The following is a 72,089-nucleotide window of genomic DNA, read 5'->3' on the forward strand; positions in this document are numbered from 1 at the left end:
AGATAATAAACTTAAATCCACCTTAGGTTATTTAGACTATGTATTTTTTGTTTTATTGTGACTATTAAATATTTTCCTCTGATAACTATAAAGTATATGTTTGAGCTTTTAAAGGAAATTATCAGTTTTATACTTTGAGTGCTTATCAATAAAGTAATGTTTTGGTCAGACATACTAAAGATATTTTTGTGAAATAACAAATATATGTTAATAAATTTTAACAAAACTAAGATCCACACTAGCCACTGAATGAAAATTATTTCTAATCTAATGGATAAACCTAAGTCCATCAGATTAGCACGCATACCTTGACAATCCAGCACATCTAAGCTCCATAAATTGAATTAGCATATGGAGAATATTTGTAATAGGAATAAGCAATATTTATATTATTTTGAACAGATATAGTACTATTGTAGATTAGACAGAATTCTAATTCAATATAAATGTCTACTCATTGTATAAACAATTAATATTCACATGAAAGACAGATGACAAGCAATTCAGTCATAGTAAAGTATCATGTATCATATATGAAACTTCAGTAAAAGATTATAGCACACAGTTATTTAACATATTCACCCTTATTGATGAAGTCTTTCAAAACTTATTACTTAATATAAATAGATGGTTATAACATTTATACCTAATGTTTATAATACAATGTATTTTACTGGATATATCAGAAGTTATATTTCATTGTTTGCTAGCATTTAAGTAATCATTTTGTTGCTAACTTACTTAAAGCATCAAGTTTGTTTTATGTGGACATTGATGAAAGTGCATTTTAATTTTCAGTGCATCTGTCTTCCCCCCATTTCCTACACATAAGGATTTTCATATCTGTCAGTTCTTATTATAAAATGAGTGAAATTATAGCTTAAAAACAACAAATTCACTTATTGTGATTAATGATTACAAGTTCCCTTTCCATATTCATAATTTGCCATTTTATGGCATATACTGGAAGTTTTTAGATTTAAATGGCAACATTCTATTTTGTATAATCAGCAAAGGTTAAACTGAGTGATTATTGTCAATTTAAAACTGTTTGTCCAGAATGTGATTGTTACATTCTGTGACATTCCTAGTTCACGCTTCTGTTGTTGAATACCTTTGTCAATTTGATGTCATGTATAAAACATTAGTTAACTTGGTAACAGCTTAAGTATTATGTATGGTCAAGATGTGTTACAAATCCATGATTCAAGTTAAAGCAAGTATATGACTTGTTATGTACATTTATGTATATAAGAAAATCATCATGCTTCCCCTTGATGTTCAAAGTAGTGTATGTCCTTTATGACAGGTTAAGACAATAGTGTTATTATACACAAGCCCATGTTATTAAATCCTGCCTTTAATATCTAAATTTAGCAGACTGCTTCATCTTAAATGACAATTATATATTTTATGTCTAGATTTACTAAAATCATATGTTAGATAACTATTTTGTTTTTTTTTTTTTTGGCTGTTGCTTAGATATTTGAGAGACCACAAGCTGTAATGCTTATTCTTATTATTAGCTCCTTCCAAGCATGTTTATACAGTCTATAGACTTTAAATTATGAGTCTCTTCTTGTTTCTTATTTGTTAGAAGTATATTCCCATCCTTACATACACACATATCAGTACTTCAAGCACAGGCAACAATGCCCATCCTGTTTTGCCACAATACCATTCACTAGTTCATGTGGTGTGTTTCCAGGCTGTTCTTAAAATATCCAAACCAATATTTCTCCTGTTCCATTTTACCAGCCTGTTCCATGCAGTGGCCACTCTAAGTCTGAGGTAGTTCTGATGTATAGGAGTAATGCATTCCATAGTTTGGGCACAGAGTAGGAGTATAAACATTCATCATCATCACCATCCTCATCATCATCAGCCCCCTTTTACCTATTTTTTCTAAATGGGGTTAGGATATTGTGTTAACTGTCACCAACTCTCTCGATTCAGTGCCACACTCCTGCTTTCTTCAAAACTCACACCTGACTGTGGCAGATCTTCTTTCACACAATCCAGCCACCTCTTTGCTGGATGTCCTCGTTTCCTCTTACCTTCTTCCTGTCTGTCTCAAAACTTCTTCACCAGATTGTCTTCTGCTTTTCTACACGTGTCCAAACCACTGTAATCAGTTCTCTTTGATTTTTTTCTGCAATTGGAGCTACTTTGGCTTGCACTATGTGTCACCACAGCAAGTTTTCATGACCTATAAGAAACTTACTCTGATGGCTATGGACCAATGCAGTTATCAGTTTTACAGGACAGTCCGTGTTAATGTTATAGCGAGTCTAGATTTAAAATCATGCCATACTGGACTACTTAAATTTGGACAAGACAGGGATGCAGCCTGGTTGCTTACTGGGAGTTGTATTTTAACACTCACACTGATAAACCTGTGTATATCCCATAGAATAATACAGCTCCCCTTAACACTTACAGCACGGTTAAACAGTGGGATACATACTATGTACTTCTCTATACTATTCCACCTCAACAGGCTGTCCTTCTGCTAAAGCTGTCCTGGGATCTCATGTGTGGGGTGCACAATACCTTACTGTTAATATACAGCCCTCTGCTTGTTCTCTAACTTTATACTCTCAGCATTTCATTCACCAATGAAGTAAGCAGCACACAGTTCTGCTACTCTGTGTCCTTCAGTATAATGCACATTGAGTGCCACTTGAAAGATGACCTTGAGCAGTATCCTACCTTCACCAAGAATGATGCCACAATACAGAGACAAGATGATCAGTTTTAATAATTGGCTTAAACTCTGGTGTCATTCAAAGGGGATCCAATGTCTGTCTGCCTGGGATGACATGCTGGACAAGCCACGCTGCTTCGCAAGGGACGGCTTGCACCTGTCACCCCTGGGCTTCCGGATATTGGCAAAGGCTCTTGCCACCCCCATAGTGCCTTTTTTAGGCAAGGCTCAAATTCTAAACCTACCACCCTAGAACACAAAAAAGGAAAAAAACTAAGGGTAATGCTGCTCAATGCCAGAAGTCTCAACCTCAAGATGCATGCACTCGAGGCCCTTCTCAGTATGGAGAACATCGATGTCTGTGCTGTGACTGAAACCTGGTTCAAGGCTCCCGAGAGCACCCGGCACTATCAGGCTTTACCTCATATCATGCGTTCCGGCCCCAAAATCCGGACAACACCAAGAAAGGAGGGGGGGTGTCTATATTCATCAAGGACACCCACACCTCAAGGTTGGTGGCAATGCACGATGCATCAGAAACCATCCAGGTGCAATTAACCATAGGCAAAACTGCTCTGCAATTTGTAGCATGTTACAGGCCACCCTCTCAATCTCAGGAACCTCACATAGCTTTCCTGAAAACACTGGAGGGTATAAATGTATCTCCAAACACCATCATACTAGGTGATTTCAACTACCCGAATATAGACTGGAATCACTACTCAAGCCCCAACACTCTAGCCCAAAGGTTCCTAGAGTTCATAAACTCAAATGCCATGGAACAACTAGTCACCATCCCCACAAGAGGAGATAACATACTAGATCTCATCATCACGAACATGGGGTCACAATGTTCAACACCGGAAGTATACCCCTCACTGGTGAGATCAGAACATAAACTAATCTCACTGGAAGTCCACATCCCACCCCCACCTGAGATAAAAAAGACCACAGTGAAGAACTTCTCAAAAGCTGACTTCACACTTCTAAAGACTATTGTGGTCTCTTTTAAGGCCCCCGAGACTGCGGAAACCATTACTCAAGCCACTGAATCACTTACAAATACCAGCACCTACAGAACAGCATGGATCAGGCAATCCCAAACAAAACAAAGACTCTTTGTACCAAAGGCAAGCGTCCAGTCTGGTGGACCCCAGCCATAAACAAGCTCTACAACAAAAGGAGGAAGCTACTACAAGATAGAGCAAAATCCTTAAAAGGGAAAACACCCTTGATCATTATAAGTAAAAAACTAAGATCCCTCATAAAATCATCCAAGGCAAATTTTGAGAGAAAAGTCGCTAAGGACTCAAAGGACAATCATAAGGCCTTCTTTAGCTATGTTAGAAACCGGGGAGGAAACTCCCAGATATGCTCAGAATTAGTTCAAAATGATGTAAAAATTACTGAACCTACAGACATTGCCAACATACTGGCTGACAGGTTCAGTGCAAACTCCCCGCCCAAAAGGTGAGATATCTATACCAGAGAATTATAGCCCCCCAAACATCTCTAACGGTCAGGTGAGAACTGCTCTTTCCAAGGCAAAAAACACAGCATCCATGGGACCAGATGGTGTCCCCGGATGTGTGCTCCACGAACTCAATGAGGAATTAAACCCGCAGTTAGGGCAGCTGTTTAATCTTAGCCTCACCTCAGGATACGTGCCTAAGGAGTGGTGTACGGCAACTGTGGTCCCACTTCACAAAGGCGGTGCTTCCACCGACCCGGGAAATTACCATCCCATCAGCTTGACAAGCTTGATCTGCAAAGCTATGGAGAGGATCATAATGGAACTCATAAATAAAGACATAGGAGACTTGCAGACTTTGGATCTGACCCAGTTCGGCTTTGTCAAAGGCAGATCATGCCTTTTAAACTTGGTTGACTTTTTTGAGACAGTCATCAAGGCCATTGATGAGGGAAAGGCAGTCCACACAGCCTACCTCGACCTGGCAAAGGCTTTCGACACAATACCCCACTCAGGTATCATTGAAAAACTCATCAGCTTAAATGTAAACCCATACGTCACAAGATGGGTTGCAAACTGGCTAAGTGACAGAACCCACAGGGTCAGAGTTGCTGGCGCCATGTCAGACTCAAAGCCTGTCACAAGTGGTGTCCCACAGGGCTCAGTCCTGGGCCCTCTCCTGTTCGGCATCTACTTTTCAGAAGTACAAGCAAACACAGGAGGATTATGGCTGACAAAATTTGCAGATGACTGCAAACTGGGCGCTATAGTTGAGAACACATCTGACACAGATATCCTTCAGAAGGGTCTTATAGAAACGGATAACTTGAGCCAGATCCATGGCCTAAAGTTAAACGCCAAAAAATGCATAGTCATACCCTTCGGGAAAAACAAGGTTACCCCTAGCTACCATATAGGTGGCAACCCACTAAGCACAGAAGAGGTTATCAGGGATCTGGGGACCCAGGTTGACAGTAACCTTTCATTTGACACTCACGTTGCCAAAGTAGTTAGGAAGACCTTCTACATTGCCCACCTGATCATGAAGGGATTCACATCCAGATCAAGGGAAGTCATCATCCCCCTGTACTCATCACTCATCAGACCAATGATTGAGTACAATGCCCCATTCGGAATGTATCTGACACGACACCTGCAGCAACTGGAAAGGCCCCAAAAGTTCCTCACCAAAAGGATAAAGGGTCTCAAAAATATGTCCTATGCTGCCCGACTGAAGGAACTTCAGCTCTATTCAGTTGCTTACCGTCTGCTCAGAGGTGACCTGTGCCTGACATACAAGGCCATGTCCAACCCAGAATTGATGAACATGCTTCACCTCAAAAAATCTAGATCCCTCAGAACTACAAGGGCGGGAGACTTAAACCTTGACACGGTTATTAATAGGACGTGCTGGAGGGACAGATTCATCACCCAGAGACTCCCTATGCTGTGGAACAAAATCCCGGTACATGTGAGGCAGAGCACCTCACTGGCTTTGTTCAAGCGAAATCTTGACCAATGGATGTGAGATCCAGATATACCCCAGGGATTATCTCAGTGTCACTGCTTGACAGAGGCACAGCAAAATAATGGGCATAGTATCCTCCAAACTAAAGGGGTGGCAAAAGCCACAAAACTCTGGGCTAGGCTTATAAATGCCCTTGGGCAGATAGCCTAGTATGAACCTATGAACCTATGAACCTAAAGGCTGGCCTGCATGCTATTTATTCCAGCATAGTCCATTGTGAGTGTAGATTGGCAGATGAATGCTAATTTATTTCTGTACTGTGTGCTTTTCAGCTCTGCAGGCATGATGTTATCTGTTTTTACTCTAGCAAGTATGAAAGACCATAGCTCTTAGTCTGTCTGCCTGTTAATTCATATTAATATCCTCCTGTTTCAATAATGTAAGGTTGTATTAAACTGTATCCATAGTTAATGCCACCGATCTCCTCAACCACTTATGCAGTCATTAGAATCTGCGCTATTGACAAGAAACCTTCCTGACAGAATTTTGCAATGTTAACCTACTATGTAAAATAAAGAGTTATGTTGGCTATCCTGCTTTTGCATGGTTTAAAATGAATATGTCATGTGTGACAACCTCTCTACCCCAAGCCAGTAATCAAGGATCCTCAATCCTCACCACTGACACCAGTAAGAGTTGGTCAATGAAAACAGGAAGGGATTTACATAGAGTTTTTCAGATGTAGCTCTCTGCCATCAAGCACTCATCACAATTCAAATGTAAAGGCCCCCTCACCCTATGCCCATGCAGCAACTCAAATGGTGAAAAACCTGTGCATTCCTGAGGTGCCTCTCTTTTTGAAAACAAACAGCTGGGGCAAATATTTGTCCCACTCTCTCCTAAACTGGTCTGCAAATGCTTGTAGCATAGTCTTTAGTGTAGTGTTTAAACTCTCCACAAGGCCATTATCTGGGGTGGTAGGGGGTGGTCATTAGGTGCTTCACCCCACAATGCTTCCACAGACAAGCCAGCATGTCTGACATGAAATTGGCACCTCTGCCAGTCAGTGTTTCTCTTGCAAACCCTACCCTGCTGAAAACTACTAACAAAGAATTTGCCACCTTCTCTGTCTCAATGGAGGACAGAGACACTGTCTCAGAGTAGCTAGCAGCATAATAAATTATCACCAGGCTACATTTCTTCCCTTGGTATGCTTTATGCCCATATGACCTGAAAAAGGAATGTCATTGGCTATGGCGAGAAGTGCCAGATGGTAGGCTGTGGGAACTACTAAATGCTGTATTACCTCAACCACTAGCCCTCCCTCAGACATCCACTCTCTATAAAGTAACCCTTTGTTCCAGAATATAGACTCCCTTTTTCCTTGAGCATCAGGTCTCAACTTATCTACCTCCCTCAACCTCATAAAGTAGGGTCTGAAAGCTGAGCCTGTCTCAGCTCTACCTTTTTGAACCCCAAGCTCCCCTTCCATAGGAAGTCTAGTATTTTCTGACAGTGGTGCCTCACTGTCAGCTTGCAGGCACTCTGTCCAAGGGAACATCAGTACCCAGCAGCAGCTGTGGGTCACCTTCAGGTGTGGCTGCTGATGTGGCTAATTCAGGAAGGGAGCTACCCTGTAGCAGTGAGCCACATCAGCAGCCACAGCTGAAGGTGGGGCTGCTGATGTGGCTAATTCAGGAAGGGAGCTACCCTGTAGCAGTGAGCCTGAATGTGACCCAAAGCAGCAGCCCCACCTTCAGGTGTGGAGTTTGTCTGGGGCTTCCCAAGTCTACCAGACCTGCATGTTTGTCTCTAAGCCTGATTGTGTGTAACTGCATGCACACAGTTACTGCATTATCAAAATCATTCCCTATCAACACATTTGCAGGAATATCCTCAAACACAGCTACCTGCTTGCTTCCTTTTCCACCCTCCCAGTCAAGGTGAACCCTGGCCAAAGGTATTTGGAATGGGATACCTCCTAAAGCTCTAACTGGAGTGGACTGCTCACGCAAATGCTGCTCCTCTTTAATCACTGCAGGCTTCACAGTAGTCATGTCAGAGTATGTCTCTCTCTTAGCAGTGGCCTGTCTTCTATCCAATGAGATAGGATACAAACTCTGGTGATAGTTTGGTATCCCTGTTGTCTCCAGACAGCTTACTACTGGTGCGCTGTTTTTTCCACTGGCTGGCTCTCTCACCTTTTGATCCCCAACTTGCTTCAGTGGACATTTAAATGGCCCCTCTAATTACATTTAAAACATCTATCCATTGATCCTGGCTGAACTACTGACTTCCCCTGTTACTGGTAGACTCTGTTGGGGAGATTTAGGATGCCCACCATGGGTTCCCTTATACCCATGTGCAGCTCTGATTATCCCCTACTTGTGCAGTGATGCCCTGCTTGCTAAGTAGAGATCCTCTCTTCTCTCCAGCTCATCTGCAGAGTTACACTCCTGGTCTTCCAACCAGATTCACATGTCCCCAGGCAAAGTACTAAGGACTTGTTTCCTCACCAAAAGGTCTGCCAGTCTTTCAAAATTGGTGACCTAACACCCACTCACTCACTATGAAAATAAGTGTTTAACTCAGGAATATAATCACATACACTTTCATCTGCCTTGCATCTATGCTCATGAAACTTTTTTGTTTATGCTTCAGATGTTAACTTATAAAAGTTCAATGGACATTGTTTAACCCTATTGTTGTTTAAACAATCAGTATCAGACAATTTAGAAACTGCAGTGTCAGTTTTACCATGGAGTAAGGGGGTCAGGAACTGTACTCACAACTCTTGGTCAGTATTATACTATTTACATACTCTTTCAAATATATGAATAAAACTGTCAAAGTCATCCCCCTCTGCAAATTGTGGAAGCAATTTACTGACCTTTATTGCTTCTGGAGTCTGGTTATTCCTTCCCTATTACCTCCATAAACCTGACAAATAGTCAACATCTCCCTCTTGTGTTGTCACTGCTTCTCTTGCTCTTCAGCCTCCAGTCATTGCAGTATCTCATTTTCTTCAATCTTCAAATGCTGCAGTCTCTCTTCAATCTTCAGACATTTGGTTTTCAGTTCATGTTGATGCTGCTTCTCTTTTTCTTCAGCCTCCAAATGCAGCAGTCTCTTTCCAGTATCATGTTGATGCTGCTTCTCCTTTGCTTCAGTGTCCCAATGCCGCAGTCTCTCTTTGTTCTTCAGTTCATGCTGATGCAGCTTCTCCTTTTATTCAGCCTCCAAACATTTGGCCTCCAGTTCAAATCTCTTCAACTCCAAAGGATTTTTTAAGTCCTCTTAGGGAAAGGTAAACAGTCCTGTTTCTGAAGACTGCACATCTCCATCACCAGACTGATTGTCCTTCTAGCCACTGGTCCACACTGCAGCTGCAATTAAGGCTGAAATAATTTCCTCTTTAGTCCAGTTAGCATGCACCATTCCTTTAGCTTTCCACACCTTGGCTAACTGGTTCTTTGTCAGCTTACCATAATTCTCTGCTGACATCTTTGCATGCTTTCCCTGACTAAACTAAACTAACAAAAATAAAAAAAAACTGTTGTGAAAATGAAACTCTGAATGTTAACCTTGTGTCTGTTGAGAGTACACACACCTTCGGTGACAAATGCCCATGGGCTACTGAAGTTCAATTAGTATCCCATCACTCTGTCACCAATATGTGACAGCTTCTCTACCTCAGGCCAGTAATCAAGGAACCTCACTCCTGATTACTGACACTGATAAGAGATAGTTACTAAAAACAGGAATGGATTTACACAGTATTTTTCCAGTGAAGTTCTCTGCATCAAGCACAATTTCTTCCAAGCACCCACAAGGAACATTGTCTGGATTCTCTGTCTCATTGGATTCTCTGTCTCTCCAGATCCCAAACAAGACTCACTTTGTAGCACTGTGTCCCACTTCCAAGTAGCTGACACACCCACACCTGGGTATTTGATTTTCACACAAACACACACTCCTGGGAAAGGCTGGTAAAGTACCCCTTCTGCTTAGAGTAAAAGGTAACCACACTGCCATCAGTCAACCACTCTCAGGCTCTTAAATGGGTATCTAATTATACTGAGTAAAACCAATGCTAATATAAATGGTAGAGTGTAACCAAAGCAGCAAGGCTTTTTGGAGTAGCCACAGCATCACTAAAATAAGCACAAGTACTCACAAGATATTAAAAGTATTATCTAAAAGACCAGCCACAATGAAAGGTATAAAAATATTTAATAATAATAAAATAGAAAACATGAGTATACTAAATATCTAAGTACAATAAACACCGGAGTTTTAATCACAGGGGAAATAAAAATAACACAGCTGGACACATTCACACAGATGCAGAAAAAAGAATACTTTATTTCCAGGCTAAAGAATAACTGTTCCCTAGCTAACTTAATTAATACAGCAAGGCAAGATAGGATGCTGAAATGCTTACTTCCATAAGACAAGGTAATGAGATTCTAACTTCTGAACTGAACTAACTCAACTGACTGTGATAACTGACATAATTTTATTTATATCAGGTTCCATACAAAACAAAACAAACTGCTGTGAGAGTTGCATCCTCTCACTGCTGGTTGTAGAATGACATCACATTTAATCACTTGACTCTGGTGCAATACACACTCAGAGCTTTGCTAAGATCTGTTGCAGTATCTGAAATCTATAGAACAATTTCAAAAATGTCTACTCTTCCCTTCCAGAATTCTTTGTTTAAACATAAAAACTGAATCAGTTATAATAACACTGTTGATACATTTTAATACAAGCATCTGTACAAGTCAGTGTGACAGTCAAATGACACAAAAATTATTTACAAAAACTCCAGCTAACTATGCTGGCATATATTACACATGCACTGCCCTATTCTCCCTGGCACAGATGGGAATACCTCACATCATCACATCATGATGTCCTGTTTTCACATGGCTGAAATTAAACATGTCTTAATTTATGTACTACTCCATACATTATACATGACTTGGTTAACACATGTTTGTCAGTATTGTACATATGTGCCAAACTGCATGCATGGCAATAGAACATACCATCTGCATTTTCTTTTAGCTCCATGTACCCAGTTTTTAACAACAAATTCATAAAAATCCGCACTGCTCATGGAAATACCTACCATATGTAGGTCAGGTTACATGATGGTCAGCAACTTTGATTCAGACACTGCTAAGCCTATGAGAGAAACTTCATTATCGGCTTATTTATGTGTCTCTGAATCACAGTTTAGCTAACACTAGACCTGTCAGACCTGCTGTTTCATGACTAAACAACTCACTATTCTCTCGTTCCTGATTCTTTTGTTTGTTCCCAATCACACACACACACACACACACACACACACACACACACACACACACACACACACACACACACACACACACACACTCACACACACACACATCCAGGCTCTCAATTCTCTTCTTAACTGTACAGATTAATTGTTTTCTGAAATCTCTTTTATCATCAGCACAGACAAAAATGCTAAATCTTTTCAATGATTTTATGATGAAATAAGGTGGTTCCTTTTTCAGTGTGTTTTTTCTTTCACTTTCTTTGTTCATTCCATTTACCTGCTGTTCATTTTTGGTTGAAGGACTTATGCTGGCCTTGGAGTAATTGGAAGTAAGGAGTGTGCCATTCTCAGACACATACATGCTCATCTCATCATGGGCACTTAATCCTACCCGTACTTATGCACACAGCTAACAGTCTCACAACTAACAATGTATCAATGTGTATTACTAAATTAAATATTAGTCATTTTCTTTCAGACTGACCCATAGAAGGATATGACTGAGCTCTCGATGCATATATCCGAGGCAATCCTAATAACAGCAAGGAAAATGGTGTACATCAGAATTGCTTTGTCATAATCATTGCAGTAGAGCTGTATAGATTTTGTCTGTAAGGTAAGGTTGCTACAGTCAAGTATAACACTGTAATAGCTGTAGAATGCAAATCTAATATCTACAAACAGTATTGCTTAACTCATAGTACTGTTCTAGGCCAATACAAAGTACATTTGCTCTGTCTTCCACAGACATCAGGTAATAAAGCTATATGGGTGAGGTAGCCCACATCACGGCCAGATATTGCGTATGTGGATTTCAGAGATACTGCAAACCAATAACAGTAATATGTGTTCACCTGTATTGTTCAAAGTGAAATAAAGCTGTAGTAATATATACGGTATGGTTGTTTACCATGCATGTGTGTTCTATTGGCCCTGCAGTCTAGTAAGAACACTATAGAGAAAGTCCTGTAACTTATATTGGACAATTCATAGTATATTTCCAGTTGGTCTCCAGGAAAGTATCAGTCACCTTGTAATCAGTAGTGTCTCAATATCTCAGTCTGTTAAATTCCTTGTTCACTGTACATTTTGCCACACACAGTCCTGAGTTTGAATCCAGTGCTATGTAGCACTACAATTTCAGTATCAGTCATGTAATACTCACAAATTCTCTCTCCCCAAGAACACAAAAATGTGATGAGTGAGTTATCCCATATTATGTGCAGATATTGTGTTTTGATCTCACAGAATGTTCAAATCAATAGCAAGAATGTGTGCATCAGCATCATTGATTCAGAAATAAAATTGTGTGATCCCAGTATGGCTGCATCTCTTGCTTGTCCACACTATGCTGCTGCAGTCAATTATTAAAGTATTTGCAGATGTCCCCTGCAGTCACAGTTAGTGAGTTCTACTCCCATGCCTGACAACTAAGCCATGAAAGCTGTCTAGTTTAATTACTGTACACAAACATGCCTCAAAGTGTCATGATTTCTTGTAATGTAATTAGAACTGACTAATCCGTCTGCCACATTTACCAGATAAATTATTACCTGGAATGCAATGTACTACCAAATCTGTTTACAGAACACTCTGGTAGTTATATAAGTCCACATTATATGAAACCATTCTGAGTAGTTCTGTACCTGCATTTGCTAGTGCTTGCCCCTTATTGTCTCATGCTATAAGCTTGAGCGGTATGTATGTGCTACAACAGCTACAGGATAATTGTAGTTACTGTAATTACAACTGTCAGTACACACCTGTAGAAGTATGTATGACCAGTGTTGTCAGGCATATCATCTGTAGTCTCACTAATGGAATGTTTTCCTCTCTCTCCCCACCCCTTATCTTAATGTATTCATTATTGTAATGTATTATTATGATTTAATATTAACATATTTTGTTAAACTAACTATATTTTGGAAAATGTGGCTGATTATTGTTATATTCTATTATGATTTAATATGAACATATTTTGTTTAGCTATGTTTTGAAATATATAATTGATTATTGTTATGTTTTATTATGATTCAATATTAACATATTTTGTTAAACTGTTTTGTTGGCTGCATGTTTTACTTCACACTGGCATGTTGTTACCATACTGACTGTTATGTTACATTATGTTGTATTGCACATAATATATATTAATATGTATTTCGATTAATAAATATGATGTCCATTCTGTTAATACTAACAATGGTTTGGTTGTTGCTAACCTTAACATATTACTTTACCTCACCTACCACAGCACGTCAAGGTAGGCTGATTCCAGCTGATCCCCCTACCTTGCTTCAACCACCGATGGCACTGGGCCCCAGCATGTCTGGGACCCAGACTGGTGGTGCACCCTCTGCTGCCCGTGGAGTACTTGTGGTGTCATGTAGTACTGCGCAAGGGGATGGGGTCCAGTCCCCCTATGGGAGTGGTGGCAGAGGGAGAGTGGTCACTCATGATGAACTTTTGGTCCTGGTGCACAGGATAGTCCACTGTGGCTATAACCAATGCCTGCACTTGATTGAGGGCATGCTGGCCAACCAGGTGGGGCAGCATCACCCTGGTGCTCAGCCTCCAGCACAGCCACCTTCATGGCAGTGATGGAGTAATCCCACCGGTCCCATGTGTGGGGAAGTGAGAGATGCTACTGCGGTCTGGTGGCACATGGGACTCAGATTCCACAACACCCTCCCCATCAAAGGAGTTTACCCCCCTCATGTGTCACACATCACCTCTGCCTGCTGTCTTTTCTGTCTTGCCTGTTTGCAAATGCATCCTCAACTACCTACTTACCTCCCCTACATGAACCTATGTCCCTTTCCAAACATTCCACTCTTACCTTAAAAAAAATGGGCACCTGTCCCAAAAAAAAATCATCCCATACATAACTCTCCATTTCACACACATGTCCACTGGACACACATAATTCAGTCCAATTGGCTTTATAATGCAGTTATGTTGTCCTCACCTCTCTCTCTCTCTCTGAGGTTTGAGCATCCAAATTCATGTAAAAATCTGTCAAAGTGCATTGTTGTTGCTTTACAAAAAATGGATAGCTATGGTTCTTTCCTACAAGTTTCCTGCACATACCTCCCTGCCTTTAAATATGTTTTCAACCTGCTTGCCCCATTTCACCACTTTCCTATCCTTTTCTTTATATTTTTTTAGTGCAGAGTTGCATGGTGTGCCACGTTATGCAGCTTTGCTTAGCTCAGCTAAATAGAGCTATAATGAATATATATGTGTTTAACATTGTAAGTCACAAATACAAAATAAACACCTTTGCCATGTTTCAAACCCAAGTCCATCATACCTGCAGCACACTGTATTAACCAACCACACCATTCTTAATTTAAACAGGTGGTTTAGACAAAACATAGTAATTGTCACTTGCAGTCATTAGGCATGTTTCAGTGGAGCTGCATGCCACACCACACAAACTGGTATAACCAGTAATGGAAAAAATGGGAGTGTAGCTTAGATTATGAAGAATAGTACACTACTAGACAGCCAAACACATGATAATGGATGTAACTGAGACCTGTGAAATGAGATAAATGAGCCCTTTTATCAGCAAAATGTCGAAAGTCACCTGCTAAGGCATTCATGGCAAAAAACATGTTCAACTGGGACTCTGGTGCAGAAGTACATCCATATAAAGCCATACACACACTGATGGATGTGGACAATATTTGTCACAGCTTGTATGTGTGCACATATATCTTGCAAGTACACCTGCTGTAGTAATGACTCAGTAACTCAGTCTGTTAAATGACTTGCGTGCAGTACATTTTGCCACACACAGTCTTGGGTTCAAATCCAGTGTTGTACTGCATTTCAATTACATTATTGTGAAGACAGAAATGAATGGCTCACTAATGCACTCTTTATCCACACAAAGAATTGCAAATTAAATAGCTGCTTTTCAGTGCATGAAGTCACAGGCCTGCGGGTAGGGACACACTTCACATATCCGTATAGAAGTATAATAAGTCACCTAGTACTCTGTTATTGACACAATTGCCTAACATACATACCTTATGGGGTCTAGAGAAGTAAATAGTGTGGGAAGAAATAGCCAGGGAATTGTCCTAGGGCCAATAGCCTAGTACCACCCTATGAACCTATGAACCTATTAAACACATGCCTCAATTGGAGTCTAAAGGGTACTCCAACCTTTGCATTGTCTCTACAAGAGGGTTGACACAGCTGACACAGATACACCTACAGATTGTTGTCCTCAAAAGTTTCCACACTCAATGCCTATGTCTATTGCCTGCAGCAACAGCTGCAGCCTGTGGTACACACTATGTAAAGGTTTCTGCTACAGACCTACCCTCTGTTATGATGTAGTCTCCTCACCCCAGTAGTCTCCATCTCAACAGCTAAAAAGGTCTACATGAAGGCCTTATATATTGCACAGTGCTTGCATGTCAATGGCTAATGATAGTGCAATTCAGCTGCTTTGGCTGCAATTAGCATTTCAGAACCACATATTGGTTTAAAGGTAATCATCTGCCTGTGGGGAGAATGTTCATATGGCAGGCAGCTGGCTATGGGAAACCATTCTGCATCAGACCTTACTCACACAGAGCATGCCTTTGTGATACTTTACCAGACACACCGTTCAACAGAAGAGTACTTACTACACTCTAGCAGGTATGCAACTATTTTTTTGTGTACAACAGGATTCAGCCAGGAGGAGAGAGTTATGGGGAATAGGGACTGCAACAGTTAGCCGGTCATAGACATGTAGCAGTGACATGTCAGTGATACCCTGCTGACTTACACCTACAGTGGATGTGCAACACATCAGGGTGGCATTGTCTTTTGTCAGTATGGCACACTGGTGTTGTCGGACTGTCCCTATATAATTGGTGTTATAACACACTGCTATTTGTCACGCACTGCTTCTATGACATATTATTGTGTAGTTGGCATTTGGGGACACACCACAGTGGACTGGAGTGTTGGGTGTATGATCATACAGCCGAAGCTGTCATGGCACACTGGGAATACCACAGTAATTGTACTGTCTCAGTTGTATCTACACATGTAGCATGTTGTCACACTGTTGGTTATGTCATGTGTGAGCAAGCAGTGGATTGTGCCAGCCATTTTGCCCTTGCTGTATCTGCACATAGTGGATCTCCAAGCATCTGATCCTGTAATGTGTTCCCTTTGTGTTGTCTTTCAGGAATAATGTACCACAGATGACACCCTCCCTTCTCCGATGCAGAGAATGAGATAATCTTGCATGGACTAAGGCAGCATCATGTCATCCTGTAATCCAGGGGGAGACATAATAGTGAACAGCAGGCTGCATTGTGATCAGACCTTGTCTGTTATGTTAATGCCATTGGTCAGTAGGGCAGGACATATGAGTAAGTTCGACACCGGGCAGCCAATATGAGTAATGCTGCACGTTGATAGGCAGTGGATATAGCCAGGGATTATGCTGTTACTGGTGGCAGGCCTGCAAGAGAACAACAATTCTCAGCCACTGAGGAATTCCTGGTGTACTTAGGCACATGCAACAGGTCCCAGGCATCCATCAGACTGTACATCATGGTTGTGGTTGCCAGAGTTTCCACAGCTGAGGAGTGTGCAAGTAAGCTAACAGTGATCAGCATTTTAATACTGTAGCAGTCAGTGTGTCAGGCTGTAGATAGATTTATGCAGGGGTCAGGTCTTTGTTCTTTGGGAGCATAACCTCAGGTATACACTCATATGCAGATTGGGACCAGTACAACAAGCAACAGAGTAGCTGCTGTAAATGTGAGATAGATGGATGTATTACCTTGTTGTGCTGCAACATGCAGTGGCACTGACATTAGCCCACCCTCGACTTTTCATAGGTCTGTCAGGTATTGCCCAAGGCTGTGGTCCTGCCCATGGTAATTATGACACTTGTTTTGTTAGGGAAAATTATAGTCTAGTACAGTTAAGGACCAGAATAATGCCCAATGTACATGTGATTATGTGTGTAGACAGAGTAGGATGTTTTTAAATGCCTACCTGAAAGAGGTACCTAAGGTTTCAAGAGGGGGTAGTCACAGGAGTGTACTTCAACAAACACATACACTTTGGCATTTGCAGGTAAGAGCAGATAATGCTCCTGGTTTAAATGAGGCAATGCATCTAAAACACCTTTTAAAATACAACTGGTTAAAGGCAAATACATTAAGTGGTGAAATGTGTATTTTCATATAATTGTGAAGAGAGGTGTACTGGACTTTATATGTTGTTTTTTTTTTTTTTCAATTATAGTGTCATATACTGAGTCCTGCGGTAGTGGTGCTGCGGTAGTGTTGTCGCCTCACAGCAAGACGTTGTCCCGTTCGATTCTCAGCTAAAGCGTCTTCTGTGTGGAAGCATGTGTGAATGGGCGTGCCTTCGTTGAAGGTTGTGCATCAGGGCTGGTAACTCGGCATGTAAAAATCCACTACCAAACATTAGCGGAAAGGAGTTCCACTGTGGCAACCCCTAACCACATAAGCTGAAAGACACAACAAAAACAACATAGTGTCATATTGAGTAAGTAAAAGGAAAATATTACTGGCCATGTTTGACTTGCTTTACTTCAACTGATGGTTATAAAGGTCCTGAGCATACCTCTCAGCTGTAAATATTTTTGCAGAATGTACAGATTTTTGCCTCATATTTTTTTTTTTGCTATGTTTCTCAAAAAAATGTCACAAATCATTAAGGACTGAATTCAGAAAACAGAGACAGACGTTTGAGATTTTGATTCAATACCTTCTGAGAATTCATGCTAATGCAAAATCTGTTATTCTATCAACTTTTTAAGTCTGCAAGAGCAGCATTTAAAAATTGTCCTTATTTTTGGGCCTTTGTCCCCTCATTTTGTTATGGCTTTGTCTGGATGTCTTGCTTTAAGAGGTTGACAGGTATGGTCCTGAGTTAAATTTGAATTGTGTTCTGAAGTAGTGATTTGTGGACGAAGGCGGAGGAGGAAGTTGTTTGACCACTAATGCAGTTGTGGGTCTTCATTGTTGGGAGTCTTGAATGTTTTTTGTACACAATATTGCAGGTATTAATGTATTGCTTTTTTTATTCTTATTGCAGGTGACTGTGGGGGTTGAAGTCTGTTCCCTACAGAACATGATGTCAGTGTCTCCTCGGACACTGATGATGATGGTAGTCACAGTGAGGCACAGGCAGGGGTGTTGTGAGCTGAATCTGTCCCAGAGGTAGACATCACTCTTCTGCCCCCATTGTCACTGCACACAGTCTGTACATACACACACACACCCCATCCCTGGAGACCACAGATTTTGGATATTCAGGGGGGTGGAGACATTGAACATGAAAGTGTGGCAATCATGGCTCCAGTGAGTGTAGACACTGGCCATAGCCAGAGAGCTGTCGAAATCTCACACAGGCAGATTGACAGGGGTGCTTGTAGGAGGCCTGCTGTCCATCCACCACCTGTTGCAGGTGTCATATCATAGGTCACCCGCACATGTTTTGGGCCATCATGGAGGCACAAGCACATTCTGAATGGAACACCAAGAGTATTCTTAGGGTTATGGATGTCATACATTCTGACATCCGTGACAGCCTCCACCACATTGGGGACACCCTGGATTGGTAGACTGATACACTGGACAGATGGTGGGCTGAGACAGTGTCTGTCTTAGGCCACACATTGTCTGTGCTGGAGCATGTGGTTGGAGTTGAGTGTCAGACCCATGGACATAGGGCAGCAACACCATCTGCTGAGAGTTCACGTGGCCTTGCACACTCACAATCTGGTAGTGGCAGTACATCCAGCACTACAGAGGGGAGTGTGCTGTCCACACCACAAAATGCAGGCCATAGGCTTGTGGTCCTGGGTGGACCCAGCAGACAGCAGTTACCATCAGTTCCTAGCACTGCTTCTGACCTTGGGCATGGAGGTGCCAGTGCAACTCCTGAAAGAGCCAATTCCCATGTTTTTGGCCGGGGACAGTGAAATGTCAACTCTACCATGTACGGTCCACAGCTGTCCAACATACACACATATACAGCTAGCACTGAGCTTGACTGTGTACATGCACACACACTCAGACACCACTGTCATATGCAGGTCACCTACAGACACGCACAGCACCTCTTCATGGTCCATCTTACATGCTGCCCCCCTGACTCACACACATGCTGTCTACTGTTCGGGCCAGCCTAGGTCTTCTGCATCCTCACACAACACCCTGTTCAAATGATGATACCTGTGCCACATTGTTGGCATACTTGAGACTGATGCAGGGAAATGCAGCTATGCGTCTGTTGCACAGGGTGACTATATCCCTTAACATGTACTTGTGTAATGCAGTGTTGGTTTACCATGCCACTTATAGTGCTTAACGAGAGATACTGTATGCTGGTATTTGTCACATGTACACCACATACATTTGTGTACCTTATGTGGTCCTTATGTTGTATGTTGTTGAATTGGCTGTATAGTTACACGATGATAGGTGTGTCACGGGCCTGCTTATGTTTCTGTTACAGGAGTCTGTTGGGTTAACCTCTAGTACTCAGTGGAAATAAAGCAGCACAGGATAGCGTGTCAACACAGTGAACATATGTCATCAGCAAGGTACAGTACTATAGCTGCATGGCTCCATAGATTCATATGTGTATAACAGGCTAACAAGGACAATGTTGGCATTCAGCATACTCATGCATCCCTAATCTGCCACCAGCGTTCTGATGGAGATGATGCATGTAAATATATCCTTTGTCCATTACCAACAGTTTTATGGCAACAGTTATGATTGTTGTGTCCTGCATCCCAATGTGTAACCTGCACATGATGCCTGTCACAGCAGATGTGTGCGTGATATGCATGGGGGGCCTGTTTCATGTAGGGTGTACTGCCTGTGTTACATACCTGTCTCACCAGCATGTACTATGCATACCACACTGATGTTGGTGTGTAGCACATGTGACACGTGTTAGTCCTGTTATGGATACATTTCTGACCAGTGACAGTACTGTCTGTGTTCAATCCATAGGTCCCACGGTTCCATAACATGTTGTAAAATGCTCTAACAAGCTCACACAAGCCCATGTTTGCATTAAGGCTAACACCACTTCCAATCAGTGCATATAGAACATGGCAAGGGTGAAACATAGTACAGGTTAGCTGTATGTAGGTGTTGCACACTTACCTCTCTAATGGTACATACTACAGATAGTGATAGCTAGACTATGCATGTGAGAGAGAGAGATAGTGACAGACTGATATGTATATGTATGTCTGTATAGACATTAATACATAACAGGTCATTTTGATGAAGGGGTGACAGCATTGCAGTCATAAGTGTATGGGCATGCCCAGTGGGGCTGTCAGTACTAATAAGGACTCAAATCCACATCTACCTGTACTCCATTCTGAGATTTTGTATGTTACAGACATTAACATCCTCCCCTGTTTCTGCAGTACTGCACTTCACTCAAACGGTACACAGCATTCCACAGCTGTGCTGCACTTAATCTGTGACTGCAGTTGGTAATGTTACACCACCAACAGACAGACAGTCTGCATACCTGTCAACTGTCCTGATTTCCACAGATTGTCCAGAGTTTTGCCTCATATGTTTAGTCTGTTCCTCATACATTTGTGGTCTTCTGGTGAAGTATTGCATATTAATGTCACTACATTGTACTACTTAAAGACAGACATGTGTATTTCAGATGTTATACCCTTCAGAACATATGTAATAATGCAACACCTTTGCTTCCAGTGACTTTCTAGGTTTATGGGACAATATTTAAAATCTGACCCTATGTTTGGGCCTTTGTCCCCCAATCTTACTGGCTTTGTTCAGATTTATTGCTGTAAGAGGCATGGCAGTCTGTGAAAACATCAATGTAGTACTACCTCACATGCAAAAGATGTGAGTAATTCATATTAGAGCCATCAAAACCATGACCCATGCTAGCATCCCTAGTCCACTGAGCCACTCAGGTCACCAGAAAAAGAGGAGCTATTCATCACAAAATCAACAGCATAAATATGTACATTGTTATCCTGCATGGGGAGAGACATACAATGGTGTGAGCAATGTCTATATTACAGCCCTGAGATTGCCTGGTCCACTGATATACCATAGGTGATTTTCTGTTAAACCAGTTGTATGGGTACACTGTTATGTTGGGAGTGGGGGAACAATGGCACATGATCTGTTGGCATATACAGTCATCCAAATATCATGTGAGCCCACTGTTTAACATCTCCCTTGACTGATGTAGTGAATATTCCAACCATGAGGCCCAGTGACTATTAAGGAACACATACTATTGGAATGGGTATCTGTAGTCCCATTTGGATGTTACATCTGTCCTATTAGCCCACTATATTTCCTTGCATAACAGCAGCAGATCCATACATATGCTATATCATAATAATCCTTACAATTGGTGTGTAGCTTAGAGACTTACCTTGTTAATGCAGCAGTTGAGAGACCTGTTGTTCAGGGCTGACTCTGTGTGATGCAAGCAGTACACAACCATTACATGGATACATACAGGTTGTGTGGGTTGCCTGACATCATCTATTTTAATATATGTATATGAGTGGGGTTCCTAGGTTGTCAGTGAATTTGCTAAGCGTTGTGTCTTATCCAATGCCAGGGTGTACTGGACATACCTATGTCTGCTTACAGGGACTTAATCAGGGGGATCCTCCTCTGAGTCCTCGTATGAGTGTATTATGCAAATGAGGTGCTGGTGGGGGGGCTGTCTATCCTTTCCCTTTGCTGATGCTGCTGCAACTGTTTCTGCAGGATCATATTGTGTAGCATGGCAGATATTGTGTACATATGTGCACATGTGGCTGGAGAGTATTGCAGGGCTCCACCAGATATATCAAGGCACCAGAACCATGACTTCAACAGCCCAGACACATACTCTATGATGCCCCTAGTTTGTGCATGTGCCTCATTATGGCATTCTTCGGTGGGTGTATGTGCATTTCTGATGGGTGTCATCAACCACAGTTCCACGGCATAGCCAGCATCTCCCAGTAAATGGCCATGGGGTATGTCCCCCCTAGCAAATATCTGGTACAGCTGTGAAGTTTGCCAGAAATGGGAGTCATGATAACTGCCAGGGCTGCCAGCACACACACATTCATGATAATTCCCGGGGCATTGCACACGACCTGGCAGTTGATGGAGTGGTACCCCTTGCGAATGATGTAGAGTCTACCCTCCTCACATGGTGGTGCCTTGATGTGTACATGAGTGCAGTCTATGACATCCGTACCTCAGGGTAGTGTGCTACATGGTAGAAGTGTTGCATATTGCTGGCCCTCACTTCAGTGGTGAGGAGAAAATAAATGTGCTCACTGGCATGTGGTAGCATGGCATCCAGGAACTGGTGGAGTACCCTGGATGCTGATGCCTGTGAGGCCTCATAATGTCCCCATTTTGTCTTTGGAAGGTACCTGTGGCTATTATCCTAAGGGTTACACATACCTTTGTTACCACTGGGATGGGTTCCCCTATGTTGGTTCTGGGTCTGAGATGAGAGCGGCAGAGGTCAGTGAGTTCTTGTAGTATATCCCTGTCCACCCTGTAGCACTCTATAATTACCAGCTCATGTAGCTCCTGGAAGGTTGCCCTGGGCCTCAACACTCTTTTCCTTCTCTGCCTAGTCCTACTGTCAGCAGCAGCATTGACTTTGGCATCTAGCACATACAGAGGTAGCAGACCTGCAGTAGCCCCTAGCATTCTTTCAGTTAACATTCCCAAGTCTGAAATCTAGTGGTTCTGAGTGTGAGTGAAAAATCAGAATGTAGGGTGTATGTCTAGTTTATAGTCCCCTACTGTAGGTGTTGATCATGTCATTGGTTACCTGTGATGCATTCTACCTGACAAATACATCATTAAGAAGATTTAGTGACCCTAGTTTAAGTGAAACAGGGGTCATCAGTAATTAATATATCATTGGCTTTTAAATACACTCAGCACAGAGACACACCATTCAAACATGTGGAAACAAGCACCATGAAGGTAAACAAAGCTCAGCAGTCACTGTACACCCCCCCCCCAAAAGGCCATGCTCAGAACTGTGGTATGCCATGCAAACACATGGAAGCACATGCCCCAAAGGTAAATAAATCTTAGCAGCCAATGTACACCCCCGCTGAGCACAGTGGCATGCCATGCAAAACAGACACAGCTGAGCTCCAATGAGTTTACAAATCCTCAGATAACCCCCCCTTGATATCAGCTATTTCTTCTGTGAACACCAACACAGTTCTGTGCCTACACGGAAGGGATATGTGGACACAGATATCCCTACCTCATTAGCAACAGCACCATGCCACCATTGCAGATAATCCATGCAGGGTCCTATAATACATTTCTGTCACATACCATTAATTGTGTTTTTTCCACTCGTTTTTTTTCATAAAAGCATGTTTACGCACTGCAGGGAGCTGGACAAACGTACCCATATCATTAAAAAAATAAAATTATTTTAACTTATTTCCCTTACTTTTGGAACACAGTGGATAGTTTTGCTAATATCTGTATGGGCTATGCCATTTCTGTTCATCTACCTGCATTTTTACAGCCCCTGTTGTTTGTCTGAAATCCTGTACATAGATTTTTTCCATGTTCTCTACGGACACTGACACGAGGTCTGCATAGCTACCTATCTGCTTGCTGGATCACTCTACTTGCCTCATTTGTATGGGATTCACCTCTTTATAAGGTGATTTGCATGCCATGGAACTTCCCATGTTGGCTCGCTTGTGTGTGCCACTCAGCAGTGCTTACTGGATCACAAACCTGCTTACTTTCATGTAAGCAGTGTGCTACAATGCCTACATGGTAAAAGGACCATGTAGGCTTTATTAAATTCCTCCATAGTCTTTAATATCAGTCATTCATAGGATTCATCAGCAAACACACACACACACAGATATAGATAGATAGATAGATAGATAGATAGATAGATAGATAGATAGATAGATAGATAGATAGATAGATAGATAGATAGATAGATGGATACTCCCAGAACATGAACCTAAAGGCAATTTGGAGAAATGTCATTTCATCTTTTGCACATTAGGGATGTGGAAAGAAACCAGAGCACTCAAAGAAACCCATGTAGACTCTGGGAATGAGTGCAGTCTTTGTATGGAAGGTAGTGCGGCAAAAAAATCAAAATTGTTTGTATCTTATCGATATAAATATCAGTGATTGAAAAATCACATTAGTTAATATTATTAATCATCCCACACTAAGTATGTGCAGTGCACATAACATTCTTATAACCATGATAAACAATCTTTTAATTCAGTGTTATCAAATTAATACAAAACATACAGACATCCCTGATAAGTATCAGCAAGAAACTATGTTCCCTCTTAAAATCATCCAAGGATAGCTTTGAAAGAAAAATTGCCATGGACTCCAAAGGTAACCACAAGGCATTCATTAGTTATGTCAAGAATCTAAGTGGCAATTCTCAGATCTGCTCGGAGTTAGTGCAGAATGGTACAAAATACAATGAACCAACCGATATAGCCAACACCCTGGAAGACAGGTTTAGTGCAAACTTCACCCCCCTCTCAACCCCAAAATGACCCATAACTATACCAGAAGAATGTAGTGCCCCTGAAATCACAGACACTCAGGTTAAAACAGCCCTCTCCAAAGCCAAAATCACAGCATCTATGGGACCGGACGGTGTCCCAGGCTATGTCCTACACAAGCTCAAACATGAACTAACCCCTCACCTAAACACGCTGTTTAAACTCAGCCTCTCCACAGGCTATGTGCCCACAGAGTGGCGCACAGGAACGGTTATTCTGCTCCACAAAGGTGGAGCCACAATGGACCCTGGGAACTATCACCCTATAAGCATGACTAGCTTGGTCTGCAAAGCTATGGAGCACATCATCATAGATCTTATTAATAGAGACATTGGAAACCTCCAAACACTGGACGCAACCCAGTTCGGCTTTGTTAAGGGCAGGTCATGCCTCCTAAATCTGGTGGACTTCTTTGAGATAGTTACCAAGGCTATAGACGAGGGAAAGGTTGTACACACAGCCTACCTAGACCTCACAAAGGCCTTCAACACCATTCCCCACTCAGGTATTATAGGCAAGCTCACCAGCCTGGACATAAACCCCTACATCACGAGATGGGTTGCCAACTGGCTCACGGACAGAACCCACATGGAAAGAGTTGCAGGAGCTAGGTCTGACTCTAAACAGGTTACAAGCGGCATTCCTCAGGGCTCAGTCCTACGACACCTCCTGTTTGGCATATACTTCTCAGAGGTACAGGCAAGCACAGGAGAACTACGGCTCACCAAGTTCACAGATGACTGCAAACTAGGGGCTATAATTGACTCTGTGGCTGGCACAGACATCCTCCAAAAGGGTCTCACTGAGACAGATACCTGGTGTCAAAACCATGGTCTCAAGCTAAATGCCAAAAAAGTGCATAGTCATTTCCTTTGGAAAAAGCAAAGTACCCACAAACTACCACATAGGTGGTAGCCCCCTAAATACGGAAGACATAATAAGGGATCTGGGGACCCAAGTAGATAGTAACCTCTCCTTTGATAATCACAGTGCCAAAGTGGTTAGAAAATCCTTCTATGTGGCCCACCTAATCACAAAAGGGTTTGCATCCAGATCAAAAGAGCTCATTGGGCCCCTTTATGCATCACTCATCAGACCCATCATAGAGTACAATGCCCCATTTGGGATATACCTTACAAGACTCCTGCAACAACTGGAAAGACCACAGAAGTTCCTCACCAAGAGGATCCCTGACCTCAAGCAGATGCCCCATGCAGCTTGACTGAAGAAACTCCAGCTGTACTCGGTTGCATACCACCTACTCAGAGGTGATCTCTGCCTGACATACAAGGCCATGTCCAAACCAGAATTGATGGACATGCTCCACCTAAAGAAAACCATATCCCCTTGAGCCACATGCTTCAGGGATCTAAACCTCACCACAACAATAAATAGGACGTGATGGAGGGATAGATTCCTGTCCCAGAGACTTCCCATGCTCTGGAACAAGATTCCAATCTACATTAGGCAGAGCTCCTCGCTAACCCTCTTCAAGAGAAACCTTGACGAGTGGATGGGAAACAGAAAGTTTTCCCCAGGGATCACTTCAATGGCTCTGCTGGGCAGAGGCACAGGGAACTAATCTAAGGGGGTGGCGAAAGCCAACACATTCTGGCTAGGCTTATATATATATATATATATATATATATATATATATATATATATATATATATATATATATATATATATATATATATATATATATATATATATATGAAGATAATGAGGAAACATGATAAAAACTGGTTGGTTATATTCAAGTAGGCACTATATACTTTAAATAAACCAACTGATGAAGCAGAAAAACAGAAACACTGCAATGTAATTCAGCTTTTAATGAACCACTGGTACGTCGGCTTCTTGCCTTCAATGGATCTTAACAGAATAACATCTTTTCTCATTTACAGTCCTATCATTTGAAGTTTTTATTTGTAACTAGTAAGAACTCATAATGTTTTCTGTTATCAAAAGCTGTATAATTTGTAATAGGGGATTCAAAATAAGGAATAGTAGAGTGCCATTACAGGTAATATGCTCAGTAATTAAATGACAATTTGGTACTTAAAATTAAAAATAGCATTTTGTTATCTGATATCAATATTAGCTCCTCGACTATTATGCTTACTTTCTTTTTTTAATCTCAGCTGAGGGCACCCACCTGGAGAAAGTAATGGATGGGCTGACCTTTTTTTTAAAGCTTCTGTCTCCCCTGTTTGTGTGTTTATCACTCTTAATGCCACTTTGCTGTATAAATACACCCTCTCACAAATGATGCTCTTAACAGTGATAGCCTAGGCAATATTAACAAAGTAAAAGCGAGCAGAAACATCTCAGCATTTACTTCTGAATATCTCCTTTCTGATATATATCAGCACAGCAGGCAGCCAGTCACATGCACATGCAAGCTGTGATCATGTGACAGGCTCCTGATCCTTTCAGCTCAGCCATTCAGTAAATCCGCAAAGTTAAAACTGCAATGAGTACTGGGCACATTGTTTGATGTATGCCCAGATTCTGGCCAGATTTTGAAAACAACCCTGAAGCTTTTTACTTTTTTAAATAATTTATTATTTAATACCACATGACTCAGTATACATGTACAGTAAAAGCTGTGGTTGACTTCCATTTCTGAGATGATACAGTAGATGTGAGAAGCTTGTTCTACGTTTACCATCCCTGTCAATTGCCTTGCTCTTGTTCTCATAAATGTCTCCACTGTTTGCACACCTCCAATTGTCTCATCCCCCATTGTTAACACAGTGCATCAGTGACCTTTTCCTTAAAAGCAGATAATATTTCCCTTGCAAATACATCTTTATTTATTTATTTGTTTTTGTTTATCAGGAAAGTCCATCCGGGAATCGGAATCCCCATTTTCAGAGGAGACCCAGAGAAAAAAGCTCAAAAACAAGAATAGAAGTACATTTTTGGCAATTCAAAAGAAAAACTGTCAACAAACATTATTTTAAAAGTATTGCAAAGCAATTGATCAACCCAAAATTATTTACAAAGCATATCAGATTAAGAAAATACATGTTTTCAATATATTGTGAGTAAAATCAAAAACACTATATTAATACAGTATCCATAGTGGAAGGAGTTAGGATTGCATACTTCAAACTGTAGTTGTGATAGTGTTCCATAGTTTATTAGTTACCAGGGCAGATTTTAATTGTTGCAGGTTATTTAAAAGCCTGATGTGATTTGGAGGTTTGCTCCATGCCTGGAAATGGTGATAGAGAATAGTGAGTCACAGTAATAATTATTAGATTTATTATCAAAGGTTAGTTTACATTCTGAGGATCTTAGAGTTCTATTTGGTACATGCCACTAGATGAGATTTGACAGTGAGGGTGTTTTAAGTGAATGGTGAAGGATTTTGTTTGGTGAGAGTAACTGGAAGAGGGTGATATGTTGAAGAAGTTCAAGCCATTTGAGGGTATTGTGCACTGTGTGGCAATGGGACAGGTTTGATAGGCTGCAAGAAAATGTGTTAATTTTGTTGGAGGTGCTTTCTAGTTTGTGTTTGGTGGAAGAGTTGAGATTTGTAAATATTGTTGAGGCATACAGGAGGGTTGGAAGGAGAAGAAAAATGGCAGCCATTTTGTACTGCGATCACTTATCAGGTGCTTTGCTCGGTAAAGACAGTCTATTTTGCAGTGAATCCTTTTGACTGCAGTGACATGAGCAGACCAAATTTTAACTTATCAATAATAACTCCTAGTAACTCCTGGTAACAGTTACAGTTTTTATTTTGTTTGTGGTAATTATATTAAAGACAGTCTTCTACAGAGGTGAAAGTTTCCTGTGTGATAGTTTCTAAAGTGGGAAGATTTAGGGCTGATTAAACTAAAGTTGAGTCATCAGCATATTAATACAATGGTGGTGAGTTTTAATTCCTTGTGCATGCCATTAATGAAAATATTGAAAAGTAATGACCCAAGCCTTTGGGGACTCCTGTAGTGATTGGAAGGAATATGGAGTGAATGTCATTCCATTTTAAAGACTGAGTGTGATTGTTTAGGTAGTTAGTGAACCAGCTAGTTGAGGGAGTTGTAAAGCTTATAAGATTTAATGTTTGAAATAGTAGTTGAAGTAAGCTGAAGTAGTTGAAGTACTTTGAAGAGGAAAGGAATGATTGCTACATGTCAATAGTTTGCCTGTTCAGTGGATATGCAACCTTTGTGTAATGGTATTATGAATGAAGCTTTCCATAGGGCTGGGAAATAGTTTTCTGAAATGGATCCATCAATTAAGATAGATACAGGGTAGCAAATGCTGTTAGCACCTATACTGAGGTAATCGGATGGCAGGTGTGGCAAAATTTAGTGTTATGTTTTTTAGTTTTTTAATGTGTTTTTTGATGCCATTTGTCTGGATAATTGTTCGATTCATTTGGGGTGTGGAGCTAAGGTTGGTTAGGATTAGGTAGGGTGGGATTAGATTGTTATTGTTTGAGTTATGTAAGGTACTGGATATGAAAAGTTTGTTGAATTTGTATGCAATGTTCCTGCTGGTTTCAGATGGGAAGGCTTTGGGGAGGATTCCTGCCTGGATTTAGGCGGTTGTTTAAATTTTGCCAAAATCTTTTGGGTTTTTTTGTATGTGTCATCTGGTTTGTGTAGTTGTTCTTTTTATTATAACAACTTGCGCTTTGTGTGGTCTCTGAAGCACTGATATTTATATAGGTAGGATTAGGTCCTAGTTTTGTGCCATTGTTTCTGGGTTTTGTCTCTGTCTTCATTTCTCATGAGATGTTTAGATTGATGGGTTAGCAGTAGGGCAGAATTTATTTTCACTCTTTTATGTGTCATTGCAGCTTGTTGGTTTAGTATGGTTAAGTAGGAGTTATTGAAGTGACAGACAGCTTCATCTACAGGCAGATATTTGAGTGGTTCCCAGTCACATTGTTTAAGCATGTCATTAAATATAGATTTATTAAAATTGGTTAAGTTTGTCAGAGAGAGAAGTATAGAGGTGTGGGGTGCCTATGGTATTATCTGTTAATGTAGGTGATGTGATGACTGCTGAGAAAGTCTGGGAGGGTTCTGATTAGCTTAATTTGTTCAGGATTGGTTGAGATTATGCAGTCTAGTAAGGATGTTTTTGATATTAAATGTTCGCTGCTTTGTTTAAGGAATTCTCAAAAGCAAACATTCTTCAGTTACTTTATGACATAAGTACATTTTACTGTCATCCTCCTTCAGTAGATCTCATTGCTAAAGCCACTGTCATGCCCTTGACTTCTACTCCTACTCAAATAGTTCTATTGATAAAGTGGTCACTACCAACATCAAATATAATGTGCCATTTAAAAGCAAACCCCTATAGTGGAATATCTATATAAATAAATTATATAACAAGAGAAAAAAATGTAATACTTATAAGAGGTCTCATTCTACCTACTGTAAGAGCATACTTAATGTTCATGCGTAAAATCAGACTAGTCTCTCCCTGAGCGACCACTTATCCTACCACACTTTACTAACCTGGGCCTCCTGTTCCCTTGAACCTAACCATTGCTCTTTTGACCATTAATCCCCCTGTTTTTTACAGCATTATTCCTCTCTTCTTTGACTGTTCCTTTATACTCCATTGATATTATACTGTGGCTGTTATGATGTATTAGAGTCTAATAACAATAATGTTCCTCTACTGTATGTTTGTAAAACTGAATGGACCTTAGCAATTTTAATAATATGAATTAGCATCTGTCTCCTATGGATGTGTAATCCTACTTCCATACTGTTATGCCTGTTGAGTTTTTTTCTCTTTTGTCTCCTCATCTGTCTCTTCATTACATGTATGTATATTGTAAACCTACTTGTATATTGTTATCACTGTGGAGCTTTTCTCCCCGGGCCTCCGCTGAAAAAGGACATGTATCCAGTCGGACTATCCCGGTCAACAAATGTAAAATAAATAAATAAAATAAAACTTAAGCAAACTAGTAAAACATTCAAGGTAACCATTGCAAAGCTCAAAACTAAGTATCAAATTAAAATAGCTAGTATATCCAAAAATAACAACAATTATTTATTTAACTATGTCAGGAAGTTAATAACTAACACCCAACAACCTTCAGGGTTAGTCCACAATAATACTGCCCACTCTCATCCAAAGGAACTATCTAATATTCCAGATGATAAACTTCATGTAGTGTTTACTCCACCCACAATTATAGGCACTCCACTGTTTCTATAGCCCTAGCAACCACTTTTAATACATTAATTACTATGAAACAAGTCCTCTCAGCTCTCTCAAAAACTAAGAACACCTCATTCATGGGCCTTGATAATATGCCAGGTAATCTGAACATCTACTTGACCTCTTTAATCTAAGCTTGTCCAATGGTTACATTTCTGAAGCCTGGAAAACAGCGATTGTAGTGCCCTTACACGGGGGCAGCCCCCGGTAATCATAGACCTGTTTTCTGATTACCCTCATGTGCAAAGTTAGGGAATTTATTATCTCAGAGCTCATTGATCTGGACATTGAAAATCTCTTAACTCAGGGCCCTCGTCAATTCAGCGTTGGCAAAAAAAAGTTCCTGTCTCCATAACAGAATTCATTTATTTGAAAAAGTCACTAAAGCAGTGGATAAAATTTGCAAATGCATACAGCATATCTGGGGCAGGCCAAGGTCTTTGAAACTATTCGTTGTCACTGTAATCACTGTCATATAGGCTTCTGTGTCTCACTTATTGTGCAATCAGGGATCCTGCAAACCTTAACATCTTTTTTCTCAATAAGTCAAATAATGCAGACAACACTAGAACAGTATATCTTAACCTACTTCAGGAAATAAATAAAACTAGATGAAGGGGTACATCTATAACCTTGCACCCTCCTCTGTTCTGAGATAGCCTTCCCCTACAGGTAAAGCAATGTGATTCCCCTGTAATGCTTCAAATATATATTGGACAACTGGATGGGTACCCTTAAATGTACTTCAGAATTTACAGGCCTTGCCTTCCTTGGAAGGGGTGGAACCTCTGGTCAAATTCATTTTTATATCCTGTGATCCTATGATCCTATCAACAGATAAAAGGAACATATTGACAAGATAGATTCATATCCAATTCATCCCCCACCTCAGGGGCAAACATCTACTACATTGCAAGCATAGTAACAGCTTTTCCACTTTCAGTGTAAATTAAGATAACTGGATAGACATCCTCAAATTATCCTGTGGCCTGTCTTATAATGTCCTCATAGATGCTGGATGGAAATTTTGAATATTCCATGGAAAAAAGTCTTATCATTGATTGACACTTTACAATAACTGAACAAATACACTCTGATAACTGGATTGTTATACCTATAAAATAATTGTATATATTGAGCTCTGTTATAGTGTCAGACCGATGTAAATAGTGTACATAGTTATTAAGATGTTATATGCAAATACTATGGGATTTATTCCACTGTATTTGAAAAATCAAACATTTTGAGGACATTTTGAATATTACTAATTGGCTATATTCTTGCAATTGTCTGCAGTCTGAGGGCATAGAACGTATTGATGAGTCCATAAAATTCCATTTCCTTCTACCTATGATGTTATATACTGAATAATGTTTTGCTTTGAGAAAGATCCATAGGTCCTGGTGATAAAGACAGTCTTAATAGTATTTTCACTATATAATACCTATATGAGAAATAGTGTGATTCATCTTATGACATCCCATTCATGTCTTGTATGGGATAAGCTAACTGGAGATAAAATTAAAATTAAAAATCTGGTACCTCACAGATGTCAAAGGATAAGTAGAACGGATGGTTATGCATGAATATAGAGTTAATGACATTGTGTAAAAGATCTGTACTGTGAAAACAAGACTTTTGGATTAGAGACACCGACAATCAGTGGATATTAATACAGAGGCTATAGTATATTTGTTGGTTTACTTGTTTATTTGTTTATTTATTGATCTTATTTATTTTGGTGTTTGCTAACCAGGTAAGTGGAAAGATAATTTCACCCGTTTCAGCCATGAAATACATAGCAAAAGTAATAAAAAAACTTCATAAAACAGCAATAGTACATGTGCTGGTTAAGCACACTGTGAAACATGTTGTAAGGAAAAAACGCTTTATGTATCCTCTTATATTTCAGGATAAATATTACAACAAGACCATCATATTTACATGTGTACAAAGAAATTATGCCTACAGTATGCGACAGTATTCAATTAAATGTAGTGGACATGCACTGTTTCATCCTGAACTATTTTCTAACTATCATGTGGCTATCATACACATTTATTTCCTTATTCAGATTTTCTTTTAATTTTGTTTTGAAAGTGTTAGAAGTACTACAGTGTCTTATTTTAGCTGGAATTCTATTCCATGAGGGTGGCCTAATGTTATTAAATGCTATACTATAGGTAGGTAAGACTATATTGTCACTGAAAAGAAAACCTCTATTTCCAATTGTCTCTGTGACTGATTAATATTTTTTGCAGCTCAGGGAATAGATCATATACTGGAAATTATTACAGTCACAGAAAATAATAATAAACACCTTCTGCCTTGACAGACATAATTGAGAAAAGAAAATGAAACCATAGGAGACCATATCTGGCTTGGCAGTCCTCTAAATTAAAATATGTTTGTATAGCATATTTATTCATGCCAGCTTATTCTACAGAGCTGTATGGGTTTAGCAGAAGTCAGAGTTATGTTAAATGTGATTGCTACCTAGTCTTAATTCTCTTTGTCACTTTGATATTGCCCTCAGGAGTCAAACCACTGATTACTTGTCCTGCAAATTAGAACTTGCCTAACCTTTCATACTGTCAGCTTTAACATTCAAAGTGAAGCATAAAGATGTTAGAGTTTCTGTAATTATCCTGTCTGACCCTCATTCTCTCTTGCAGTGTACTGAATGTAATCAGCTATTCAATCAAGATCTTATGCATCTGCTCAGTGGTCCTTAATTGACCTTTGCCAGTTTGCTTTGAACTCTGTGACTTTTGTACTGTGATGCTGTTGCTTGACAGGTATAGTAAATTAAAAAAGCAGTACCTGATATTATTTAGCAGAAAAAGGGAACAAGACTAATAGAGTTTGAACTTTATGAATAATGTTCTATAATATTACTGTTTTAGAGTATAATAATTCTACAGTGTTCAAATCGTGGCTAATATTTGACTATCATCAGTCTGTTTTAAGAAACAAAGAAAAAGAAAAATAATTCTGCATCCAATACACAGTCACAGTTCTGTGGTATGAGTGGGAGAGACATGAGTGCTAATCCTTCTCTCTGTATATTACCTGTAGTCATTCAGGATCTGTAATATTCCTTTCCGAAAATAGTGGCAAAATTAATAATGTATACAAGTTATATTATCAAACTGGTTTGTATGGGGTTCTATACTTTTCAGTGAAATGCATTTCATTGACTGTTCACAGTTAATGACATGTTTTGTCAGATGTTTAAGCTATTATGTGGCTATATTTTATTTATTATTTATTTTATTTTACATTTGTTGACTGGGCTAATCTAACTGGATATATGTCCATTTTCAGTAGAGGCCTGGGGAGAAAAGCTCCAAGCATCAGCAGTGACAAAGAATACAATATATAGTAATAGTCAAGTGAAATTACAGTACATTGGCTACATTGGTCAGAACAAAATTGTACAGAGTCATTTAGTAGGTTTACGCTAAGATCAAATACAGAGAGCAAAAACATCATTTTTTTTTCCAGTACTATGAAGGAAATTATTAATAACAGATAGGCGACATAGACCAGTAGAGTAGAGAAATATAGAGAGAGATCAAAAAGGGGAATGTGATGTCAGTCAGGGTTAGATATATATTCATTGAGTGTTTATTTTGATTGAAGTTGTGCCTTGTCTGTGTTTTGTTCTTTTGTACCTCTTGTGTGAAAATGCAGTTAGAAAAAAGTGGGTGTGGGTAATCCCCCCATGTAAATGCTTACTATTTATGTGCAGATTACTGATATGATGTTGTTCTATTTTATAGTTATTTCTCTTGGGTATCTTTTTGGGCTGTCTGAGATATGTTATATATCTCAGACATACAAGTTGTTGATGTCCATATCATTGTTATTGTGGGTAAAAGGTTGGCTTAGTTATGTTTATTATGAAGTTTGTTTCACTATATTTCAATGTAGAAGTGTCTAAGTATGTGTGCAGTGAATTACTTTTAATTTGTTTAGAAACTAGTGGCTTATGTAGATTATTGTGGGTTTGTGTATGTATTTATTTGTATTTATTTACTGAGGTAGAGCAGAGATCAACACTGACCAATTTCAAGCTCACCCCAAGTGAAATACAGAGCATTTCACAAACAAAAAAGGCAGAGATGTAAGCAATAATAGAGTAGTTAAAATTAATTCATATATATAATTTATAGATATTTATGCACATGCGTGGAGGAGTACTGACATTCTTCGGGTTGCTGAGGATGGAGGGCACTGGGTGGTGACAGATGGGAGCTCCATACGATGTGTCCTTTGGAAGGGGCAGATGTGGAGCATGCTGTTGGGGTGACTGGCTGGGTTGAAGGGAGCAACACTTGGAATCTGTCTGGATTTTGGTTGTTTGCCCACCCCCCACTGTGGTGTAGCTGTTTGGCTTTGTCTGGAATGCTTACACTGAAAGGTTGAGTTGTGTACAGCTTGAGGAGGATTTGGGCTGCCAGTGAATGCAGGGATCTGGCTAGCCTGATTGGTGGGGTGTCATTGATTTCAGTTGTGGTTGGCATTTGGTTGCTGAAGAGGCTGGTAGTGTGATTCCCTAGTGGAGGAACTGTGGAGTGCACTTTAATGAATGACAGAGTAGTGACGAACAGGAAATCTGAGGGCTGTTCATCACAGTGAGCGGTATAATAACGGTAGGGGTAAATTTAAGGGTGTTGTAGTCACACCTCTCAGCTGTACAGATTTGTGCTGCATGTCCAGATTTTGCCTGATGTGTTTGGTCCAATTTTCTTGAATTGTGATTTTCTGGTTAATTATTAGCAAATCGTTAAAGGCTAAAGTTAGGAATTAATGACAGACATTTGGGCTTAGTACTTCATACCCTTCAAAAATTCATGCTAATAGATAGTCAGTTAGTCTATCAACTTTCTAAGTTGTAAGAGCAATATTTAAGCATTGCCCCTATACTTTGGGCTTTTGTTCCACTTTTACTGATGGCTTTGTGCAGACTGCAGGCTCTAAGAGTTGAGAGATATGGTTGTGTTATGGGGGGCATTGGTTTCTCAAGGTTTGCTTCTAGCCACTGTGAGGCCCTTGGTTGCTCTTGGTTCTGCTGCACTGCTGTATGGTTGGCTACCTAAGTTACATATACTATTAGGGGATGGTTTGGGTTACATCTGGGGTGAGAAATAGTTTTAAGTGGGCTCGCTGACCCATGGGGGATGTAGCAGGTGCTTTTTTGATGCTGCCTGGGCTCCATCTTTATCAGATGTTTGGATGTGATCCTTGTTTTGCTGTATTTCTTCAGCGGTTGAGGTGGAATGATGATTAAAGTTTAAAAAAAAAAGTGTGACAATCTATTTGAGTCAGGGTTTACAACACATGATCTGTTAGCTAGGGTTCATACTACACACACACACACAGATACACACACCCCTGTGGTCAATGAGCAATTACACTCCACATGCCGGGCGGTTTTAGTCTGGCTGGTTGCGGTGGGCTACTCTGTGTCCCGATTTCTGAGTACATTTGTTGGGGTATAGCAGTGACTGATTGTGCTGTGGCAGGAATGGCTCTCTGAGGGGCAACAGTGGAAGGGTGTTAAGAAGGAGCTTAGAAGCTGTGTTACAGATTACAACCGTTATAGTAATATCCATGTATGTATTTTGTTATTCACAATGCACTTCATAGAATATTCACTCTGTTTACAATACGGATGGGATGAGGACACTATGGTTTGGGTTTGCCTTACAGCCACAATGTGCAGGGTTGTTTTGACTTTTGCTTCTACATTATGGTGGCTGGCATTCCTCATTTGGAGATGGAAAATTATGAGTTAGGGAGATGGTTTTACAATATAAGTTAGCTTGGCGTATATAGTGCCCTAATGGGTGTAGTATGGAATCACAAGGTCACCCTGGTTTGTGGATATTGATGTGTCCTTTCCTGTGTGGGGTTTAGTTGTAACATACTCGACTGGCAGTAAAATTACATTAGGTATTTAACAGGGTTATTAGAAGCTTAGCTTCAGTTATGGCTGTTTGGTCATAAGTGTGTTTGGTGGTGGTACATTCCTTTCCGGGTTGGCAGGATTAGCAGGATAGGCTGTTTTGAATATGTCTTTGAATGTGCATTAGGTATTTCACATGGTTTAAATGTACCTTTTTCTCTCTTTCAGATGGGGATTGAAGGTGTTACATTCATTCCAGGGTTGGCAGGATAGTTTGTATTTGAAGATGTCTTGGGATGTGCGTTATGTATTTTAGATGATTTACATGTCTTTTCTTTCTTACAGATATGGGCTTTGGAATGCTGCTGCCATAATTTGGAATTGGTGGGTATCAGGTACAGCCTTCTCTTTACCTATTAAAGGATTTACTTTTGTCCTTTTCTTTGTAGACGGTGGTGTGCCGAGTACCAGCTGTGGTGATACACAGGGAATTGCAGGTGATGGAATCAGTGGCAAGCGAGAAGGTTGCACATGGGGAGTGCAAGGTGGCAACAGTTACTGACTGAAATGGCTGAAGTGCAGAAAGCATCATGCGGTGGCATGAAAAGGGATTTGAAAGGTGAAGTTTTGATAGGATGGATGTTCTTGCTGCTGGAATGGGGCATGAGGAGGATCTGAGTAATCACTTTAATAAGGCATGTTAGAGCTCTGTGTTTAATTATTGGGAGCTGATTATTGTGTTGATATAAGTGGCAAGTAAGGAACAGGTAGGTAGAGGGCCAAAGGGGGAAAACTTTTGGGGATGGTTTATGGGAAGTGTGGGGATCCCACTGGATGAGTAGAGTTACGGCATTCGCAGGAGCATAGGAACTTATTAGGCTACAGCCCTATGGTTCTTGCAAGCCATTAAAGTTCAGTCCTGGCTTTCCTGGAACTTTGGGGTTGTTGTATTCACTCATTCAGTTGTTTGAACTGTATGTGGGGGAAGGGCCAATGAGGTGTTGGATAGGATGCTGTAGTTTGCTCCTAATGGGTGGTATGTACATACCAGGTAAGGTTTTACAGAATAGTACAAGGATCATTTCTCTTGGGGTTTGGGTGAATTTTCTAGATAGGATTTTAGAAAGCATGGTAGGTAGGTGGCTGTGTTGGGGTAGTTTTAGGAACTGGGTGTGCGGTTACAAGGGAGTTAGAAGGTTTAAGGAAAGCTTTGTTGCAGGATAAGGCAGCTATAGGACAGGTATTAATTACCTATTACTTGTATAGGTAACATAAAGAATGAGAACTTTCAAGGGGAAAGGTCTGGGACAAACAGGGGTTAAGATTTGGTAGTGAGTGAATTGGGGGTGTTTATGGCGGGGCACATAGAGTACTTCATTGCTAAGTATAGGCAAGTTTTCAGGAACTAGGTCAAGGGGTGCTGGTTTTCCGACATTTAAGGTTAAGACATAAAGTTTTGGAGCTAGACTATTCCCTACGGTAATTGAGTTGTTGCACATTCAGAACTCGGTAGTTGGTGGGCTAAAGTGATATGCTACAGTTGACAGGGTGCTGGGTGTACGACTTGATACTAGTTTTAACTGGGTGTCTTTTGAGTTCAAGGGGTTATAGTTCGTGGTTTTGTTGTGCTTATAGGTTGTCAATCCATTCAGGTTGAGCCAGGATTTCAGCTTTGAAGGAAGCGGGTTAAAAGGGTGTTTTCTCTTGGTGTGGATGTTCTGGTTTTACAGTGGGGTCACGGTAACGTTACTTTATTTAGTTTCATTAGGGTGTGTTTCAGTGAGGGTATGGCAAGGTGGTATTCTTAGGTGCTTTACAGATGATGGGTACACCAAATGATGTTTGGCTTGACCCTTCCCTTTATGGGAAATTGATTGAACAACTTTGGGTAGAAGGGAGGGGGAACAGTCTGGTCAGGCTGGTTGGCAGAAAAGAGGGATAGGCTTTGCCCTCTTCTGTTCCCCCTCTGATGTCTGGATGTTCATGTCAAGGATCTGGGGTAAGGAACTGAGTAGTTGGAGGAAGCTTGCTGAATAGATAAGCAAGCTGAGGTAAGGATGGTGCTTATTTGGTGGAAAGTAATTCAATGGATGGTGTATGAAGTGAGTTGGGACGCTGCTTCATAAGTAAAGTAAGCGAGCAAAGGTATGGACCCTGCATGTTGGGCAGAGTGAGTAGGTATGCTGCCCTGATTAACATTACAATGAATGGTGTATGAAGTGAGATGGGACGCTGCTTCATAAGTAAAGTAAGTGAGTAGAGGTATGGATGCTGCTTACTTGGGCAGAGTGAGTAGGTATGCTGCCCTGATTAACATTACAAGGATGTTATGCTGTGTTTAGAATTAATTGTATCATGAATAGTTGTAATTAATAAAGTTGGTGATCAAAGCTATGTTATGGAAATATAATAAAGGTCGTCAAATGTCATTTGGTGTGATGTGTGTTATTGAAGGGGACCAGGACAATATACAATATTTTTATTAGTTTCCAAACTTGGTCAACTTCAATAAATCTATGAAAGGAGAACAGAAGTGAAAAGGAGATAGGGATAGTATGTCAGATGACATGTTTTGAAGCAGGGACATTTGGCATTAGATAGGAGGTACTTTTTGAGTTGCATTTTGAATTTGTGTGTTGATTTCCTTTGGGTTGATATCATGTATTATCCAAAGAGTAGGTACTTGAGAGGAGAATACATAAGTAGTGTTGTGGAGTTTGGCTTCTGTGGTAACGCAAGATGGTGTGGCTTGTGAGTAGTGCCTCAGGTTGTATGAGGAGGTTTCTTTCATGAAGTTGAGTTGCAAGAAGATTACATTTATATGGTTGGAGTAGTCTGTGGCAATAGGATCCAAACAGTAGGTTAGAGCTTTGTTTTATGTGTAACCTAGGTTAGATCCTTGTTTTATGTGTAAACATTTGGCTTTTTTTAGAGTCAAAGAGTTATATTCATGGAAGAATGAGTTTGTAATGAACAGGCAGATGCTACTGGAGATTTTCTAGAGTGTGGTGGTGCTTTTTTTTGGAGGCAGATGTGAAAATAGCTTGTCCATATTCTAGTTGAGTGAAGAATATTCCCTTGCCAATGGCTGTTCTGGCTGGTTGACATAGAAAAGAGGAAATATTTTTGGCGCAAAGTAAGAGAAAATGTATTTTACTCTAACTCTGTATTTGTATAAATGGAAGCTTAGAGATTGATCAAGCAATAATTCTAGGTATTCGAAGGTGGAGGATATATCTGTGGTATGGCTGTGTAAGTCAAAGATAGTTAAAGTATAAGGCGCTTAGTAAGTTTTCTGTGGAGTTACAAGAAGATAGTTTTGGTCTCAGAGGGGCTGAGAAGTAGTTTATGGTATATGAGCCAATGAGCCATTTATGGTGCTTATGTAAGTCTGACTGGAACTGGGATTGAATGTTGATGTGAAAATTACTTTATTAGTAAGTAGGCATTCTGTCTGCATAGAGTATGAGTTAGAGATGGGGGAGGTCACAAAGAAGTTTATTAATGAACAGGGGAAAGTGGAGGGGACAAGAATGAATCCTTGTGGTACTCTTTTGATAAAAGGTGCATATTTTGAGTGGGAAAATTTCATTTTAAACTCTGAAGTATCTGTCAGTGAGGAAGTTTTTAAACTAGGGAGCGTTGTCTGAGCTGATACTAATTTCAATTAGTTCGTTTTGGTGAAAAAGAGAAGACAACGAAGACAAATGCCTTTGTCAAGTCTATAAATAGTACACCTATATAGGACGTCTTTATCAATGTTTTGCAGGATATCACCAGTAAGAGACCAAAGTGATGTCATAGTACTTTATCCAGATCAGAATCCATGCTGTTTGGAGGTGAGCCAGTGTTACTGCTGGGTATACTGAGATAGTTTATTCTAGAGATGGAGCTTGGTATGCTTGTAATAATGAAATGGAATGGCAAGTGCTTGGATCATCCAGAGTTAGGGAGAAATTGTATTTGGGATTTTATTTTCAGTGGTTTGTGTGTTCCATATAATGCATTTTTGTTACTTTGTGTTTTTCATTTTTTTATTAGTTGTGATTTGATGGCTGTACATTTCAATGTTTTGATATATACTTAGTTCTATGATATGGATGTAATATGGATGCATCTTTTATTTCTAAGCTCTGTAATAATATAGATAAGGTATTTTTGATAGTGTGACATTTGGAATGTATCTAAGAATTATTAAACAGTTTAATTTGTTCCATGTTTGCTTTACAAAAATAAAGATGGTTTACATTTTTTACCTGATCTCTGTGTTATAAATTTGCACTGAGTATAAAACAATATCTTACAAAAACTAAAAGCTTATAGTACGTCTGTCTTAAATGTGCCAGATGACATAATAGTTCCTCCTTTAAACAGAAATGTAATTGTATGTCAACAGGCAATGTTTCTATTGAACTGATGTCTAGTCAACACTAAGCAATATAGAATAGAAACTAGAATGAATGCGTGTAGATGGGGGCAGAAGGTCAAGGCAATGGGAAAATGGTTCAGCCAAAAGTTTAATATCAAAATTTTGTTTGATCTGCCTGTTGTCAGAATGTTAAATCTTTGCTAATTAGAAGGGCAAAAGCCTAAAGAAGCCAGAAATGTCGGCTCGCTGAAATCTAGCCTGATTTTCCAATTGTGTTATATTGATTTATGTGTCTGCTCAATTACAGAATTCCATTTAGTGACAATGTACAATGTTTCATGTGTGAGGGTTATACTGGAGTAATACAAGGTTCATAAAATGGGATATGCAGCTGCTTTTAAGATTGATGGACCCTCCAATAATGAGAATTTTTAAAGTACTTATTACATAATAAATCAAAGTCTTATTTCATTTAAAGAGATCCTGAGCTTGTTTCATAAAACTGGATATTGATAGTAGACAGATAGCTATGTTCTGTACAACATATTATATGAATCAATTTTAATTCTATAGAGGGATATGTGGATCTTTACTTCAGCCTTATTTTCTTCTGCTGCACGACTATGCATTTCTTCAGCTACATTAAGTATAGATTAATAATAAAGAAATACACATAAAAAAGAAAAAAAAACAATAAATGCATATGAATATGGGTGATCTCTGTTTGCTGAATTACCAATAATACAAAAACTGTAGTAAACTCTTACTTCTTGTCAGACGAAAAAAAAAAAAAAGAAAAACGCTGACTCGGTCAATGACAGTTATATTTAAAATTTCAAATTTTTTACCATTCAGTGTCATGGTGTGCAGTCAGAATGGTACTGTGGTAATACTGTGACTGGTGATATATACTTAATTTGGTTAAATACTGAGAAACATTATTAAAATCTTCTACATGATTTCAGACATTTGTATCAGTATTCAATATACCATGTGTGAAATTATTTGTTATGTTAAGTTAACTTAATGGCCAATTAATAGAAATGTGTAACTGTCTTGTGCAAAGCTTAATTAACCCCTAAATATTCCTGTTATAAACTAAAATCTGACAAAAAATAGGAATGTTTAATGGAGTAACATTATTTCTGAACAATGAACACAGGTTATCCAAGATAACTGTTTCTTTTCAAATACTGAATTTGAAAGGCTGCACCCTATTGTTAAAGAGCAGTTGAACGTGAACTACAAGCTAGTGTCCTATGGTTATGGAGTTGCTGCATGAGGTCACAGACTGTAGCTTATGAACTGGGTTTGAATGCACACTGCTCATCTTTCAAAGTGTAGTCACTATAAAGTAATATCTTTTGTCAAGGGACGTTGCTGAAAAAAATAATTCACTAGCACAGCTCTTCCACACTATGCACAGGGTAATATATACATTCTTCCAGTTTAAGAGAATTTGCAGCTTTCAAAATGTAATGTTTCAATAGCAGTCAGCAGTATTTAGCAAAGCGGTTTGATTTCCAACTCCATCCCACCTTTCAAAGATGACTTTTTAAACTGCTTTTGTTCTGTATATATCCCAATTATAGTCAGAAGGGTATTTGATTCACAGGTTTACAATCTCATAGGTACATAGGAGCTGTCAGCCCTTCTTTAGTTCCTGCATATAGAAAATTATGCAAAAAGAGTTCAGATTATACTACTTTCATTTATGTATGTATATATATATATATATATATATATATATATATATATATATATATATATATATATATATTTTTTTTTAACAAATAGGCTAACATGAAAGGAGTTTTCAGCCACTCCTGGTCTTTAATACAGGCTGTTTTGTAGAAAAAGTGATGAACTCAGATTTCAGTATTCCTGTTCCACCTCCTTTGAATCCAGCATGTGTTTCCATAATCATCACCTGACATAAGCCAGAATTGTCAATTGCACCTTATTATTTTTATTTATTTATACTTTATTGACTGGTTAGTCTGATTAGATCACTAGCCCCTTTTCAGGGGAGACCCAAGGTGTTATTCATACTGCCCAACTTGGCTCCTAATTTGCTTTGTACAAAGTGTTAGAAATTTGGGTTGATAGAGAAAGCATCACTATTTTGATATCATGGTACTGATGAGAACATACAGTAGCTGAACCTTTTCATGCTAGATAAAAAAAGTTCCAATAAAATGTTATTAAATGTTGAGGAGGACAAGATCACATAAATGAGGTGATGGTGGTGATGGGGTTGATGTGTTGGTGCAGGTGAGGCTCTATCTAACTGCCGTTTTGCTTCTACTTTGCACTACAGACTCTAATGTGTCTCTTTAGCCAGTCTCTGAAGCAGAAACTGTAATCATCACACATAGCAAGACAGAATGATGATGTAAGACAAGGACTGCTATGATGCAAGACAAGGACTGTTCCCATCTCATCTATTCATGTGTTTATCATGCTGATAAACTAAAGATCCTACACTGACATAAATGTTATACTTGACTGCATTATTCTGCCTACCCATTTAAGATTGCTCCTATAATTTTGATTGTCTGCCATCTTTGATGAACATTCAAGGCATTAATTTAGGAACCCTGCTCTATATCTTCAAATGCTCTACAGACTGTATGCATTACTAGTGGCTCCACTTTGAAACAACCTTTACTATTACTGGCCATTTGCCTTTCTGCTGGTTGTGTAATTCACATCTCCTGACTCTATCCTTACAGCTTCACATTGAAACATTAGAATCTAGCCTTGAAACACATTTGAATTATTGGCTACCATAACTACTATTCTAAAATGCCTGTATCTAGATATAAGCCTTCCTCACTTCCCACTGCCATTAGCTTTACATTTTCACTGTTCCAACTCAGTCTCAACTCATTTAATTTGCATGCCTAAACGTAAGCATAGTAGCAATGGAATACAGATAACAATAACTTAAAAAATATTAAAAATAGATGTGTACAGTGACTTCGATAGATGTTTAGCTAAAACAGCACAGTAAATTGTATGAGATTCTACTAGCAAACTAAAATTATAAGGATGAAAATATTCATCCTTACAGTAAATTGTATGAGATTCTACTAGCAAACTAAAATTATAAGGATGAAAATATTCATCCTTACAGACCTATTACAGTTCATCACAGTGTGTCTGTCCCTAACCATTAATCTGAGGTGGTAGGTACTAAAAGTATGATGTCAGGTATGCAAAGGAGCATTTTCTGAAGGCTTTTTAGATTATTTTGAGGAACCACTAAAAGTTCCAGACCAGATGAATAAAGAAATGAAGATGGCTGCTTGAGGTAGACAGGACCCTTGTCATATTGGGCTACATAGGTTAATACCAAGACTGCATGAGTTATTTTCTAATTTACTGCACCAAATACATTTTGTGCAGCATGACTGTTAAATATACATGTCAGAAATCCCAGTGGAAAGAAACTCTCTGGCAATGAACTGTGAACTGTATGGCTTAAACAAACAACAACAGCAGCAGAACTATAAACCCGTATAGAAACATGGCTGATATGCCAATGAAACAAATTGTGACAACATATTAAAAACAAAGGCAAACTTTAATAAAAATTGGTGAGCTCTTTTGCAATAACAAGATTGCTTCAGCAGACTACAGTAATACAAACCAAAACTGTTAAATAAATAGTAACAATTATTCAGTCATTCAATTTATCAATCAAAAATATTCTCACATCACTTAACTCTAAGCAAAAAGCATTCATATACGTAGGTATTGCATTTCACTAGTCAATGAACTACAACTGTAATAAAATTGTGTTTAAAACCTATTAAAATTGTTTATCTCCTTAGCTTCCTTTTTTTGAGGATTGATCTTAATGAAACATAGTCATTAAGTTCATGTCCTTTATGTGCACTTAATCTAAAGATCTAACATAACTCAACACGTTCAGTTTCATTAATTATGTCTCCCATCCTGATGTCATCACAAATAACTTCCAGTACCTGAAACAAGAAGCTATGCTCTTCTCCCATATTATTAATGCGTTTAGCTATAGCACTATACTCTAACCCTCTACACAATAATAATGGTCTCTGATGCATTCTCTAACTAGTGAAATGCAGTGCCTATGTATATGAGTGCTTTTTGTTTTAGAGCTAAGTGATGTGAGAATATTTTTGATTGATAAATTGAACGATTGAATAATTGTTGTCACTATTTATTTAACTTAGTTTTGGTTTGTATGGCTGTGGTCTGATGAAGCAATCTTGTTATTGCGAAAGCGCTCACCAATTTTATTAAAGTTTGCCTTTGTTTTTAATACACTGTTATGATTTGTTCATTGGCATATCAGCTATGTTTCTGTATGGGTTTATAGTTCTGTTGCACATGTCAGAAAACACTAGACAGTAATCACACCACTGAATTCTACTCCTGCTACAAGCACCTGAGGTTAGGCTTTGGACAGCTCAGATAAATAGAAGTGGAGTGTCTAAACCAGGAGGAAATCAGTACTTGATCAACAGCGCAAAGTCCCTTTTGTGTGATTAACAGGTTGATCCTAGAAATGTTACAAGAGTATTGAATGATATCTGTGACCTCAATGTTGAGTGTTTGATGACTCTCAAGTATCACTACCCCAGTTTTAACCCAAAGACACAAACCCTAGCATCTGTCCCCCTAAAAATAATAGCAGGATAAAGCATAGCAGCAGCAATGGTCCTCGGGGTGGCATAGGTGGTCAACACTGCAAGTCTTGGTGGGACTGAGATTCATGCTATTACTCCTCACCCAGGAGTGAAGATCAACCACAATGTCTTCCATTGACTGAATAAATGACACAGTGCTGAACACAGGAGAGGTGTTGCTGGGTGTTAGCATACAAATAGTATCAGATACCTTTCTATGCACAAAATCTAAAGCAGGCATATATGCAGTGAATGGCATTCAGTCTTGGAACAAGCCATACACAGTTCCAAACTATAGAGAGAAATGTTCTGAATAATTAATTCTAGTGACCATCCTCTGCAAGCACCCCAAAAATATGAAATAAGTGATAAACCAAGAAATAAGGAAGGTAACAGATAAACCACAGTTATTATACAGATGCTGGAGAAGGATCCAATAATCATTAATTTATATCTGATGGAGAAATCAAAGAGGATAGGCCCAGAGTTATTCACCACTTGTGTTACTTTTTTCAGTACTGTGTCAGTTAAGGACCACAGAATGGTATGTATCAAAGAAGTATTTTGTTGATAAGAATTTATTAAAGTTTCACTTAAACTGTGTATTCAATAACCTTACACAAAATGGTATAAACAAAATTTTCAGTCACTGTACATAAAGTGGTAGGTTGGAGATAAGATGTCTGAGTCAAAAGCAAGGGAAAAATGAAAGCCATCCTTAGATTGCACAAAATAGCCAATGTTGGTGATGTTTGCACAGTCTAGAAAATAACCACACACCCAGGACATCCAGACAAGACTGCACCAACCTTCATGACTCCAGATCCAGCCTGCAAGCACTAAGTTATAGACTTGACAAGTCTGTGCCCTCAAATTACCCAGCACAATGCAACCACTGTGAAATTCTAGTCTACAGAACAACAAAAAGATCACTGTTTACCTCAGCTGACATCACATAGACAGTCATCCCCAGATCTGAGTAATTATACCTAAGCAATACATAAACAGCAACTTCAGATTTAACAGAATAAACAGCTTTATGGTAAACCAAACAGATCAGACTGCACAGTCTGTCTACTATCCTAAAAAGCATAGCTGGTTGATATGATGCAGTTGAAATTACCCTGCACAATAACATTGCCTTTATGGGCAATTTCTGGATGATTATATGAATTGTGTTTGTTTGCTCCAAGTCTGCCTTTAGTGTCCAATCACATTCCATCTTTAAACTCTCTTCCAATGAGTACAAGGCTTAGGATTGTGCCCAGCTGGAGCACACTCACAGAATGTATGATCAAGATCTTCCAGAGTGACCAGAGTAGAAGCAACTACAGAGATCACAAGGTCATTAGCACTGTACTCAGCAATTGTGCAAGCAAGGAAGAAATGTCTCTACTTGTTATATAGATTAAATTACTTTACAGGACCAAGCTAAAGATCAAATTCTCCATCGAGGAGAAATTATAAGTTAAAACAGCCCAGCTGGCGGCCATATCATCCAACCAGGAGAAACTGTAAGTTAAAACAGACCAGCTGGCGGCCATGTCATGAGGCTTGTTCCACCACCTAGTCAAAGGGTGCCACACCAAGTTGGAGTCATTTTGATGGGTTATAATGGTAACAACACAATCAATTACAAAACTACTCTTAATAATGGGTCATAAATTTATGGTCCACCTAGATGCTGAAATACCATAAGATAACACAGTTGTGGAATTTCAACATTTAATGAAGGAAGATATTCATAAACATTTCCAGAAATTCCTTGACATTACTGAGTAGATAAACACTGAGAAGGAACATACAGTCTGTTCCTGCATTCGTACCACACTCAGAAATGATTGTTGACAAGCTTGGGATGTGGACAGTATCAAACGATGAATGAAAGGACATTGCTAACCTATTCCCTACACTATTGTTACCTCATCCAGGACAATGCCTCTTGAAAACCTCTGGATGGACAGTAACCTCAAAAAGTGGACCTAAAGTTGCATCCAACTAGATCTCTATGAATAATATTGTATCAAAATTAACCTGCATGCCAGATATTATATCTGGTTTGTTGCAGACTGATAAAACAGTAGCATGCAAAACTGTAGGCAGTGTTAGTGCATTATAAGTCCTTAACAGGTCTATAATAGATATCAGACTACATAGTCTGAGAAACAAAATAACCCTAGGGCATAGTCAGATCACCTGAACAGGAATCAAATAGCCATGCTTGGGATGCAGCAGTGGAGGGTGTTAGATTCAAACCCCACTGTTTCATGCTGTGCTCACTCAGGACTCCTAAATACCTGCAATGATAGTCAGAAATATGAGGTATCCAGATGTCCAAAATGGTGGAGGAGCATTTGGAGTTTTCTGTCAGAAAAAAACACACATTTTATAAACAAATAAAACTTTTTAGCAAGAAGAAAAATAAATAACAATGGCCAGTGTTGTTGGATTAGATATAAGGCACTCTGTTTATGTTGTATTATCTATATAGTCTGTGCATTGATCAGCTAATTGAAAGATTATGCCTCATTCTGTTTAGGTAGAGTTTGGTGTTACTGTCTGACTGAATATTTCACCTTCTAAATATCAAGTACAAGTTGCCTGCTGGCTAAGTTTATGCTCAGCATGAAGATATCCATTTTTTTTCCCTTTTAGACTTTTCCTCCATGATTTAGAATTTAATCTCTGCTATGGCTACTTGTGTTTTACTGAAGAAAACCCTGAATTGTATAATGCATTCCAGTTATTTAGGAGAAATGCTCTTCTATTAATCTACAAAAGGACTGGCATAGATATTTAAATGCCTCAGCAAAATGCTATATATTGTGCCTTGTATCTGACAGAAAATAGCACTGGAAAGGAAATCATATAACAGATTAATGTTTGAACTTGACTAAAGGTGCCATCAATTAACTTTGTTAGACTGTAATAAAGTTCATTAGTTGCTAAACCAGGTTAATTTGAAAAGTGAACCTAAAGGTTCTTATCTTCCAGCCAAGTCATATTGTAATAAGTCTGGGTTGCACACAACATTCCTGTGAAACCTAATACAGTGAAGTAATCCTCACTCTCCCTTATAGTGTTCGTTTATGTGCTTCCTTCCTTATAAACTGTTTACATTTCAATAACTAAACAAGGGCCTTGCCTCTCCTATTTACTTCCTCCCCAGCCAGATTTACCCACTCATATTGGTATACCTTACTCTCTTCCACATTAGTCATGCCACTTCAAAACTCAGATTGTGGTCATTTCTTTGTTACTTAAACCACACTTTTTCATGGCATGGTTACAGTAAAGCAGTATCCTTATCTGCCTTTTTTATCCATTTTACCTTCCTAATGTCTTTATAATTGCTAATACCCTCCAGTGCTGCAAATAGTGTCCTGCAGTTATCCCTGCATCTCTGGTACACCCTTGCATTATGCTCTTGATTAAGTTTTACAAGACCTCTTTACTCCTAAAGTCTCTACTACTTTTTCCTTGAATGTTCCTGATAACTTTACTACATTATTCCACTTAGATGACATATATAGGTATCCAGCATTCACATATCAAACTTGCATTTAATTCTCCTGTCTCTTGTCATAGCATGTGACACTCATGCGTGGAAATATTTCCTTGTCTTAATTCATTTTAATCCTTAGTAGAAGGACGCGCAGTGCTGGCACTGTGCCAAAAGACCCAGGTGTGTGGGTTGCTTTGTCATAATATATCTCCATTTATGAGGTATGTTGAAAAGCATAAACTGTACATTTAAATGTAGTGGCACTACTGAATGAATTGCACATGGCCACAATAACCAACTGTTTTGTAGGTCCTGTAATGATAGGTTCATAGATGATTACTAAGAAAATGGCACACAAGAGCCTTTACAGGCCTAGCCAATAATACCCAGGATATAACACTATTATATCTTAATTTCCCCAGATATTGGATGGGGTAGTATCGCAGTAGAGGGACTTTGGGTGTTGAAGCCCTGAGTCATTTTACATACTGTCTCTGTGCATAAGGGACATGGGCAGTACTCCAGGAGTGAATTTATGGTTCCCCCATCCATTTATCCAAATTCTTTTTGAAGAGCATGAGGGACATGCTTTATTTTATGAACATGGAAAGTTTATTCCATAGATGACGTAGCCTTTGGGATACAAATCTGTCTCTCCAGCAAGTTCTGTTCGAGTTAGAAATAAGGTACAGGTTGATGGAGCATGTTAGCCTTGTATAGTTTTTCTTGCAAATATGTAACATTTTCATCAAAACTGGATCAGAGAATATTTTGTAGGTCAGACATAAGTCTCATCTCAGTAAATGATATGAAACAAAGTAAAGGGATAGGACCTTTAGTCGATCTGCATAAGACATGTGTCTTATGCTTTGTATTTTTTAGTGAGAAACCTGTGGGGACACTCCAGTTGTGCAAGTGCCTGGTTAGGTACATGCACAAGGGAGCATTGCACTCAATTGTGGGCCTGATGATGGACAAGTACAATGGCACTCTGAATTCCGTTGATCTTGATGCCTTTACATATAAGTTGAGCCACACAGAAGGATTTCCTCACTACTGTAGCTACCTGGAGGTCAAAGTTTAGGTTACTATCTAACTGTGTTCCTAGGTCCTTCACCACTGGATGTACATTTAGGGGTGTGCTGTCAATATTATAATTTTCAGGGATTTCTGATTTACTGAAGGGTATGATTATGCATTTTTTAGGATTTAGTCTCAGACCATGGATTTGGCACCAGTTGTTTGTCATTTTTAGGCCTGTTTGTAGGATGTCAACATAAGTTGGGAATTCAATGACTGCTCCCAGCTTACAGTCACCAGCGAACTTAGTGAGCCATAGGCCCCCAACATTGGCCTTCACTTCAGAGAAGTATATACCAAACAGGAGGGGTCCCAGTGCTGAGCCCTGTGGGACACCACTAGTAACAGGTTTCTTATCGGAAGTGGATTCATCTATCTGGACAACATGTGTCCTCTGATGTGAGCTAGTTGGCTATCCATCTGATGATGTAGGGATTTATGTCTAACGTGATAAGTTTATCTATGATCCCTGAGTGGGGGATTGTGTTAAAAGCTTTGGCCAGGTCTAGATAAGCAGTGTGTACTGTTTTACCTTCATCCATGGCCTGGTGACTTTCTCAACTCTGAGGCGCTGCTGAAAACACTACAGAAGTGCTACATGTGTTATGTGTATTCAGTGAACTAACAATTGATTATTCATAGTGTAGTTTTCCTCAAGGATTAATTTCCCCCAATATCATCTTACTGCGATGTAAACTAATTTAATTTTGGAACCTTTGCGTGATCCTTGATCTTCTACATGTCTATTGCAATAATTGAGTAATGTTTGTTTTGTTACTTTATTTGTTTTATTATTAATCAAAACTATTGAGAAGAAGGACTTGAAGTAGATATTTGTGAAAAAAAAAAATTGGTAAATCTGCTGAAGTTTTCTGTTGTGACTTTTCAAGTCTGAAAGAATACTTTTTTTCTAATGAGGCATTGTCATTTGTTTTTCAGTATAGGCAGTGATATTATTTTGCACTGGCTGATTGAATTACTGAGTTTTCCTTTAAACTGATACTGTAGTATTTTATTTTGTATTCTTTTTCTATTATTTATCCTGATATTGCAGTTGGTGGGAGTCTGCTAATTTAATTTAGTTATGTTAATGTCTGCCTGTAGTAAGGGAAATGCTATTTATAGGAGTATACGTTACCTAGTCCAATTCATCCATGCTGCTGGTATGCAGGCTTTCTTTGTGGGAGAATCAGTGGACCCTTTGCTCTTTACTATAGTATAAAAAATTCAGGCCTGATTTTTCACTAACTCAGATATACCATAGTTTTAATATGTATCTTCAGTGCATTTTCTTAGTTGCAAAACAAACCTTCCTTTGGTGTGGGTTTTAGCTACATTTTCACACTTCCATTCAGTGGGATGTTTATAATCTTCCCCCTTCTTTATTTCATTGGTGGCATTTTATTGTTTTTCAAGCAAAGAAATTGTGCATGGCTTACCAGTTTAAGCTCTTATGGAATAATCTGGAATGTTTACAGATATTTTTCCCTGTAAAGCATTTCCTGTGCTGGTTGGGAGTTACAGGGCCTCTCAGTTATTTATCAAGTTTATAGATAAGATTTGGTATACTGACATCTATAAATGTTGTAGCACTCTCCAGTTCCTTTTGTTATTGTAAATTTCTGTTAATTAAGTTGATATTTTGATACTGTTTTGCGATTGTTTTGTAGTTAGCAACTGAGGCAGTTCTGCTTTTGTCTTTAAACTGTACTGTACTGATTTCAGCTAAACTGACTATTGCCTAGGCTAATATTCAGTTACTAGTGTTGCACTTTATGTATTAACTGCTAGATATTTAAACAGTTCTTTTTTTTTAGTACAGCTTTTACAACAGCACTTTCTCACATTATTATTTGAATATTTTAAATGAAAAGAATTGACTTAATCTTTGCCATGGCTACAACTACTCATTCATTCATTCCCCTCTATGGCGAGACAAGCTGAGCATGATGTGGTTGCAATACGGACAGCCATCAAAGTTATTTCCACCTAAAACAGTACCATTCTTCTGTGCAAGCTCATAAGGCCCTAATGACTGGGCATGCTCAAGGTGAGTGCAAGTGTTTGCCAACCAGTTCAGCACTGGTGATACCCCTGTTGCCTCTGCCCTCCATTTGAGGTACATGTCTCTCTCCATGTATGATCTACACTAGCTACTGTAGGCAGACCATGCATCCCAGGTGATGTCTCCTAATCCTCCTCCTTGGAGAATAGAACAGACACAACATTCATCATTCTCTTCCCCTACCAGCTTGCTTCTCCAGTGTCTGGGTCATTAAGTGAAACAAGGTGACCAAGGACATAACCAGGACTTCATCCCTGTATGCCACAAACCCAGCATGTTACAATTTGTGTTTGTGATTATTTTTTCTAACAATTTTTATTAAAAGTTTTGCCATCCAAAAATAAATAAATAAACAATAGATAGCATTAAAACTTACACATTAGATAACTATAAAAATATATTAAAAACAAACAAACAAAAACAACTGTTTACAAAGGTGTCCACTAAATAACAAAAAATTCAAAAATCCAATTTCTAACGTTGTTTATTTAAACAGTATAGTCTATTTTTCTAGCAGTTCTTTGAATTTCAACCAAGTGTTGTAGGATGATGTAAGTTTGTTTGCTCTTGTCTTGATTGTAGTAAGTTCAAGTTGACATACATTATTAGAAATATTTGTGAATTCTTTCATAGTTGTGGCAGACTCATTCATCCAGTTTTTGGTAATAACCTGTCTTGCTATTGCCAATAAACTCCATAAAAGATGATATTTTGTTATCATAACACATGCAGGAATTGGTACATTGAATTAAATTAAGGATTTAGTTAAGATACATTTATCATTGAAAATAGCCTGTAAAAAAATGTATATTACCCCAATATGGTTTAAGCAATGTGCAATCATAGAACATATGTTGCTAATCAGCTTTTACATCTGATTTGCACCTCCAACAACCAATTTATTTTTTGTAAATTAGTGCAGCTTTATATGGTATAATTAAATTTATATGCATACATTTCCAAGAGAATAATCTCCAATGTAGCGAGAGGGTAGTTTGCTATGATGAAAATAGCATACATTTTTTATCTTCCTCACTTGGAGAATACTTTTTAGTAAGTCTGACATAGTCCCAGTACATTTCTTTATAATATTTTATATGCATTACTAAACATCATTAATTTTATACCAGTAAATATACAGATATTGCCTTTACTTCATTACTAGAGAATTAATATACGTGTTGTTTGGGTGGTGGTTTTTTACACTGATATATATATATTGAACTCCCTACCAGTTTGTTGATGCTTCTTGATTGCTTTTTTTTTACTGATGGGAAACTTGTCTAAAACAACTGTATTGTATTTTCTTTTTTCTAATTAAGGTAAGGGAGCTATCTAGCTATGTATATGAGTTAAGAACTTTCAGCCTGTGAGGGATGTGTTCTCATTTCTGAAATGCCATTTGCCAAGTTGTAATGCTTTTTTCAAAAATGCACTTTTTGATTTATGAGCTTGTAAATGCATTTTTATGTCTGAAGTCTGACTTCAATATTTTATAATATGTTTAACTATTTTATATATCTTAGATAAAGGTCCTTTCTCTATTATGTTCTGATATATCAAAATAATTAAAAATTCTACAAATGTTGGACTTGTGTTTTTTAATGTTGGCTGTATCAAATTAAGTTTATGTTCGATTGATTCCCTACAACTTTGAATATCTAACTACATTTCTTTATTTATATCATATTTATTTTTAATATAATCCATAGCTTGCATTTTCACATTTTCTACTAGTTGATGCCAATATATCAGTTTACTTCTTTAAATATCATCATTTTTTATAAACTAAATGTATTACTATGAACATGAGTGTAGACTATAGGAAATAATAAAAAGAGCCATTCCTTATAATCTGATTTTATATATAAAAGTTTTAAATATGTCTCACATCATAGTAATATAATATGTACCTACTAGATTTGCTTTTACTTTCTGTGAAATAGTCTTTTAGTAGTCAATGAAAATCATAACATTTTATAATGATGCTTTTTATTAGATGGTTAGATTTTAATCATTTTTTTCTTGAATATCTTTCCATATAGCATTATAATTAGTATTTGACCATAATTTTTATTTATTTTATTTATTTTTATTTTTATTTATTTAACATTTGTTGACCGGGAATATCCGACTAGGTTCCACAGTGCCTGTTTTCAGCGGAGGCCCGGGGAGAAATGCTCCAGATGCATGTCTTTGGAATGACAATATTATCGCTTTATTATTGCTTTAATGATAGACAATAAAGAATATATTTCTAAATCTGGTAAACCAATACCTCCCACCAATCATTCTCTTTTGTGATAATTCAACACCACTCTAGGTTTGTTAGGAAACCAGAGACATCTCAAAATCAATGAATTATAAATTAATTTATACAATCTTTAGTGGATGGAAGGGAAATAAATTGTATTATGTGCAATATTTTTGGAAGAATAATCATTTTATTTAAAGGCAGTCTCTTTTCCATTGTAAAAAAAAAGAACTATTCCATTTGTTAATAAGATGTTTTATTGGGTTTAAACTATTATTATAATTATTAAATCTTCAATATTGGTGGTGCAGTGGTTAGCATTGCCGCCTCACAGCAAGAGGTTCTCCGGTTCGATCCTCGGCTGGGGTGCCTTCTGTGCGGAGTCTGCATGTCCTCCCTGTGGTCGCGTGGGTTTCCTCCGGGTGCTCCGGTTTCCTCCCACATCCCAAAGACATGCTGCAGGTGGATTGGACACTCTAAATTGGCCCTAGGTGTGCATGTGAGTGTGCCTTCTGTGGAAGGTTGGGCGCCAGGCTGGCAACTCGACACTGTAAAACTCCACTGCCATTCAATGTGCGGACAAGGTGATCCGCTGTGGCGACCCCTAACCGGGAAAAGCCGAAAGAAGAAGAAGAAGAAGAAGAATTAAATCTTCAATATTATCTGTCAAAATTATCCCTACATAATTATTTTTTGTCTTCAATATATTTAGAGAATTTCTTATCTATTTTATATGTATTAAAGTTTATAAGTAGATTTTAGTTTTGTTTTCATTGAAACCAAGTCCTGATTTCTTCTGGAAAATTTCTATTGCATTAAATAAAGCATAAAGAGACTGATAACATTCAATGTTAATAAGACGTTATCTGCAAAGGGTCTATGTTAAAATTGCAAAACCTCACTTACGCGAATATGGAAACGTCGACACATATATAGCGAACCATGAAAACACTGAACGTCCTGAAGCGCAAAATTCGAAATGTCGAATCGTCATAGTTGGCCAACCCCACCACCCACTACATACTACCTAACAAAACAAAATAAATAATCCACACTTCCCCATATGTACACTTCACCCATATATCTCATATCCTAATCAAACATTCACTACACACAAATGTATCTAACTATAAACAAACAACACCCAACTACAGGAAAAGTATAAATTACGTATACATTCAGCTACACAACTATATTACTATACATACACTTAACATAACCCTACTTCTAACCCTAAAGTAAAGGTTGCATGTATTACTATGTAAGTGCTTACCTTAACCTGCACCCTAACCCTAAGGTCCGTAACTATTGCATACTTATGTTAGGGAGCTATACCGGATAAGGGCCAACTACGATGATTCGACATTTCGAATTTCACACTAAAAGACGTTCGGTGTTTCTGCGGTTCACTATATATGTGTTGATGTTTTTGTATTCACATAAGTGAGGTTTCGCGATTTTAATATAGACCCATCTGCAAACAGTTGTATTTACTGATTAAATTATCATTTATATGAATGCCTGTGATATTTATGTTTGACCACGAAGTAAACACAGCAATCCAAAAAACTAGTAAATCCAAGCAAACTCCACGGAAAGGAGAATCGGGTCAACAAAATAATGTAAATGTAAAACATGAACGTTTATTAACCACAGAGACCAAATAAATCAAGCGCTTTCGCCTGTTTGATACCAGGCTTTATCAAGATAAAAAGTGAACAGTGTAGCATGAATTTTTAAATGTAACCCTTGTAGTCACATGATGTCTTAATTAATACATTGTATATTTAATCTAATAAATAATTAAAGAAACATCACTTAAAAAACCTTTACAAAGCAGTTAAGAACTTTTGTTAAATGAAAACCATACTTAATATATAATGTGTAATAAAAATCAAAATAAACCTTTAAATATTAAAAATTAATTATAAAAATTATAATAAAGTAAATGCATGCTTATAACACATGCTAAAGTTTTTCTGACCTATTATTTTTTGCTTTTTATTTATTTGTTTCTTTATAGCCTAGCCTTCCTAAGCCTAAGCACACTGGTGATGTTAATATTCTTATTCAAGCCAGGGGATCTTGCAGCATTCAATCAAAGCTGCCATAAAAGTTCCCTATATTCAAGACGTGTCTCCCAGTCTCCTCCCCTGGCATCCTGTGTCACCTGTTCAAGCACAACAAATTTACGCTGCATGTTAGGACAGACAGTAAAATGCTTATAAAAGGCATTGGTTTCCTTCCTTTTAGAGATGTCGTATAAATGCTCATAGATTCTTTTTCTTAGGGGTCTCTCCGTCTTCCCTATATAAAAACTGGGACATTGCATACATAGTCCTAAATATACAACGCCCTTCATCCCACAATTATAATAACCATCTGCATCAAACCTAAAATTCCTAGATGGAATGTATAAGGAACTGTCATTAATAATAAGTGCACACTATTTGCATGCTCCGCATTTGTAAGTACCCAGTTTACCAGAATGGTGTCTATGCTTTGTGTATTGCTTACTTTCGAATAAACCTTTTAGGTTGACATCTCTCCTTTTCACAAACTTGGGACATTTCTGTACTATATTCTTAAAATCTTTGTGAAATGTTAAAACAGGCCAGAATTTTAGCACCGTTTGTTCCACCTGCTGGGAATCTTTAGAAAATGTATAAATAAAACTATTATGAAGTTCAAATTTCTCAGATTGCTCACTCTGCTCAACTACCTGAAAACCTCTACCTAACAACGGGAAGTATGTAAGTTCCCTGTTTTCACTGACTTTATTTTTGTCATATATTTATGTTTGATCATATATAGTTTACAAATGTTTCCATAATTAAAGTAAATAATAATGGTGATAGAAGACATCCCTGCTCAGTACCTTTAGAAATTATAATTGACTCAGAATCATATGAGCCTATTTTTATGTAAACAAGAGATTTCTCATAAAAGAGCTTAATATGCTGTAAAATAATATTTGAAAAATTATAATCCTTCAAGACAGATAATAAGTACCCCCAGTTAACTAGGTCAAATGCACTATTAATATCCAGACTTAATAAAATTAGCTTTGCTTTTATATTATTAACATAATCTATTATTGTTAATACTCTTTTAATATTAACGTAAGTATTCCTATTCATTATAAAACCAGTTTGATCCTCATTTATGAACAGAGGAAGACATTGTTTTATTCTACTTACATATATTGTCATGAATATTTTATAGTCTATATTTAATAGTTAAACTGATCTATAGGAAGATCATTTTGTTGGATCTTTGTCAGCTTTAAAATATGAGAAATTAGAGTATATTTCCAAGATGATGGAATCTTGGATAGTCCTTTAACTATTAAATATACTTCTAACAAAATAATCAGTGCATCTATAAACATTAATTATATAATTCTGGTATAATACCAGAATTTCCAGGAGCTTTATTTGATTTAATTTATTATCTTGAATTTTAAGCTCAGACATTGTTATAGGTTTATCAATTAATTTCATCTGAAAATTTGATAATTTATTTTTAATACAATTTTTTACAAATGTTTTTATTGCATGTTGCATATCCATTGTTGGAATGTACTGGTTAATTTTGTTAGAGTGAGCCCTAAATGCATCTAACATATCTTCTGTTTCTGTAACATTCTTTTTTCTATCTGGAGTATAAAACTCTTCGATATGATTGTATTTAGCAATCATTTTTTTTTTGCTCTAGTTGCCAGCTTATGCATATTCATAGGATTTCTAGAATAAGCATTTATTTTAATCTTTTCAAAATTTATTGCAGTTTTATTTCGGAAATTTTCTAAATATTTATTATTTAATCTATTAATTTCTTCTGTTAAATTCTTATTCCCTTTTTGACTATCCAGTTTTAACTTATCAACTTTTTCTTGAAAGTCTATCAGTTCCTTATCCCATTGCTTTTTTTATTAGTGCACCAATTTAGTTTTACCATATAAGTATGCTTTCAAAGACTCCATTACAAACATCTCTGAGGTATTGTCTATATAATTTATATCAATAAAGGTCTAAATTTCCTTATAAAAAACATGAATTATTTTAAATTGGCTACAAATGCTGGTATTCTTTTAAAGAGAATATTATATGTAGTATTTAGCAAAACTAAAAACATTATCACATTATGATCTGATAGTGGACAAGAGACTACTTTAACCTTACCTATATCATTTGAAACTGAGGATAATGCTACTCAATGCTAGAAGTCTAAATCTCAAAATGCACTCACTCGAGACACTCCTTAAAATGGAGAACATTGATATCTGTGCAGTGACTGAGACCTGGTTCAAGGCTCCAGAGAGCACTCCTGCATTACCAGCTATAACTTGTACCACATTTTTCGGCCATCTGTCCTGGACCAGAACACCAAAGGCAGAGGTGTGTCCATATTCATTAAGGATATCCACACCTCCAGGCTAGTTGCGCAGCAACTTGCGTCTGAGGTTATCCAAGAGCAACTAACTCTTGGCAAAACTGCAATCCAAATTGTAACTTGCTACAAATCCCCCACCATGCCCCTGGATTCCCACTCCTCTTTTCTTGATATACTGGAAAATATTAGGGTTCAACCAAACACCCTAATTATGGATGATTTCAACTACCCCACCATTAACTGGAAAAACTACTCATGTACCAACTCCTTCACTCAACGCTTTCTGGAATTCATAAATTCTAATGCCCTGGATCAACTTATCCACATTCCCACCAGGGGAAACAATATCCTAGACATAGTCATTACCAACATGAGTGACCGGTGTTCCACACCTGAAGTCAACTCCTCATTGGACAGATCTGACCATAAGCTAATCACCCTAGATATCTGCATCCCACCCCCACCCACCATTAAGGAAACCACGGTAAACAATTTTTCCAAAGTCAACTTCATGCTTCTTAAGCAGAAGTGGTGGACTTTATGACAACTATGCAGATGTACAATACAGTTATGACTGCTGAATCCTACAAATGCACTCTATAAGCACTTACACAAGTGCAAGGATTGTGCTATCCCAAACAGAACCAAGGCACTATCCTCCAAAAAAGGAAGCCAATCTGGTGATCCCCTGGCATAAACAAACTCTACAACAGAAGGAAGAAACTGTTGCAAAAGAGAGTAAAATCCCATGAGTGGAGGAGCTCCCTGGTCAGCCCCAGTAAGAAGCTGAGATCCCTTATAAGATCCTCCAAAGCTAGCTACAAAAACAAAATCACCACTGATTCTAAGGGCAACCACAAAGCATTCTATAGCTATGTCAAGAATCTCAATGGCAACACCCAGATCTGCTCTGAGTTACAGCACAACGGCACGAATATTACAGAACCTACTGATATTACCAACATCCTGGCAGATAGGTTCAGTGCTAACTTTATCGCCCTCTCACCCCCCCTAAAGGGCTCATATCTATACAGGAAGAATGTAGAGTCCCTGTAATCACATCTATGCAGGTAAAACTGCACTCTCTAAAACCAAAAACACAGCATCTATGGGACTGGACAACAACCCAGGATGCATTTTACACGAACTTCAGAACGAACTGGCTCCCCACCTAAGCACCATGTTCAATCATAGTCTCACATCAGGATTTGTACCCATTGAATGGCACACAGCAACAGTTATCCCACTCCACAAAGGGGGAGCCACCACTGATCCTGGGAACTATTGCCCTATTAGCCTGATGAGCCTGGTCTGTAAGGCCATGGAACATATCATCATGGAACTCATAAACAAAGACATTGGTAACCTCCAAACTCTGGACCCCACCCAGTTTGGGTTTGTGAAAGGCAGATCATGCCTTCTGAACCTGATTGACTTCTTTGAGGCAGTCACCAAAGTCATAGATGAGGGCAAGGTGGTTCACACTGCCTATCTTGACCTCGCCAAGGCTTTCAACATCATCCCCCATTCTGGAATTATAGCTAAATTCACTAAACTAGGTATAAATCCCTACATCACAAAATGGCTTACCAACTGGCTCACTGACAGAAACCACACTGTAAAAGTTGCAGACTCCAATCTGACTTCAAACTAGTGAGAAGTGGAGTACCACAGGGTTCAGTCCTGGGACCTCTCCTGTTTGGTATTTACTTCTCTGAAGTACAGGCTAACACAGAAGGCCCCTGGCTAATGAAGTTCGCAGATGACTTCAAACTAGGGGTCATAGTCGAGTCCCCAAATGATGTGGACATTCTACAGAAGGGCCTCACTGAGACAGGTGACTGGTGTCAGAGGCATGGCCTCAAGCTCAATGGCAAAAAGTGCATTGTCATCCCCTTTGGTAAAAACTCTGTACCCATGAACTACGACATAAACGGCAGTCTACTTAACGCCAAATGTGTGATAAGAAACCTTGGGATCCAGGTGGACAGTAGTCTCTCATTTGATAATCACATCGCCACAGTAGTCAGGAAATCCTTCTATGTGGCACACCTCATCACAAAAAGGTTCTCATCCAGGAAAAAGAGGTCATTGCTCCCCTCTACTCGGCACCCATTAGACCCTTTATAGAGTATAACACCCTTTTTGGAATGTACCTTACAAGACATTTGCAGCAGCTGGAAAGGCCACAGAAGTACCTCACAAAGAGGATTACTGGCCTCAAACAGATGCCCTACAGTGACTGTCTCAAAAAACTCCAGATTTACGCTGTAGCATATTGCTTACTCTGAAGAGATCTCTGCCTAACATATAAACCTATGTTAAACCCAGAGCTGTTGGACATGCTACACCTAAAGAAATCCCAATCCCTCTGAGTTACATGCTCTATGGACCTAAACCTTGTCACCACAATAAACAGGACATGCTGGAGGGATAGATTCCTGTCCCAGAGACTTCCTATACTTTGGACCAAGCTACCCACCTATGTCAAGCAAAGTTCCTCATTAGAACTCTTCAAGAAAAATCTTAATGAGTGGATGGGAAATAGGAAATACACCCCGGGGATCACTTTTGTGGCTTTGCTCAACAGGGGCACAGGAAATTCACTTTCTTGGGTGGCGTAAGCCAGGGAACCTTGTTGGCTAGGCTTACCTAGGCCCTTGGGCCGATAGCCTGGTACCTACCTATGAACCTATAAACATATACTCTATCTATTCTGAATTGTGTTACATGTCTATGTGAGAAGTGTGCAAAAATAGTGAATTTGCCTCCAAAAAAATCATTAATGACTTTCATTCTGAATAAATGGACAAATTCTATTAAAGCTTTAGCAGAGACTGGTTTTCTTCCTTTATTAATAGCATTGGAATCTTTAGCATGTAATATACAATTAAAATCTCCTGCACGTATAACAATTCCTTTAGAAATTCAAATTATCTCTTCCAATTGATATTTAACAGCTTTTAATGCAATTTCATGTCTCCAATAAACATTAATTAAAGTAGATATTTTCCTTTTTATTTTCAAAGTCACTAGACATGCTATTCCTTCCTCATCATTATATACACTTAGAATTTTAGGAATTGGAATAGAATTCGTCCATAATATAGCTACCCCTCTTTTTCCTGTTTATAATGACAACTAGTGAGCACAGTGTAATAATTTATATTAAATCGGTCTATATCTTCTTGTATTATGTGTGTTCCCTGTAAGAATTTAATTTGAGAATTAAAAATATTTAGATATTCTTTTAAGCTACCCCTCTTACAACCATTGTTCAATCCATTAAGATTAATGGAAATGCTGATAAAAATATGTCATGGTATACAATGAACAAAAAAACAAATACCACAAACAACTATTTGTTTATATGTCATTGCTAATGAACCATTTCTATAAAACTTGAACTGATTATTTATATATTTGACATCTTTGAAATTATCAGCTAATAATAGTAGACAACAATAGATAACAAATGTATTGTAAAATAATAAGGATAAATGTTGTTTGTTCTTTACTCCCCTCATGAAGTTTAATATTCCTGATTTGAATAGCAGTCCTACCCAGACACACCCACCAATCACCAAATACAAGTTAAACACTTCTCTGATACTATTTGAAATTTAAAGTGAACCTCTCTCTCTCTCTCTCTATATATATATATATATATGTTGCATATACACACACACACACACACATATACATATATATATATATATATATATATATATATATATATATATATATATATATGTATATATATATATATATATGTGTGTGTGTGTGTGTGTGTGTATATATATATATATATATATATATATATATATATATATATATATATATATATATGGATTCATATCACTTCACTGAAAGACCATTTCACTGACACCCATTTCACTGAGACCAAATCATCTAAAACTCATTTCACTTAAAACTAATTTCACCTGAAACTCATTTCACTGACAAGCAGTACTCCAAGACAAGTCAAAGGTATATGTTTTTTCCGCACTGTAGTGCAATCCTGGTGTTAGTATATATAGTTAGGGAGGTGTGGGTTGCATAGCCCCCCACCTAGTTGGGTTTTACCAAATAATGTAAATCAAAACCAAATACCAAAAAAAAACAAATTAAGTAGGGGGCTATACCCGCCACACCCCCCATTGTGGGGGGACTGTGCCCCCCCACACCCCCTAATTATATATGCTAACACCAGGATCGCACTACAGTTGGGAAAAGGACATATACCTTTGACTTGCCTTAGAGTACTAATCGTCAGTGAAATGAGTTTTAGGTGAAATGAACTTTCAGTGAAATGAACTTTAGGTGATTTGGTCATAGTGAAATGGGTGTCAGTGAAATGGTCTTTCAGTGAAGTAATACGAATCCATAAATATATATATATATATATATATATATATATATATATAAATATATATATATATATATATATATATATATATATATATATATAAATATATATATATATATATATATATATATATATACATTAATTATATTAATCATAATATATTAAGATGTGCCACTCAGTGTATTCATTTAAATCAATTCTAATTTATACTACTTAACCAATGTATTAAGAAATCAGTTAACAAGTTTCCATTTAGAAGATACAGATATAGTCTAAAGTTGAGTGAATCCAGATGAAAAGATAAGTAACACTGTTGTCTACATTATTGCTACCCATCTTCTCATCATTCTAATAAATAAGAATATACTATTGTCTAAATAACAGTTAATGTGTCCATAAATTATAAATCATCAAACTACAAGGCTATAAATATCAAAGTTTTAAAATGAGAATAGATCTTTTCTTCAATATAATATTCATATATTGCATATAATTAGAATGACAAATTTTAAAAAATAAGTGTGATGCTGTAATGCAACATATCTCTTATTGAATACATTTGTCTATGGTTATTTAACAGGTAAACTCAAGCTTCCTAAAAGAGAATAAAAAAACTATCTCTGATAAAACATGCTTAGCAATAACTGCCAATTAAGCTTAATATATTATATACAGGGCTGGGGCTGTTCATTTTTACTACAAAAGATGTATTTTATAAAGTATTTTATTATCATAAAAACATGCTGTCAGAAATAATTTTCCCATTGGTCAAAAGTTCAGCATGCAATAATTATACTATGCATGTATACAGTTTAGCTTCAGCCTTTAAGATCAAATTATTACAAAAATATATTTTTATCATCTTCCACCTTTACTAGGTGAATCTCTAAATGTCATCAGTTTGAGTTTATCTAATTCCAGATAATATTTCTAAATACTTCTCCCACTAAGTGCAAATCTCAGTCCTGCCCTGACACTGTAACCATTTAAGCTGTGGGTTCTTAAAATTTTCAGCTTTGGTCTGTCTGCCTAACATCATTCAATTTCAGAAAGATCTGAACTTAAGAAACCACTGCCTTTTACATTAGAAACACGAGTCCTCACAGCTCCAGGGGCTAAGGATCAATCTTGATTTCTTATTAATGTCTGTCTGTAGAGTGTATGGTTGCTCTTTGTGTGACTACATTTATTCCAGATACTCTAGTGTACTAGAACATAAAAAAAAAAATCTGCAAGAATCAATGCTACCCTGGTATGAATGATCAAAACAAAAATCTCAGGTGTAGCATAGGTACACCATAGCTTGCTGCTAAAAGTGAAAAAAATCAAATTAACTTCATACAGGATAGGTTTTTTGAAGTATCTAGAGACAGCAGCAGGCAATCTGCAAACATGGATTATACTTTGAAATTTGTCAGACATCATGTGTAACTGGGCAACAGCTAAATGCTGTACTACATACTAAGATTATTAAATGCTGTGACCAAGTACACACTTTTTTTAATACAAAGGTATTGCAGTGTATAGCATCAAGCAATATCCAAACTACAATTTTTCAAAAATGATACAAATGCAGTTCAAAATTAAAAAAAATTAAATGTTTTGGACAGGACATGCTGCTACACCTTTAAACATTGTACATTTCCTTCCTCTTTTATGCATTAAAAATAGTCCAGCATTCTCAGTTATAAAGTAAGACCATTTCCTACCTTTATACTATATGATAGGTCTTCATTTCTGAAAACAAATATTTTTTTAACTCCATATATATCATCTTATTTTAGAAACTGATCAATAAAGTTAACTGATTGCTTATTCTTATCATTTTTATATATAAATGCATTTAAATGTTCGTGTTTTACTTGCCCTTTGACCTTGCATGCATGATGTCGTATAAACGTCTTTCATCATCATATTCCCTCCCCTTTCTAATATTTCCTTCAACAAATGCACAGAATCATGTGACCTCAGCATAAATCAATGCAAAGCCCAAGCAACACAATGGAAGAAAAAACGTAAAGGGAGAACCTGTTATGTAGGTACACAAGTTGGAATGGTAAATAAAAACAATGCATAATTTGATTAAAGATAAATCTTTTTCCCATTGTTTATATAATGTCTGAATCTACCAACACTGCTATGCTATCAAGAGAAAGGACAGCAAGAATACATTGTATACACATTCCAAAGTATGTAGGAATTTAAAAAAGAAATTATATTTTTTATATTGGAAAAGGTGTCGCCATTTAGGAGGGGTGGGGACTGGTAATCTCACATTGCAAGATATGAATTATATTGGCAAGTTCTGTTGAACACTACAGACCCTCCAGGATCAACAACCAAATTTCCATAGTTAGTTTATTGACGAATATATTAGGTCTAGGATTTAATGTTTTATCTTTAATCAAATTATGCATTATGCACTGGTATATGGAATAATTTGTGATGTTTTTATGTGTTTTATTACATATAATGTTTATTTGACTTTTTTTAACATTTTCAACGTAATTACCAAGTCATCCACAAGATGGCAGTGTTTAACAGGATATAAACTAGTAAGGGTGGTAGGGGAGAATTTGCTTATCTCATGAAGTCCCTTGTTTACATTTGAACAAAAGTACTTATCTTAATAAACGTCCATACTTTTTGCTTTAGACTGTCTGCAGTTTGTGCAGTAAGAGACTATATTTTCCACAGTTTGGATTTTTTTTGGATTATTAAAATAACTTTAAAAAGAAATTATTGCGACTTTGGTGGGAATCAAAGTAAAGCCCAAACTATACAAAGGAAGAAGAAGAAAAACAAAACAAATAAGAATAATCTATGGCTTAGAAATCATGCAGCATTCATCTCATAGCTCTGTTCAAGTCCGTGAATGCCTCTCTTCCTTAAAATAACTTAAAGCAATATATAAAATATATAAACCAACCCCATTAGTGCACTGCACCTATCTTTTCCTCAAATTGACATTAGTATAAACATAATTAAAGAAGAAAATCAAACTATAAAGGGAAAGAGAGGGTTTCCATAATACAAACATCCTGAACAGAAACCTCCCTTCAAAAGCAATCAACTGCAGCCACGAATGAAAATTAAAGCAGCCAACAAAACTACCAATCATTTTTTTAAAATGATCTAGTTGTTTTATACCAGTCCTTTGTAAGAAAACCCATAATATAATATATTTCTAAACAGGTTTCTGTCCTTAAATTTCACACTATATTTATTTGAAGTACAAAAAAATTACTTAAATAATCAAAATAATTCATAGTATGAATACTTTTATAGCTTAAGAAATCAATTGGTTGACTTACGTCCAAGAAACAACATTATAATCTGAACTATTTTTTAGTGATTATTTCTCAATTTTGTTTAAGGTGATTTGATTCACTTTATATTAATTACCATATCTTCCAGTCAGTTACATTTATAGATAGGAAACTTGGATTTAATATGACTACTGGCTTTGTTTACTATTAATACAATTAACTTTTCAACAACATACTTATTAAATTAGTGATACATGTTAAATATTTATCATAACTTATTTTTATCTGTTGATAAGTGTTATACATTAATAAGAGAAACTAAAGCTTAATTACCTTATAATGTGTGTATCCATGTTTCCTTCTTTTCTTCTCCGGTTAAATTTAAAAAGAGTAAAGCCTGTCAATAATAACAACAAGCTATCTTAATATATAGATGTTGAATAATTTTATATATACTTTAAGTTAAAAGTTATTTGTCTTTTAGATTGTTTTTCTTCTCATTAACTTTCCATCCATTTCTCTCTGCTTGTCTCTTCGGGGAACTACTATTCCAGTCCATTTCCTCAAAATGATCCAGTATTTTTGTCTTTAAAAATGTCATAGCAGTTTCTAGGTTGTCAAATGTTTAGATTTCATCTGGAAGAAATGTAAGAGAAGGAAATAAAAAATTCACTTTGATCTGTCTTTTCTTGAGTTATTTTATCATTAGCAGAAATCCTTTTCTTTTAGTCATTACTGAAGTGGAGTAATCATTGTCAAATCTTATGTTGTCATTTATTTTTATCAGCGAATTAGACAATGCTGTTTTTAATAGCAGTTCTTTATCCTGACTAGAGAAGAATCTAATAATTGTGGACATCAGTGGAGGGTTGCCCTTCAATAAAGAGGCAATCAGGGATCTATATGCTCTTTCAATACCTAAAGACATAGATTCAGGTAAGCTCAATGTCTTAGGAAGCCAAGATGTAATAAAGTTTATCATATTGTGTCCTTCTGTCTTCTCTGGCAGACCAAACATTCAGATATTGTTTCTTCCTGATCTATTTTCTACATCATCTACTTTGTTTAGCAATAAGGTATTCTGTTTCAGTAGAAATTCTGTGTTATGCTCACCTTCCAACATCATTCTCTCCATGTCATTCAGAACATCTTCCATTCCAGAAGTCTGAGGTTTTTGCTGTTTTAGTATCTCATGTAGTTGTTCCATTTGTTTAGAACATTTTTCTTTAAAGTTTTCTAGTTTGTTATCCAATTTATCCTCTTTTATCAAAGTTTTTGTGTATTTGCAAGAACTGACTACAGTTCCTTTTTTTTGATAAATCCTGTGAGTTAGCCTTTAGATGACTCATTTCAAGGTTATAAGTACAAACCTTTCTGATGAGAAATTGGCAGAAACATTTATAATATAGAAAGATTTTTTCAAATAAAATCCTTCAATATGATGTTAGTATATATGTCCCACTTAAAAACAGTATTTAGGATGTCTCAAAATTAAAATGTGCTGTCAGAAATATAATCTAAGTAGCAGAGCAGGAGAATTATAACGTTAGCCTATCAGTATCTTGCCCATACCCCCCTCCCATGTTCATGATTATTAAAGTCCTGAGCTGCCAGACTATGCATAGGATGAGAAACTTCATTGACTATGCTCCTCCTTTTTCTATACACTGACAGCTGATGCATCTTCTACCACGGAATACTCATTATCTCATTGTATGAAATGTTCGTCTAAACATCTGAATGTGCTTGTGTTCTTTAAATGAATTTCAGTTATTGTTTTTTAACAAATTATAAATTTTAGTCAGCTAAAAGTCTATTTCTTTTCTCTTACATTTCCCTATTTTGTCTTTATAATTCTAATAACTTATTTTTGTATTTTATATTTAAGTTGTTCTGCATTTTTCATTACTTAAGAAATAATTTCATTACTTCTGTTTTCAATTCCCCCATATGTAAAGCTCATCATTAAGAATATAACCAACATGTCTAAGTTAGTGTATCTGTAGAAGGAGAATGCAAGTCCTCAGCATACTGCTTTACATTGTGATCATAGCATGGACTGAATGTAAGGTACAAGCTTCCTTTTATGGTAGTGAAGGATGTAAACTGGATCCTTAGAATGCATAGTATAGTGCATAGGGAAAATATCAATATTATTTTTAATATAGGGTCAGATAACCTGCCTAGAAGGTGTTTAGGACAGCATGGTAGAAGTCTAAGGGACTATAGAGCGATTCATAGGTACATAGGTGCACACTTGGCTTTCGGCCATAAGGACCCTTATAAGTCAAGCCATGAAACCCAAATGTGACCTACAAATTTGATTTATATATAGTGTGATTTACTGACTACCTCTGTCCATCAAAGACATAGGCATCAGACCATGGGCAAATTTCAGATTACCCATCCATTTGTCCAAGTTGCACTTGAATATGGTTAGGGAAGAACTCTGCTTCACACTGATGGGGAGCCTGATCCAGAGAATTGGAATTATTTGAGAAAACATATCTGTCTCTCCATAAGTCCTATTTATCTCACAAGTAAAATTTAAGTATTTTGATCTTGTAGTTCTGATGCTGGCTGTTTTGTGGATGTGCAGAAGGTTCATTATAATAGGGGCCAGTGATGGGTTGTTACCTAGACAAAGATCACCTCTCAGAAGTCTATCATACCTAGCAGAGAGCCAGGGCTTTCAGATGATCAGTATAGGACATTGTGTTTACTCACTGTATTCTTTTTGTAAGGAACCTTTGTGGATGTTCCAGTTGCTGCATTTGTCTGCTCAGGTACATACCAAATGGGGCATTATACTGTATGATGGGCCTGATGAGAGTTGCGTACAGTGGTACAATAATCAGGATGCCATGCCCTTAGTTATAAGTTGAGCAACATAGAAGGATTTTCATGCTATCTTGGACATATGTTCATCAACAGATATGTCACTATCTACATGAGTTACCAGATCCCTGAGTAGTGAATCAACTTTTAGGGTGTTTTATTGGTAATATAGTTATTCAAGGTCGCTGATTTCTCACATTTCTTGGCACTGAGTTTTAAGCCATGGCTTTGGCATGAATGTTTGTTTATGTTAGACATTCCTTGTGGGTGTTCTTGCCTTGGGGGATTCAATGACTGCTCCCAGTTTGCAGTCATCTCTAAACTTTGTCAACCAGAAGCCTTTGAGACTGGCTTTGACCTCTGAGAATTAGATGCCAAAGAGGAGCAGGCTCTGCACAAACTCCAGAGGAACTCCACTGATAGTGGGCCTCTTTGTGGAGGAGGCCTAGCTGATCCTAACTTCATGGACCCTACCCATGAGCCATTTAGCTATCCAGCATGTTATAGAGGGGTTATACCTAGCTCTGTAAGTTTGTTAACAATGCCTGAGTGGGGTACTGTATGAAATGCTTTATCCAGATATAAGTGGGCAGCATGCACTGCTTTCCCCTCATCTATTGTCTTAGTGACCTTCTCAAAGAAGTCTACCAGGTTCAGTAAGCATGACCTTCCTTTGACAAAACCAACTGGGAAGGATCCAGTGTCTGGAGGTCTTATATGTCCTTTATTGACAGTTACCATGATAATTCTTTCCATGGCTTTGCAAATGAGAATAATCAGACTAATGGATCTGCAGTTTCCAGGATTTGTTGAAGATTCTCCCTTATGAAGGGGGGGGGATGACTATTGCAGACCTCCATTCTTGTCGCACAAAGCCTGTTTTAAGACTATAGTTAAATAATGACTCCAGGGGTCCTGATAAGTCATAATTTAGACTGTTCACGAGGCATTCCGGGGTGTTATAGGGACCCATTGAGGCTATGTTTTTGGCTTTAGTGAGTGCAGCCAGGATATGTTTGAGGGTATATCTTGGGGGGTGGTTGGAGGCGAGAGAGGAGTAAAGTGGGAACTGAATTTGTCCTCTATCATGTTTGCTAAATCACCAGGCATGGAGAATATGGCACCACTAACCACCAGTTTAGCACATTGCTGTGTGTTGCCCTTGAAGTTTCTGACATAACTGAACAAGGCCTTATGGTTATCCTTAACCTGGCAGACTATCTAAACCTCAAAGCTGACTTTGCTTGATCTAATTATCTCTCTTAATTGCCTATTTAATTTAATGCAAGAGGTTTTTTTTTAATCTTGTGGAAATTACCCTTCCTGATTTTTGCCATATTTTTTCCTTTTGTTGTGTATCCTGTTTAATTTGGGATGCCACCAGATCTTTTTTTTCTGAGGCTAGTTCTTACTTACTGGGCTTACATTTGGTAGGTACAGCAGCCTGTATGCAGCCCTTGACATGGTTGTACAGAGTTGCTGGGAGTAATTCAGCATAGGCTGCTGTGTTCTTAGGGTTTGGAGGGGTAATGAATTGTGACAAAAAAAAATCACTTAATAAAAGGTTGCTTGCCTTGGAACAGTCCCTAACTGTTACTGGTTTAATGGAGTTATAGAGTGGATTTTGATTTTGAAGGAGACAGCTTTATGGTCAGACTCTACCAGGAAGGATAAGATATTGGCAGGGGTTGGTAGGGTGCAGTGTTTTTCCCCATATATGTGAGTACAAGTTCCAGTATGTTGGAGCCTCATGTGGGCATATTCACTATATGGTCAAGGGTGTTTGTAAGTACAAAGTTCAGGAATCTCTATGCCTGTAGATTTGAGGCTGGGTAGGATTCCTAGTCTATAGAGGTATAAATAAAGTCTCCCATGAGGATGGTGTTAGGTTTGATGGTAAGTGTCTCCAGTAGGTCCAAATATGCATTGTAAGCATCTTGGAACATGGAGAGTGACCTGTGTTTGGCTAGCATATGGTATGGGATTTTGTCTGTGGAACTCAAGTGCATCATTCTGTTTGATAAAACTACAATATGCTTGTTATTCATGCATATTGAGACACCTACACCTTTAGGCCTTGTTTGTGTTGCTACTGGTCTTAAAGTGTGAAAGGCGATGAAACCTTGCACTGCCAGGGTACTATCTAATGCTTTAAATAATGTCTTGGTAACTCCGCAGATGTCTATATTCCCAAGTGTGATAAGAGCTTGGACAGAGTTTATTTTTTTTATTTAGGTTCCTGGCACTGAGCAGTAACACTATGAGCTGCAGTTGAATTTATTTTGCTGTGCTAGTAAGTGTGTCAATTTAGCATCGCCTAAGAAAATCTAGAGGGGACAGTGGCAGCCTATCCTTAGCAAAGCAACATTGTCCATTAACCATGTCCTCTCAAGATGACAAATATTGGATCCCCTTAGAATGACAACAGAAACACCATTAATTGTTAAAATCAATCATATTGTGCTCATATTGTGGCATCATCCTCAGTGATGGTAATATGCTGCTAAATGTTAGGCTCATACTAGCCTGAGACAAATAGTTTGAGATCTCTATAATGACTTTCTTCATAT

Source organism: Protopterus annectens, chromosome 4.part0, assembly GCF_019279795.1.
Source record: "Protopterus annectens isolate FY-2018-M chromosome 4.part0, PAN1.0, whole genome shotgun sequence".
Lineage (NCBI taxonomy): Eukaryota > Metazoa > Chordata > Ceratodontiformes > Protopteridae > Protopterus > Protopterus annectens.